The following is a 72,089-nucleotide window of genomic DNA, read 5'->3' on the forward strand; positions in this document are numbered from 1 at the left end:
AACTCAATGAGTCATTTCCAAGATTTCTGTTTGATTCTTTTTCAGAATCAATTATCTCTATTGAAATGGTCTTTCACACTTTTACTTTCTTTCTTAGTTTTATGTCTTCTTTCAGATTATTGAATATTTGAACTACAAACTTTTGTAATTCTTTATCTGACATTTCCTCCACATTGTGTCAGCAATGAAATCAGTTGTTGAAGTGTTGTGAACAGTTTGGGGTGGTTTATAACCTTGCTTTCTCATATTTTCTTTATGTCCACTGATTTGTTGAAATTATTATTTCTTCTACTTTTATACAAGGCACTATTTAGTGAACTTCTTTTTCCTAAGTGCCCAAACTCAGTGAATATTCAAGTCTTGATATTCCCACTGTGTATCCTCTGGTATGCCCAGTATCAGCACTACTTTGAAAGAAGGAACTAGACCCTATTAACTGCAATCACTTCAGAGCAGACACATACAAATAAACCTTGGTGGTGGGAGGGAAACATTGAAAATGTTCTCCACAGTTCTTCCAATCCAAGTATAAAATTGTAGTATCATTCTTGAATAGTTTATAAAATTGCTTGTAGAATATGTAGTGAAATCACTATTACATTATATAGGGATTTAAAATGACAGAAGAGAAAAAATGAACAAAGAAAGAAAAGAAAAGACAAAGAATGACAAATTAAGATAAAGAGAAAAAGAAAGTGGAGGGGAAAAGCAAACCCGAGAAGATCAAGTATAAATCTGCACAAGGAAAGCAAAGAAAGAATGATTTCAGTTAATACGTAAACACTAGAATAAATAAACTCAATTGGTTTGAGGGTTATAACATTGAAAATAACAAAATATCTATGTATTCAATACAAAAATAATATCCATAAGATCAGAATTGACATTAGAGCTGTTTATAATATCCCACATTGAGTTATGGAGATTTCTTATTCAGTCTTCTTGATTTGAACTTTTTCAGGATTTGGGATGTTGAAGATGCCTAGTAGTCCTCAACTTCACCTCTAGGTATTCCTGAATGTTGAAGTACTGATGATACCACTTCACCTCTGATACAATTCTAGGAGGCTCCTGCCAATCTTTGGTGTGTTCATGTACCTACTATTTTTCAGGAGACCATCATTAGTTGTCTGTGATTTGCCAAGAAGGTTACTCCCTTTCAAGAGGTACAGTCCTGTGTGGCCTCCTGAAGAAAAGTTCTGTATATCCAGCTCTGTCAAATCCAATTTAGTCTCTACTGTGTATATCTTGGAGTGTGCAGGTCTGGTTGATGTGACACTGGGTGGCCTCAGTGGGTGGTGGTGGTGGGGAAGGACTACTGCCTGCTCAGGAGTACACAGATTGTAGGTCAGTAGGTTGTATCTGGGCACAGTGGGTGATGGTGTTTGGGGGATTCTCCTTTGTAAGACCCTTTGTGGGATGCACTGCCATTGTGTAGGTGCTGAGGTTCTCTGCTGATTGCTTGGGTTTACCCTCAGAAAATATCTTCTGTGAGTCTATGTATCTGAATGAGAATTGAGTTAAATGGCAACTCTGGAACTCACAGGGGTTAACTCTTCTAGAGGTGCTGGGGTACCAGAGCTCCTTATCGGTTACTATGGTTTACTCTCTATCCAGGGTTGGTTTCTCAGCTAAAAAACCCATTTCTGTATGCCTGGAGGGTGCTTCATATGTTGACTCTTCCTGTTGGGTTTGAGGGTGCAGGGCACAAGGTTTATGTCTGTCACTGCCTCCTGTGCAATGCTAAGTACTCACTTCTTTCCTCAGAGGTATCATTATGGTGATACAGAGCTTGGTGGCTGGCTGCAACTATGTGGTCTGTGAATGCAGGCTTTCTGAGGGCAGTCTGTGGTACAGAAGCCTCCGCCATGGCTGACACAGATCACCTGGATGCCATCCCTATAACTACAGAAGGGTGTCATTTGTTCCACCTTCATCCACACTTCTGTGGACGGCAATTGTGATTTGCTGAGTTCCCGATTCCCTCACTATCCTCCACTGGAACTTCTTTGTAACAGTAGTAAGTGTATGGTGCCTGTCTGGCAACTTTCAGTCCTGTGAGAGTAGACTTTCTGTGTATGGTCTGTGGCACAGATGCCTCCAACCTGGCTGCAGTAGATCACCCACTGGAGTTTACCTATCACCATGATAGGGATAGGGTATTTTGTCTTTGCCTGAGTTTCTTTGCCTGAGTTTGCAGAGTCTGTGGCGAGTGCTAGGTTGAGGGTAAGAGTAAATTGCTCTTGGATAAGCTCCATTCCTCTCCCCTTGTCCATGGTGAGGGAAAGGGGATTTTGTTAAGCTTCAGCTAGCATTGATCTCTCTACAAGTTCCTTCTAGATGGATTACTGAGATAAGCCATTTCAGAAGTATTCCCTATGGTTTAATTTGTTACTATTTATAAGTGGTTTTAAAAAAACTGTATCAATTTAATTTCTTTTGTGTGACTAGCTAGTTGTGGATGCCACAAAATAATTGCCTGTCTGTTGTGTCCCATACAGAGGATGAACAGTTAACTGAACACAGGCTGTGAACTGGCTTGAGAAAATAAAAGTCAAAAGAAAAATTAAGAAGTGAAGACAAAGGACAAGAAAATGGAGCAGCAGCAGGATCCAGTGGGTGATCCAAGCTTTGATGGAGACTGGATCTAACAAAGAATAAAAACCCACAGGTGTTTATTATATAGGTATGAACATCAAAGGGTTTCGGTGTGAAAAACTTTTGAGGTAAACAGGATGAAGTTGAGAAAAGCAATTTGGTGGGGGCTTAGCAGCATATGCCTATCTCTTCTCCCTCCAGGCAGCTGGGATTTGAAATCAAGGCTTTTGAGCTAGTGAATTCCATGACAAGAAGGAATCCTCCCTATCAACAGATTGCAATAGGTGTTCCCCTAGTACTCTCACACTGCAGGGTTCCCAGAGGAAGCATCTCACTGTCCATGATTTACATAGTTCAAAGCAATATTTCATGTACTGCTCACAACAGTTGCCCTACCTGGCACAGATTTCAGTCCACACTTAGGGCTAATCTGTGTGATCTTCTTCATTGTCTTTGCTGCTCCTGTCCTCTTTGAACTTGATCTGATTTTCTTTCAAACTCCTGTTAAGGAAGTAGGCTTACGGACTTTTTTTCCTCTCCCTCTTTTTTGCTTTGTTACCGCTTTCCACTGACTCTCCCCTGGTTAGGGTTTGGGAGTCAACAAATTCTGTCCTTATTTTCTGCTCTGTTAACCAAATTCCAAGTCCCTCCAAGTATCGAGCTGTCCAATACTGAGTTTCAGTGTGTTTACACTCTCATCCACCTCTCTGGTCAGCTTCCGTTCACTTCTGGCTGTTGGGGAAGCCAGAGTCGCAACCTAGGTCAATTCTACCTTCTTCTTGAGTTCTTTATTTTATTTTGAGACAGGTTCTCACTAAATTGCTGAGGCTGACCCCTCACACTTGCAGACCTGAGTAGACCTCAAGAGTAGCTGGGATTTAGGAATGAGCCACGGCACCCAGCTTAATGACTGAATCCTAACAAAGATGATGGGAGCCAGAGACAGAGGAATGGCATTCAAAATGCTTGGGGAAAAGTTTCAACCAAGAATTCTATATCCATCAATGTTGTCATTCTAAATGGCAAGTGAAGTAAACATGTCCCTAGGTAAGAGAAAAGCAAAAGAATTTGTAATCAGCAAATCTACTGTATAAGAAACACTAAAGAATAACTTCAAGTTAAAAGAAAATAACAGAGAACGAGCAGAATCAATAGAAGGAGATGGAGAACTGTGGAAATGATAAATGTGTGTAAAGAGAAAAGCATTTTAGATGATGTAATCATTTCATATTAATTTCATTTAAAACATAATTAGAACATTCTGTACATGAGTGTTTATAGCATATAGATGAAACATGAAATAAAGTACAAAGGAAGGGAAAAGAAATGGGGTTCACAGGAGCAGTAACTGTATTTTATTAAAATCAAGCCTGTGTTAGTTCAAAATTGAATGTTTTAAGACATGCAGGTATATTTTTATATTTGAAATAACCACAATAAAATAATTTCAAAGCGGATCAAAAGTTAAAAAGTCTACAGAGATAATGTACTAAAAATGCTGAGATAAGACCAAATGAAAAAGATAGATAAGAAAAATGAAGAACCCTAAACTCCCAAAAGGAAAAAAAAAAGTAATTTCCTATAAGGTTAGATAGAAAACAAAGAATAAAAAGCAAGCATAAATCCAAACATTAATTGGGATATACATGCATAAAATGTAGAATTTTTCAGGTTACATCAAACAAGGAAGACTCAACACTCCAAGAGGCGATGAGACAACTTCAGATTAGAAGACACAAAAATATTTAACATATGAAAATTTTAAAAATGCTTTGTAAATAACAAATAAAATAGACTTTAAGGCAAGAAACATTGCTAGAGCATTTCATAATGATAACAAGTAAATTTATCAATAATATACAACAAACAATATATATGCACTCACACAGGTATCACAAAATACACAAATCAAAACTAATGGAATTTGGAAGAAAAAGACAACCTCAATAATTTTAAGTAGAAAAATCAATACTTCTTTATTAGTAAAACTGATTGGAAAAAAATACAAAGAATAAATGATCACAGAAGCTTGAAAAATAAGTAACAACAGATTTAACTTTTATATATCACTCACCCATATCATAATACACACTTTTCAAGCATACATACACTAGATATTTCATTTGCCAAGTTATATTCTCAGAACATTTAAATAGATTGAAATAAAAATGAGCAAAACTGTTATCAAATCATAGAATTGACATAAAATCAACACAAAAAGAAATGCAAAAGATTCCCAAATATTTGAATATTAAATAACACTTCTAAATAATCCAGAAATCAAAGATTATTACACAAAAAATGAAATGAATTGAATGAAAATGAAAAAAATTCAAAATGTGGACAATAAAGCTAAAGCTTTAAGCAATACTTAGAAGGAATTATAGATTAAATCTATATCAGAAAAAAAGAAAAATTTAAATCAATACTGTTTTAATTTTACCAAACTAGAAAAAATAAGAGCAAACCAAGTTCAAATTAAATAGAAAAGTAATAATAAGCAGAATTTTAAAACAATGACCCGAAACAATGAAAAACCCTAATGAAACAAAAAAAAAGGACTATTTGAAAAATAAAGAAAATGGGCAATATTTAGCTAGCTTTACTAAGAAAAAAATGAAGAATGGAAGCAAAAATATTTCCCAAAATCAGAAAAATAGGTGATCAACACTATAGACTGAAGAAAGGAAATTATAATTGAATATTAAGAAGTATTAAAATGATTTCTTCTTTAAAGGTTTTGTAGAACTTGGCTGAGAATCCATCTGGTCCTGAACTTTTCTTTGTTGGTAGGCTTTTGATGACTTCTTCTATTTTATTACTTGAAATTGATCTATTTAAATTGTGTATGTCCTCCTGATTCAATTTGTGTGAATCATATGTCTCTAGAAACCTGTTGATGTCTTTGAGATTTTCTATTTTGTTGGAGTAAAGATTTTCAAAATAGCTTCTAATTATGTTTTGTATTTCAATCGTGTCTGTCATGATATTTAAAAACATATCAATGTTTTAGGCAATTGAAATGAAATCTTCAAATTCCTACAAATATACGAATTATGAAAACTGAGCAGTAAGAAATATATACCTGAATAACAAACCTATATCAAATAAATATACTAAGTATTTTCAGAAATTCTCTACAAAGAAAAGCCCAAATCCTGATGCCTTCTGACTATATCCTTTTCAACAATTAAAGAAAAATAACAATTCTAATTATATAATTTTATAATACTGAAAAGAAAAATATGCCCCAATCACTTAAACAGCCAGTATTACCCACACAAGAAAACTAGACAAAAAATATCACAAAGACAGAAATATAAAGAATTCTATAATATGACCAAATGGAGTTTATTTTAGGATCACATAACATTGTTATAATATCAGAAAGACAACTAATGTGTACCATATTTTTTAAATAATGGAAGGAAATTATATATTTATAAAAAATTAAAAATGCTGAAGTTGTGGCTCAGTGGTTAAGCACCCCTGGGTTCAATCCCTGGTACCAAAAAAAAAATTATTATGTCAATTAAAAATTCAAACATTATACAAAATTTAACTCATAGTGGATCTTAAATTTGAATGTAAAATATGAAAATATTGATCTTCTAGAAGAAAAATAGATGAATATCTACCTTGAAGAGTTTTTGGACATTATACCTAAAACAAAAAATGTCAAAGAAAATGTCAATTGATTAAACTCATCCACAGTTAAAATATATGCAGGACCAACCCACCTCCCAAAAAATTAGTGTAAATTAAAGAAATAAAAAGTCACAAACTGACAGAAAATACTTGTGAATCATATAATCAACAGAGGAATTTTTGATTGTATGAAGAAATCTGTAAACTTAATAGTAAGAAATACAAAAATTCAATAAGAAAATGGACAAAAACACTTTAACGTTTTGCTAAAAGAGATAGCAAACAAACACATGAAAATATCAACATTATTAGGTACTAGAGAAATGCAAATTAAAATCTGAATGAGATGCTACTGCATTTATGTTATAATCTCTAATAACAATTCTTCCAAAGAACTGACGAGGATCTGAAGCAACTGAACTCATACACTGCCGATGGGAATGAAAATTTTAACAGCCACTCTGGAAAACCATCTGGTTGTTTCCTATCAAGTCAAAAACACACTTACTACATAACCCAACAACCCACCCTTGTGGGTATTTACCCAGAGCAGAGGTTGGCAAACTTCTTCAGTAAAGTGCCAGATCACAAATATGTTCAGTTTTATAAGCCAAATATCATCTTTCACATATCCTTTTTTATTTTATTTTTAACCATTTAAAATGGTTTAAAAAAACCATTTCACACTCAAGTGAACATGTGTTTGCATGTTTGTGTTTGTGTTAATGTGGGTAAATATCTAGAAATGGAATTGGTATATCAAATGGTTAATGCATGTTGAATTAAGAAAAAGTCAGATTGATTCTAAATAGTCATTTTGTTTGATATCCCCAACACTAAATAATGTACTTAATTTATGAGGGTACATGTTTCTCCTAGGCCTCTTCAGCACTTGGTCATTTTTTTGATTACAGATTTTCTAGTCAGTGTGTATTTTACAGAAATAGAGATCAGCTTGAGGGTTTTATGAAAACAGACTCTGGGGAGATTTGTCCCATAGATCATAGTTTCCAACTAGAACCTATAGAAATAAAAATTTACATTTACATAAAAATATGTATGCAAATACAAATACCAGTTTTATTTGTAATAGCCTAAAACTAAAGCCAATTCAGATGCTCAATAATGTGTTAAAGGATTAAAAAAAACTGTAATGTATTCACATTATAGATTCAGCAATAAAAACATATATAGAATTAATGAAATGCACAACCTGGTTGGAACAAAGGAGCATTAAGTTGAGTGAAAAAGGTCAATTTATACAAGTTATGGATGATTCCATGAATATGACATTCATGAAATGGCAAAATTACTAATGTATTTGGGTTGTGTGGAGATATAAGCAGCAGTATGATGCAGTTTGTTTGTTTGTTTGTTTGAGGTAATGGAGTAATTCGTATTCTGGTTTTGGTGATTCTTACATGAATATCCACTCATAATAAAATTTCATACAATGATATTCCCAAGAAAAGCATGCATATGAACTTAGTGAGACCCAAAATAAGATCTATAGGTTACAGTATTTCACCAATGTGAATTTCTTGACTTGATAATCAGTGTGTGGTTATGTATGTGTTATATTTGACAACGATAAGGGTCATTTCCAGTGCCATACTATTTTTGCAATTTCCATCTGATCATAAAATTATTTTAAAATGAAACACATTTAAAGTAAAGAATAATGAGATTCTGTCATTCACTCACTTGAATATATCTAATTAAGAAAGAATTTCTATTTATTGGAAGGGATTAGAAGAAACTAGAACCCTCAGAAAGTACATATATCACTGATAAAAAGTGTAAAATGGGACAATTACTTTGGAATAAATCAAGTATTTTCTTAAATAAACATACATTTACCATGTGACCTAACATCCCCTTCTAGATATTTATCCTCCCCCCAAAATGAAAACATATGTTCACAAAAAGAATATGCATAAAATACTCACATATATATAGAAGCCAAATATAAGACAGAAAGTAGTAGAGCTATGACCTGGTTTGAATTTGGATTGTCCCTCGAAAGTTCATGTTAAAAGCTTTGTCCCCAGTAAATCAGTGTTCAGAGGTGGGACCTTTGGGAAGTGTTTGGAACATGGGGGCTCTGACCTCATCAGTAAATTACTCCATTGAGAGATTCAAAATGTGAATGATCTTTTGGGAGGTGGTAGAATGTATAGGAGGTGGGACCTAGTAGAAAGAGCTGGTCTTTGGGGGCAAGCCCTTGGTGATATTATCCTGTTCCCTACCCTCCTCTTCTTTTCATTCTCTTTGCCTCTCCTCCACCCCTCTGCTTTCTGGTTGCCGTGAGTTGAACAGCTTTCCTCTACCATGCTCTTCCACTATGAAGTTCTGCTTCACTCAGACCCAAAGTAAAGGACTGAGCTCACTGACCTTGGATAAAACCATGAGCCAAAATGTATCTTTCCTGCTCTAAGCTGTTTTTCTTGGATATTTATCACAGCAATATAAAGCTCACTAACAGAGGTTGGTTATAAATACACAAAAGCCCAGGTTTCCAAGGAGTACCCATTGTATTCCTTTTATTCAGCTTCTTATCTTTGTCTTATTGGCAATCTCTATTTCTGCATTTGTCAGGATCCTTGGCTAGAAGTGATAGAAATCCAACTTCAATTAAATTAGAACCCAAATAACAAAAACAAATATATTTTAAGAGTTAAGCAGGTTCTTGATATTTACCTCTCTGGCATTAATTACTCAGAAATTTTTTTTTTTCAGCAACCTCAAGTAAATTCAATTGAAACATGGTGCAAAATGTAGAATCCTTAGTGTTTTTATCCTCATGTCACAAATAAGAAAACTAATGCTAGAGATGAACTTTAAATAGTTTGTCAAAACTACTTGCTGCATTTCCAAGGCCACCCAGGTAGAAATCATGGCCAGGATAAGCTCTAAGATATGCCCAGTTCCAACAACTGTGCTCTTCTCACCAGAACCAGGCAAATCCTAGAAGTACCCAACTACATTTTCCTTCCTATTTGTGTAGATCTGACCTATCTATGGTATACTAGACATAAAAAAATAAATTTAAACATCAACATTGTTCATGATTTTTGCTGCCTTTTTGGATATTACATATCTACCTTTAGAACCAGAGACAGTCAAAGAGCATTTCTACTGACTGGGAGTCAATGTAAATCATGACGGAATGAAATGTCAGAATTTAAATTTACAAAAAAAAAGTGGTCTAATTTGCAGTTTCTTCAACTAAGATATTATGATGCATCAGTACACACATAATTGGTTTGACATTGAATTTCATAACACAAAGCATCTGGGCTCACTCCCATGGTGACCAATGAGAGCAATTTCCAAAGCTGGGACAAATTATCCTCTCTAAGAACAACAACAGCTGTCTCCGTGATCTATAAATGTGTCTTCCCCTTTAGCCTGGGAGAATATTCATGTCTCAGAAAAGTAGAGACAAGGACATTGTGGGAGTATGGCCCTAGTGGAAAACCAACTGTTCTCCATTTATCTTTTTGGTGGCCAATGAGCCTTTTTTTTTTTTTTTTAACCATACAGCTGTTCCTTCCCATCCTCCTGATTAGACACACCTGCGTGCTGTACACATGCCTGATCATTTGATACATTCATCAGTATGTGAAAAGTTCCCTATTCACATCATTTTTCTGTAACCTCAAGAGCAAATCATTCTCAGACATTATTTGAAACAAAAAAAAATTGATAACTGAATTGAGATCAAGAAGAAAAATCCCTAGAACAGGACCTCCTACTGATTCAGTATGTAACTCAATACTTGGCTTAATTTTTTTTTAAATTAATCTTAAAATGAGAGGGTTATCCAAATGATCTTACTAGTCTATATTCTAATTTCGTTTTTTGTTCCTCTTAATTTTATAATGACAAGGCGCAACTGTAATAAGATGTTGTTACTAGAAAGTGCATTTTATTTAAGAAAAAAATATAAAAGTAAACTTTCCATTTAAATATCTCTAAAATATGACTCTGATTCATGTTTCTCAAGAAAAATTCAGAACATTTCTTAAAATCACCTGTGAAAGCTGTACCAATATGTTCCACAACCCCAGAAATATTCCATAACAAATTTCCTCAAAATATTGAAATTTTTTTTCATACCATTTATGTAATCATACATTTACATAGGGTAATGATGTTTGATTCATTGTGTTATTTTTTCCTTCCCCCCACCCCTCACACCCCTCTTTTCCCTCTATACAGTCCCTCCCTCCTCCATTCTTGCCCCCCTCCCATCCCCCATTATGTGTCATCATCCGCTTATCAGCGAGATCATTCATCGTTTGGTTTTTTGAGATTGGTTTATCTCACTTAGCCTGATATTCTCCAATTTCATCCACTTGCCTGCAAATGCCATAATTTTATTATTCTTTATAGCCGAGTAATACTCCATTGTATATATATACCAAGTTTCTTTATCCATTCATCAATTGACGGATATCTAGGTTGGTTCCACAATCTGGCTATTGTGAATTGAGCAGCTATGAACATTGATGTGGCTGTATCTCTGTAGTATGCTGATTTTAAGTCCTTTGGGTATAGGCCGAAGAGTGGGATAACTGGGTCCAATGGTGGGTCCATTCCAAGTTTTCTAAGAAATTTCCACACTGCTTTCCAGAGTGGCTGCACTAATTTGCAAACCCACCAGCAATGTATGACTGTACCTTTTTCCCCACACCCTCTCCAACACCTGCTGTTGCTTGTATTCTTGATAATTGCCATTCTAATTGGGGTGAGATGGAATCTTAGTGTAGTTTTGATTTGCATTTCTCTTATTGCTAAAGATGTTGAACATTTTTCTATATGTTTGTTGATTGCTTGCAGATCTTCTGTGAAGTGTCTGTTCATATCCTTAGCCCATTTGATGATTGGGTTATTTGTATTCTTGGTGTAGAGTTTTTTGAGTTCTTTTATATTCTGGAAATAAATGCTCTATCTGAGGTATGAGTGGCAAAGATATTCTCCCACTCTGTAGGCTCTCTCTTTGCATTGCTGATAGTTTCCTTTACTGAGAGAAAGCTTTTTAGTTTGAATCTATCCCAATTGTTGATTCTTGCTTTTATTTCTTGTGCTATGGGAGTCCTGTTAAGGAAGTCTGATCCTAAGCCAACATGTTGAAGATTTGGACCTACTTTTTCTTCTAAATTTCCTTCTAAATTTCTTCTAAATTTTTAAGCCATTGCACTTTCCACATATTTTTGTTAAATTTAATAAAGCACTTAATATTAATTAACCCACTGTTACTTTTTCAGCATTAAGATGGTTATTTTGATGGAATCACTTTGTACCCTCTTCCTGAACTTACCTGTGAAAAATTGAATTTCTGATTACAACACTTAAAACTCTGCTTTTTGCCCACAAACCCCTCAATAACTGTAGTCACATAAAATGGATAAACATGAAATTATTCATCTAATCAGTGATTTAATCCCTTGATATGGATTAACTGGGTGGTAACTAGGCCAGTAGGGTATGACAGAGGAGGAGGTCATTGTGGGCTTGCCTTTGGGGCATGTATTTTGTCTGCAGCATCATGTCCTGAGATGCTTTTCTCTGCCAAACCTCCCACCATGGTGTTCTGCCTCACCTTGAACCAGAAGGAATGCAGCCCGACCGTGTATAGACAGACCTCTGAACCATGAGCACCAAATAACCTTTTTCTCCTTAAAATTGTTCTAGTCAAGTCTTTAGATCACAGTGATGAAAAGCTGATTAAAACAATTGTTTTTTAATATCCAGCATTAAGTTTCCAGATTTCAATTTGAGGATATTACATCGTGTACAACCATAGAAATGAAATGATGTACCCCATTGTGTACAATGAATCAAATGCAGCCTGTAAAAAATTTTTAAATAAATGAATAATTAAATTGAAAAAAAAGAAATATTTAAAAATACAGAAACCTACCTATTTCTAGTCATACCACTGTAATTAGAGAAAGTTTTCGTATTTATAAAATGTTTTTGCATATGCCAGTAATTTTTTCAATTTTATAGCTAAGTAATGTTCGATGTGTGGGTATAATACACTTAGTGTATCCATTCACCATTTGATGGACACCTGGACTGTTTTTCAATTTGAGAATATTACTAAATAAAGTTGCCATGAACAATTGAACATTAGTCTTTGTATTTAATTTTTGTTGTTGTTGTTGCATCTTCACCAGACTTGTATAAGATCTAGTGCTTTACATTCTTGCTAAAGTTAGCTGTCATCAGTCTTCTTCATTGTAGTTATTCCAGTGGTATTAAACGATCACACTGTGGAAATGAAAAAAAACTGTGTGTCTATAAATTGATGAATGAATAAAGCAAATGCAGTACATATAGGCAATGAAATCCTGTTATTTGCAACAACATGAATGGAACTGGAGATCATGGTGTAAGTGAAATAAACCAGACACATAAAGACAAGTTCTATGTGATCTCACCCATGTGGAATCTAAGAAAGGTGATTGCATAGGAGACTAGAAAGGTGATCACCAGAGGCTGGGAAGTATAGTGGAAAGGGAAGGATGGAGAAAGGCTAATCAATGAGTACTATTACAGTTACAAACTATTACAATTGTTTTTGGCATGCAATTGCAAAATAGAGTGAACATACATAAATAATAATGTACTACACATTTTGAATATTTTCACCATAAAGGAAAGATAAATGTTTGCAGAATGAGATTTTTATAACATGATATAAATGTTATACAATGTATACTTATATCAAAACATAACATGAACCCTTTAAATATGTACAGTTTTATGTATTAGTTAATTTAAATGAAAAAGGGAGAAAAAATAAAACCTAATTACATCAGGAAAATCAAGTGAAACATTTTTTTGTCTAGCATACACTAAGTATGCTCCCATTCCTGGATTAGGAAGGAATCATCTTCACTGAAGCACATAATTACCCAATTTCGAACAGTGGAGAACAAAGGAAGTATTTGAAAATAACTGTTTTTTTTTTTTTTTCTTCCCTGCCTGAGGAAAATAACTGTTAAGGTAGCAATCAAAGAAGTCTGCCATATCAGGTTTCTTCACATGTGTGACTCAATCTTGGTGATTCTGACATGAAAGAGCAATAAATCAGCTGCATGTATTAATCTTAGACTCTAAAATACCAATTATTTATTACTCCCAAGAAATTGGCCATTCATTTATAATCCTCTCATTGGCTTGTCTCAATTGTTTACCCAGGGCTGTGGATGTTCCTATTAATGAAAAACAAACAAAATGCTACCAGATTTTGCTTTTGTGGCATAAAGACTTCATTGTCTAAGTCCACTTAAACCCAGTTAATGACTCCCATAAGCCTCAAAATTGTATTATTGGCTGAAATGTGTCTCTCTCAAATTCATATTTTAAATGCCTAACCCTCAATGCCTGAGAATATTACTGGAGATAAGACTTTTAAGGAAGTAATAAGGAATAATAGGTTCATATTAGTGGTCCCTAATCCAATATGTCTGCTGTCTTTAAAATAGAGAAAGAGAACATAGACATATGCATGCATAGGGGGAAAAAACACATGTGGAGGGCCTGGGTTGTAGCTGAGTGGTACCATGCTCACTTAGCACGTGCAAGGCACTGGGTTCCATCCTCAGCACCACATAAAAATAAAAACATAAAGGTATTGTGTACACCTACAACTAAAAATATATATTAAAAAAAAAAACTTGTGTGGACACAGTAAGAACACAACTGGTCTTCTGCCATTCAGGGAGAGACGCCACATTGATCTTGGAGGTCCACCCTGCAGCACTGTGAGAAAATAAATTTCTGTGATTATGACACACGATTAAAACATTGTGTGGTGTGATTTCCTTTCTTGATTAATATTGAACAGCTTTAAACATGCTTATTTGCCCTTCCTATATCTTCTCTGATAAAATAATTACTTATAGCCATTAAAATTCTGTCGTATTATCATTTTTCCAAGTATTTGAGAACAGAATTCTGTAAAAGTGGTATTATTGGATGGAGGCATGTGACCTTCACTGGCAGGTGTTGCCAAATTGTTTTTCTTCACTTCTTTTAATAACTTAGATACATATTGACATCTGTCTTAACTTTTCATCACTTTTGCTCTATCCATTATTATTTTTATCTCTCCCTCCCTCATATATTTTCTGAACTATTTGATATAAGTTATATTCATCATGTTGGCTAAAACTATAAAAACTAATTCTTAGATTTCCTGTGATGTAGTCTACCACTACAGCTCAGTTATCAACACCACTAAATATAACATTGTTATATACTTTAATCTGCAATCCATATTAAATTTTCAATTGTCTCATAACATCATTTATAACAGTTTTCTTTAGTACATAATCCTGACTAGAATTAGCATTAATTAGAGATGTGCTGTACTCAGGGTATCAAATCTGAAGGCACATGATGTCCCTTATCCATTCAGTTGTGATATCAATTCTCATTACTTGGTGAAGCTGTCATCTAATTCCTCTACCATATTATATTTGTCTTTAAATTAATAACAGTCTGAGGGAAGATGTATTAAGACAATGCAAATGCTTTTCCTCTCCTCAAGATTGCTCCTACATTTGCCAGCAGGCACTTTGCATTTCAAATATGAAGCCTCCAGTATTTTAACACATATATTGTATTGCTCTCTTATGATAAATAGGATACAAAAAATCCTATTTTTTAAAATGTACTTTTACTCATTATGGTACTTAATTATTTTGGTCCAAAAATTGATGAGACTTGGTCATTAGTGGCCATCAGAGGTAGCTTCTATATGTCTTGGATTCATTCTCTTTTTTTTTTAACTTTTCATTTAAATTTACAATTCATAATTGCATATTTTTAAGGGGTACAAAGTGAATGCAATGATTTGTAAATACAATGTAAACAATGAAGTAAATCTGGTTAACACAATTGTCACCTCAATAAACATTTTTGTGATAAGAACATTTTACATTTACTCTTTTAGCAAATTTAGAAATGTTAGAATCTTAGAAATGCACATTACTAGTTATATTACCACATGTGCAATGGGTCTCAAAGTGTCATATTCCTCCCATCTGAGTTTTTGTGTCCTTTAACCATGTCACAAAAGAGCAATAAATCAGCTGCATATGTCAATCTTAGACTTTAACCATGACCTCCTACTCCCCTCTACCTCCAAGTCTCTGTAACCACTATTCCACTCTCTGCTTCTGAGTTCAATTGTTTTAGATTCTACATGTAAATGAGAATGTGCACTATCATTTTCTGTGCCTAGTTTACTTTAGCATAATGTTCTCAAATTTCATCCATGTTGTCACAAATGGCAGAATTTTCTCTTTTTTTTAAGTCCGAACAGGATTCTACAGTTTATTTTATTTCTTTATCCATTCTGCTGGTGTACACTTAGGTCCATTCCACAACTTAACTTTGTGAACAGCACTGCAATGAACAGGGGAATGAAGATTTGTCTGAGATATTGATTTCTACCCTTTTGGATAAATACACAGAAGTGGGATCACTGGATCATAGGCAATTCTACTGTTAACTTTTTAGGAACCAACAGCTCATACACAGTTTCCCACAATGACTTCACTAAATTACATTGCCACCTACACTGGTGTCCTCACCCACACTTCTTATCTTTTGTCTTTTCCCTAATAACCATTCTGAGAGGTGTGAGTTGATATTTCATTGTGGTTTTAAATTGTATTTGATTAATCATTGGAGACATTGAGCATTTCTTCATATAATTGTTGGTCATTTTACGTCTTCTTTTGAGAACTGCCTATTCAGTTGTCTCGCCCTTTTTTTCATTTTTATTGGTGCATTATCATTGTAATTATCGTGGAATTTGTTGTTACATTTTTGTACATGTACACAAGGTAACGATATAATTTGACCAATATCACTATCCAGTATTTTCCCCCTTCCTTCCTGACTCCCAGCCCTTGGTCCCTTTTCTTTACTGATCTCCCTCTGATTTTTACAAGATCCACACCCACCTTTCTTTTCTTTTTTCCTTTCTAGTTTCCACATATGAAAGAAAACATACTATCCTGGATCATGAGTTTGACTTATTTTGCTTAACATTATGGTCTTTAGTTCCATCCATTTTCCTCAAATGCTATAACTTCATTTTTATTTATGGCCAAATAAAATTCCATTGTGTATACATACCACATTTTCTTTATCAATTTGTTTGTTGATGGACACCCAGGTTAGTTTTGTCTCACCCATTTTTAAATGTTTTGTTATTGTTTTCTTGCTATTGAGTATTTTGAGTTCCTTATATATTTTGGATATTAACTCCTGGTCAAATATATGATTGTAAATATTTTTCCTCAGTTCATAGTTCATTTCTTTGTTGTGTGAAATCTTTGTTTTTACGCATTTCTTTCTTTCAGGAAGAACCCACAAGTTCCAGGTTGCATCTTGTATCTTTTCCTGCTTCAGCCATAGAATCAGGTCATTTATCCAAGAAGATTGAATACATTTTAGTGGAAATGATTTCAGCATCAGGTGCTCATTGCTATTTATGTCCCTGTATTCATGAGTCTTTCACGGAAAATGATAGAAAACCTGAACATGTGTATCTAAGTAAAGATAATTTAACTGTATATTTATCTATATGTGCTTATTTCTACGTACGTAAACACATATATACCTAGATACACATACACACACACATATATACTTTCCTACTTACAGATATATACAAACAAATATATGTATACATAAATACACTATTTTAGAAAACAAGACTTCACATCTTTTTCTTCAATTCAAGTCTATTCTCCAAAGATTCTTTTTCCTTTTTCCTATACCATATTTTTATCTCATTTTCTAAATGAAACTTCAGCCTAAAAAATATCAACACTTTTACTCATGAGTTTAATTTTAACCCTTTTACTTATTTATCAACAGTTTCTATTTGGATTTTTTTTTCACAGCACTGCAGAATAGAAATTTATCTCCTGAAATAAGCAGGAGCAATTTAAGGTTCACTTCTTTGTCTATTCCTTCTCATCAAGATTACAGTTTTAGGATAAGTTTTCTTTTTAATATTTACTTTTTGCTAATCTTTGTAGTTATATTGTAATTATAAGTATACATGATAGTGGGATTCATTATGCTATATTTTTATGTGCATATAACATAAATTGATCAATCTCATTCCCCTATAACTTCCCTTTCCCTTCACTTCTTCTTTCCTGGACCCGCTAGCTCTACTCCACTGATTTCCCTTCTATTATTATGATGATGATCTTAATTAGTACATTATCATTATAAGTTTATATATGTTACATAAGTTCATATATGTGTGTATCTATCATTATATATATATATACAGATAAATAATGGGATGGAACTCATTGCAATAAAGTCATACATGGACATTTAGGCTGACTTTTCTATTGGTTCACATATTTAAAGTGAGAGAATGGAGCTAGCCTCTGTTACTACAAAATGAAAGGAATGAATGGATGCAGTAGATTTTTTTAATTAAATATTTATGGAATATGCAGTTCCCTGACTTTATTAGTAAAATCACTATAAATCAATGTCCCTAGTTGGAACTGGATCAGCATACTCCTTCATGATTAAGGTTTATTTTACCTTGGCTGTATCTTCTAAATCTAACCTCTGTACCCCATTTCTTATTGCTATACTTCCATTTATCACCTCAAAACTCCTCCCTTGTGATGTAAAATAACCTGTTAACCATTTCCTCAGCTTCTACTTCATTTTGTTCTGTATCCACTGACAATTCTGTGCCTAAATTTCAGTTTTGATCACACTACTTTTACTAAGTGATAAACCTGCAAATACAATGAATCTGAATTTTTTTAATCCATATATACATGAAGAAAACAATTTAGTCCTTAATTTTCCATTTTAATCCATTCATTCAAAACTTAAGTAATATGAGATTAGGAATGTTTATTGACATCTAAATATTTCATGTATATCTATAAATGTTCACATGAAATTCATATAAAATAGGCCTTACTAAGTGTTTGAACCTATGTACTTTCCAGCATCTTTGATAGTTATTTCCCTTTTTACAGTATAAATATATATATACATATATAAAATATTTACCTAGTAGTTTTTGTAATAAAAAGATAAAACTATAAATACTTAATAGAAACCATGGGAGTAAACCTTGTGACCTTGGGAAACTATAAGTCTAACATACATAATCTCAATACATATTAAGCTTAGATTAGTGTATAATTTTTGTTATTAAATTATAGAGCCCTAGACAATTTATTTGACTTATTTTATTGCTTAAAAAAGTGACAAAATCTTGAAGACATAATACTAATATACATGAATGCTGTATTTAATGAAAATAACCTACTGTATCCATTCATTTCCTATTATTATGTAATAACAGAGGCCAGCTATACTGTCTCACTTTAAATGAATATGGGAAGCAATAGAAAAGCCATCCTAAATGTCCATGTATCTCAATAAATCCCACCCAATTATTTATTTGTATACATATATAATGATAGATACAGCTTGCCTATAAATAAAAGCTAACTTTTCAAAATCATTTCTTATAAAGTAAGATAATTTCAGCATTCAATGTGTATAACCATTGTGTGCTTTTATTTTTATAAATCAAATAAACTATATGCAGTAGATGTTATTTTCTCATTTTAAGAAGATATAACTGAACTTCAAAGAGAATAGATGCTTTGTAAGTTTCCTAATGTCAATACAAATCTAGTTCATCCAACTGTCAAGATTCAAAAATAGGTCTGTTTGATGTCAACCTTGCTGTTTTGCTTTGTAGTACTATTAATAAAAAGAACAAGCATTTATATCTTCACATTCTGATATTTAACTCTGAAGAAAATTTTACTAAGGAAAATATTACCTCACTTATTAGGTTTCATTATTTCATTAAGTAATCTATCAGGATATATAGAGTCCTTAATTCATGTCATCTACTGTGGTGTCTTCCCTCTCCGCCATTTCCTTTAAAGAGGCTGAAAGAGAACCAGAACCCAGTATAATGCAGTGCTACTGAAGCCAAGAGAAAAGTAAAAAAGTGTAAAATTGTGCTGCATTTGGTCTGAAAGCCAGTAGATTTGATAATGTGGTCACTATCCTCACAGAGATAAATCAATGAAAGGGGAATAATAAGAATAATCTAGTGAAAGGTATGATTTGCAGATAATCACTGTAGACTTTACTTGACAATAGCAACAAAAAAGAACCAAAGAGGCAACTCATTCATTCATTCCTAAACATTTTTTTTAATTAAAATTCTATATAGAAACCTTTCAAAACACTGGTTTGAGATCCAATTTTAAAAATCAGTTATAATTCCTTTTCTCCAGAAGCTTTTCTTTCTTGGATGGAAGAGTGATATACCTTAGCCTGTAATTTGGTTCTGTAACAAAAGTTGGTCTGTAATATGGAAAACAAAGTGGGAACGGTGTTGGTGAAGAGTAGGGAGTCAGAAACTGTTAGCAAAGGGGTTTCATGGAAGAGATGAGGCTCTAGATGAGTTTCAGATGATGAGTAAGATATTATATGTAGATAGGGAAGAGAAGGAATTGCTTTCGAGAGTTACTGAGAAAAGGCATTAGCCATAAAGAAGAACAATATTATGGCATTTGCAGATAAATGGATGGAAATGGAGAATATCATGCTAAATGAAATAAGCCAAAAACTAAAGGCCGAATGTTTTCCCTGATTAGTGGATGGTGATATATAATGGGTGTGGGGGTTGGGAGGTGAGAGAAGAATGGAGGAACTTTAGTTACATAGAGGGAATGAAAGGGAGAGGAGGTATGAAAACTGGTGGGCTGAGACAGACATCATTACCCTATGTACATGTATGATAACATGAATGGTATGAATCTACATCGTGCACAATCACAGAAACAAAAAGTTATACCCCATTTGTGTATGATGAATCAAAATGCAGTCTGTAAAAAATATTTTTTTTTTAAAAAAAAAAGGCAGGTGTGCAAGTTGTGAACCACAGATGTGTAAATGACCCACACCACAGGGATCTGGGGCAAGATAAATGATAGGCTTTTTTTTATTTTACTCTTTAATTTTTATTCTTTGTTTTCTTTTGTTTATAATTTCACATTCTATTTGAAGTTATTTCTTAGTTACTGTCACAAACTTACAAGTTGCTCATAATCAGGAACTGCAACTTATGTATTTATAACTTTAAAACCAAGTGTGAGCCTTGGCATATTCTGAGAACATAGAAAATACTTATTGAATTCTTTGTTGAGTTTACTAGTAACTAGTTAAGAATAAACTTTGGGCCTGAAAAGAAAATATTTTGGGGAAATCTGAAGCTTATCTGGCTCATGTTCTTTGAAAGCCTCTAGTACATGTTCAAAAGTGGCAAATTTTCCAAAATTAATAGTGCAATTTGACTATATCATAATCAATTATTGAAATTTTATATTCTTACCCTCACAGAATCTTTTCTGGAGAAGCATTTCTACTGTACTTAGATCTATTTTAGACTGTCCTGCAAGATTCCTAATTTAAGTAATGGAAATCTACTTCCAGATCATTTTACAGACATGCTCATCCTTCCTTGACTCAAGGAAAATTACATTGTGTCCTCACTTCTTAGACAGTCTCAAAAATACTGCTGTTCTCGACTTTGTATTAATGAATATTTGGAGATCTTTATAAGAGGAAACGTGGAGAATACAACTCCTTGAATACTGGCAATACATGCTGTCTCTCAGAATGTTGACATTTTATTTGCAATGTTATATAGGAAGAAAAACACAGGCTTTACATGAGATCCTACCCCATCTTTACAAACTTGGGTGTGAGCAAACTGAGTTCCTATTTCCTCATATGTTTCTCTGTTTAAGACTTTGTGCCTCTGAAAACAGGAGCAGAGAGGTGGATTCAATGCTAAGCATAATATCTGGATTATAGTCGTCAGTTACATTTTTTCTACCCTTCCTAATCTCATTTTGCAATTGAAAATACTCAGGTAGGAACATTATTTACTTTATTATATCGCCATTGAGTAACTGGGAGATCCAGGATGAGAGCTTGAATTGCCACAGCTAAGTCTACACTCTGGTCTTTCTGAGGTTATTTTACTTCTACCAACACTCACTGGCCAGGAGGGGGAGTGTCAACTTAGAAACTGCTTACATCTCAAGTCCTGCCTTTCCTTTCACAACCAACATCTACAAGTTGTGTTATAAGTATTTGTGGGTAAAGATCTTTTATATGTAACTTCAGATACAGAATTAAATCTCAGACATTTTCATAAATGAGTCACTACATCTCTCATGCACTCATGTCCCTTTAAAAAACCACTTCTGAAAAGTTGTACCAAATCTGTGGAAAATAGTACTATGTATTATGGCTAGGACTTGCCACTGAAAATAAAGTCTCTGATTGCCTTTGCATAAACAGTGATAGTTTTGCTTTAACAGATTTCCAATACCTAAGGCCCCAATAAATCCAGAGAATGACTAATGAGCTTAGTTCCAATTTCATATCTCTATTCATTTTTCACTAACTTCCTCTGGCGTTATCTTTCTGCTTGGACAATGGTGATAGTATCTGCATTTACACATTGTTAAGTGGTTGTGTCTTCAAGGAGAACTTGTATTGGACAGTGCAAGGTGGCGGTGCTCTGCAGAGACAGATGGACAGCAGAAATATTTAATGTCCTCTTTTCTACTTGGGTTTGCCTTGTCTCCAAATTAAGTAACTCTATCAGGTATTTAGGTTGATAAGGTCCATGTTTTAGGATTACACAGTCAAAAAGTAATGAGAGTTAAGGTAGGTTCAAAAGTAGTTAAAACATTGAAAAAATAGTACTGGCAGGAACTGATGAGTATTTGATCAAAAGCAATACAGGAAAAAAATGGAAAAGTTATGATATATTTAGAAGATAGGATGTGGACACGAAATAAATTCAAATTCTTTGTGCAGAAAATATCTTATTTTATAGATGAGAAAACTAAGGGTCAGTCAAATACTTTTATCCATTATCATACAGTTTGCTTGTATAAAGGGGTTGGATCTTTGTCCCCCACATCTCTTGCATTTTTTACTTATAGGCTCACAGGGATCCTGAGACCATGCCACCCACCCCACACCTGATCACAAAAACACATATACTTATTCTAGTGATCCTTAGGAGCTTTATTGTTTTGAGTTTAAACATTTAACCCTCAAAAACAGGAATGAGGTGTTGGGAAGAACATAAATGAACTTCAAATAGACTTGTATTTTTATCGTTATCTTCCAGTAATAGCAATTCAAAAAAATCTCAAAAATCTCAATTTAATCTACTAAAAATGATAAAGTTTTCACAATCTTAGAGGCTTGTTTCAGAGGCTAAGTAAGGCTACAAACACATCTAAATCATTCGATCCTATATCTCACATAAAGTTATGATCTGTTGTGTCATATTGCAATGCTTTATCTGTACACTGTGAAGCAGTGCCCTTACTGAAAAATTACTTAGTTATTGGTAAATGTGAGCTCTCGTGGACTCTGTGCTTCTGGTCAACAAGGCAAACAATGCACTGTTTCCTTGATAGAGGAGTTCATTACATTTTTGAGAAGAAGCTAGCAACTGAATGAGTCTTCTTGTGGGGCTCTTCTTTGGAGAGCAGGTCTGCCTCTCTAGACTTATTGATTCACAGTACTTCCCAGGAAGTATGGATGCATGAAAGACATAAGTGCATTATCTAGAAAGGCAAAAATGGTTATAAATTTGGGAAGGACTGAAACTGTAACAAAAGATGCTTGGAACAGGTGTAAAGTTGCAGTGAGAAAACAAATACCTTCTTCTATTATTGGAGTGACTTTTTCCAGAACAGGGAGAAGAGGAAAAAAAAAATTTTGAGATCATATATTTATGTGCCCAGGGCAAGATTTTTTTTTTTTTTTTTTGATACAGGATTGAACTCAGGGGGCACTCAACCACTGAGTCACATCCCCAGCCCTATTTTGTATTTTATTTAGAGACAGGGTCTCATTGAGTTGCTTAGTACCTAACTTTGGCTGGCTTTGAACTCGAGATCCTCCTGCCTGAGCCCCCTGAGACACTAGGATTACAGGCATGCACCACAGTACCCAGCCAGTGCTAGATTCTTCACACATTTTCTTACTTAACCATAGCAACACTCCACATATGAGAAACTATAAACCTCGTTTTTTGAGTGAAAAATTGAGACTCAAGACAATTTGCTGTGTTACTTAGCAAGAAAATGGCAAAATACATGTTTGAACCAGCATGTTTCACTCTAAAGTCCATGTTCTTTATACTCCATGATAAGGCATGGGGAGATTTTACCTCTTGTTTTCTGTGAGTAGAAAATATGTATCCATAGACACATAATTGAAAATAAAAAGGAGGTATACCAGCAAAGTTCCCAGCAGTAAAAGATGGCCTACTAAAATGGTATTATTTTCAGGAGAGTCTAATAAACAGATTATGTATGAAAATATGTATAAGATTAACATAATCTCACTCCCTTACCATTTTCTACATTAGTCAAACTATCTGGGAGCAGAAATCAAGGGAGCCCTAGGAGGTAATCCAAAATTATCTACCTTTTGGAATACAGTCAATGATGGAAAAAGAAAATACAAGAACTTTTGTCTTCTAAGCATGGGGAACTGAATCACTTTTGCATACCAAACCCAATCTGAACCCCAGTCAGGAGGAAATTCTAATCTCCAGAAGTAGCTAAATCAAGTGTGTTCTGAGCAGTCATCAGTCTCTCTAGGGTCTGCTTTAAAAGAATACAGAAACTGCTGGGTAGATAGCTCAGTCGGTAGAGTGCTTGCCTTGCAAGCGACAAGGCCCTGGGTTCGATCCCCAGCACCCAAAAAAAAAAAAAAAAAAGAGAGTGCAGAAACATTTCAAGAAGATGTTAACTCCAGGTGTCAGGTGCAGGATAAATTTGGTATCAGGGAGTGGACGTTCTGCAGAGTCATTGTAAGTAACACTAAAACAAGCACACACTGGTCACTAACATTAACCCCTCCACCCCAGATCTCATTAAAATTAATATCTTCTTTTCTTGTGTACCCATTGTGATTTGTTTGTTTACAATTAAATTGCTTGGCATTTTTATTTTCCATGTTGAAGTAATAGATAACCACAAAGAAATTTTGGAAAATAAAGTTGAAAGAAAAAAGTTGTAAATAATGATTCTCATCTCCCAAATACACTGCTAACACTGTATTCTCAATGAGTATAATTTTATTTGCCCTATACTTTTTCCATATGTAGTTTTGCTTGTTTAACATACTCACAATCATCCTTTAAATGACTAATTCTCAAAATGTGGTCCTAAGATCAGCAGCATGAATGTCACTTGGAAACCTGCTAGAAATGCAAATTATGGAGTTCAGTGGCAGACTTACTGAAACAGAAACTGACACTGAGACTCAGCAATTATGTTTTAACATGCCCTCTAGGTAATATGATGTATACTGAGTCTAAGAACCATTACTGCAGCCACTATCTTATATTCTGATTTTTTCACTCAATCTCATCATACTTGTATCTTAATACCATGATTAGCACAATCATTTCAATAACTGCTTAAGATTCCTAGACTAGATGATGGACTTAAACATTCAATTGCTCATTCATTCATTTTATAATACCCTGTGAACCTTCTTTACAATAGACATTGTTTTAGATACCATGGATATAGTATCTAAATGGAGAATTTTCTACTAAATCATTACACAATTTGGTTCTTTCCAGTTTTTACTATTGTAATTAATGTTGAATCAAAACATCTTTTTAATGTAAAGGCTTCCCCTCATATATTTTAGAAGGGAAGAAACAATGTCTATTTCAGTATGACTTTGAGCATCCCATAGGGCTATTAAAATATTATCTTTTTTCATAATTCCATTTACTGTACTAAAGTTAAATAAATCTGGTAACTCAGTTGATACAATTCTTCAATACTGGTTTTTCCCTGTTCCTCACAGAGAAGCTCCTGTTAATCCTAAGAAAGAATCTATTCTCCAATATTAGTTTTGAAATATATGGCCCCCATTGCTTAATGCAATTCTTGACACATTTAGTAATAGTTTTTCCATCATTGTTAGATTTCTATCATTTAAAAAGTAACATTTCCATCATTGCCGGTCAGCAATAATCTTTTATTTCTGGTTTTAAGGGTGAGAGATATGTGAGTTTTTCTCCAGTACTACACTATGGTCTGCTATGATTCTGTGTGTGCCTAGATTCCCCATGAGTTCATTAATGTCCAAATTCTCACACAAGCATCAACAATGAATAAGAGACATGATCTTCTAAGCCACAAGCCATGCTAGGAGATAATACTCTTCACAGATACTTTTGACATGTGTTTAAGCATATCTGATTCTCATCTCTCTTTCTGTGAAATTTACCCCTTGTTTTCCAGACAGTTGAACAATAGTACTAGCCCATTGGAGATAACCTAGTAGAGTTAAATTCCAAAAGGGAATGCATCAGATCCAATTTACTCTCTTCCCAAAAGATCTGCAGGACCATTTGTCATGGCACAGAGTAGGAACAGAATTTATTCAACAAAAATAAATACACATGTGTCTATTTCCACCAATACTGGAGGTCTTATTCAATCACAGCTACATAACTAAAAAGGAACACCAGAACAACAGCATAAGATCAAGATATGAGATGACTGCTCCCATAGACATAAAGAGACTGGAAACTTAAGTAGCACCTTAATTATACAATAATAGCAATTCCACTGGATGCCCATGTATTTTCTCCTTTAATAAAGAATTAATTTTTTCCAATTTTATTGATGTCAATTCAAATTTTGAGAATTTCTAAAAACTAAAGTCAAACTACTGGAACACAACAGATAGACTTGATTAAAAAGCTGAACTTCTATTCTTTTATATATTTTCATTTGGTTTCTTATTTTTATTCTCAATGCCCTTTTTAAAATTTGTACTAATTAATACCAACTTTTCACAGGGCTAAAATTTTCTTCTTTATTTCAATTTCTTCAATATTATATTTTGAAATCTTTTCAACTTTTTATCTTTCCATTTTGAATAATTAGACACTCACAGGCATTTACAAAAGTAGTACAAAGAGATCCTATCTATACTTCACCAATTTCCCCTCATGATTACAACTTACAAAACTACAATGTAATGTCAAAACCAGGAAATTGGCAGTCGTACTATGTGTGTGTATGTGTTGAATTCTGTACCATTTTATCTCATGTGCAGTTTCATGTAACCACCATAGTAATCAGAATGCAGGTGTAGTCTATAACCACAAATATCTTCCTTACACATCCCCTTTTCCCATGCCTAATCCCTGACAACTACTAATTTGTTTTTCCTCTCTATTATTGTGTTATTTTTGAGAATGTTATATAATGCTATAAATAGATACATGTGATCATTTCGATATAGTTACACTTCACTCAACAGAAACCCGTTTTTAAAAATTTTCTCTTTTAGTTTTATATATGTGTTTGAAATTATTTTGTTTGGTGGTATGATTTTTATTCAGTCACAACAGTATTTATGTTTTCCTTTCACAGTTATTCTACTACTTTAAGATTAGAAAGTCATTGTCCTTTCAAGGTTTTGGCAAATATTCCACTTTATTTGTCTTGCTTTCTGAAATATTGAAGATGGTCAGTAAAACCTTCCCATCACATAGGTTCAGTTTTCCAACAAAAGAAGTTGATCATGTGGAAGTAGAAATTGTGAACCATTAAAAGAAATTGAACAGATTTTCATTTATTTGTTCACCATTTACATTTCTTCTTTGAAAATTATCTAGCTATTTTGCCCGTTTATTAATTGGGTTGTTTGTTTTCTTGATGTTATTTTTTTTTAGTTCTTTACATAGTCTATGTAGTAATCCCCTGGCAGAGGAACATCTGGAAAAGATCTTCTCCCATTCAATAGGGTCTCTCTCTTCCTGCCCTTAATTATTTCTTAGCTGTGCAAAAGCTTTTTAATTTGATGTCTTATGAGTTTTAATTTGATGCCTTGAGCTTTAAGGGTCTTATTAAGGAATTTGGTGCCTGTGCTAATGTTAAGAGTGTTGACCCTGTTTTCTTCTAGCACGAGCAAATGTTCTGGTCCAATTCCTAGGTCCTTGATTCACTTTGAGTTGATGTTTGTGAAGCAACCAGGGAAATGCAAATCAAAACTACAAAGAGACTTCATCTCTCACTCAAGTAAGAATAGCAATCATCAAGAATAGAAGCAATAATGAATGCTGGCAAGGATATAAGGGAAAAGTTACAATTGTACATTTTTGGTGGGACTGAAAATTAGTACAACCACTCTAGAAAGCAGTATGAAGATACCTCATCATGCTAAGGGAAGTAAGCAAGGCTCAGAAAGTCAAGGGTAAAATGTTTTCTCCCATATGCAGAAGCTAGGTCATAGTAAGTGGGGAAAGGATAGGGAAAGGATCCTCAGAAAATAGAAGGGAGATCAGTGGAGTAAAGGAAGGGGATTGAAGAAGGAGAGGAGAGGCAGGAAAGGGAATGGTGGAATGAAATTGCCAAATAATCCTAGGTACAGATATGACTATACCACAGTGAATTTCACCTTTATGTGTATCCATAATGTACTCATTTAAAAAAAAAACTGTAAGTAAATAGAAATTGAGACCAGTAGAGAAGAAAAAGGAGAATAGGTGGAGGCAGGATGGAAAGGAAAGAATTACTGGGGACTGAAATGAAGCCAGTTATATTCTATGCTTATAAAATTATGTCAAAATGAACTTCAATATTATGTATAAATACTAATAAAAACATTCAAAAAAGGAGTTTAACTGTGTCTTTCATACCATATCAGTTTCACCACTCAATATAATTGTCTTTATAATCTGTCTAGTCAAATGTCTAAGGTACTGAAAAGAGGACTGAGCAAACTTAGGTTACAATCCAGGACAGTTAAGGAAACCAAAATTCGAAATACCTGAGGGATGAACCAGAGATAAGGTCAAATTATGCTGTATCTTCTTGCTGCCTACTGTTAGGCAAGATGGAGCAGTAACAGATGGTTTTGGAAGTATAAGCACTAGTGTGTTTCCGTTGTAACTAGATTTTCCTTTGATCAGAGCATTTCAGATTTTAATTGATGAAATAAATGTTTACTTGAAAATTAATAAGTGAACAATTTATCTTATAAGACCCAGTTCAAACATAATTCCCTCTGGAAATTTACAGATAAATTTTTCTAACATCTTAACCCTTGGTGTGGGTTGCTAGGCCAGCAGATAAGGGAGGTTATCACTTACTAATCAGGGAAATTCATGATGACAAAGGGACAGATGCAGATGACAACAGGATCTAGGATATTTGAGGAAACAGCTCTCAGCATTCCTTGTGGATTATGCAGAATCTCCTCTGACCCAGCAACTGTAGAACTGTCTTAAGTGAGAAAAATGGGAAGGCCATGTGCCGGGGTCCAGCCCTAGCAGGAGTCCATGGGTTCCACACCGGTAAACGGGGCGCGGGGAGACAGCATCGGCGATGGATGGAGAATGAAAGACACAGACTCTAGTTCTGGTGCAATCAATCCCACTTTATTCTGGGGAAGGCTGGGTTTATATACATTTTTCTTCAGGCTATAATGGCAGTCTTGTGGTTAATATTAAAGAAGTTTTCAAAGCATAGGCAGAAATTGTTTTTAACAAGGAACAGAAAATTATTAGAAAACAGTAACCTTACAGATTATCCTTACCTAATCACAATTGTTTTAAGAATATCTAACTACGTCGGTGAACTAATACAATATTTACTTCCTTAATATCTAAACTCTATGTGACCTAAGACTATTCTTATTATTCTCACGGTTAAAACAATAGACAAGTACTCTCATGTGACCATCTCTACTAGGTCCATCTGGTTAATATCTAAATTGCTGAGTTTAGGGGTACAGTAGGGCAGCGGTCCCAATTGTAATTGTGTACCAACGTTTATTATAGGGGTGACATATTCTTTGTAGGAAGGAAGGAATGTTATGAAACCTTATTCTCTTACCTCACCACCACACATGAACAAAACCATTGTTAAAATTTAACCAGCCTGTTGGAGACAAAGGCAGATCTACAACTATTTTCTCCAGAGGCTTTCAGGGACTCATTGTATGGTTGCAGAATTATTTTTGATTTTGTTAGTGGTAAAGACCCATTGTTTTTCAGATTGTAGGTAATATTTTCTAGAATTTTTGTTGTATTCCCTTCATCCCCTTAAGCAATCCGTTCAGACTGAAATGAGTAATATATTATCAGAGAAAACACCATGCTTCGGAGCAAAACATCCAGCAATTCCTTTTAGGATGAGCCTTTGCAATCATCCTCCAGAGGATCTTTGTCAAGCACTGGATGGAATTCCGGACGCCCCTGCAGTCATGTGAATGTGAGCAAAGATGAACATAATTCTATAGACCTGTAAAGGACAGGGGCTTGCATGCTTACTGGATGATCACCAACTTCATTTTCAAAGTGCAATTTCGAAGATACCATTCATTTCTTCCTAGCAAATGACTTGGTCATGTGAAATTATATGCATTCTACATTTGGGTCTTTAGAATAACAATCAGTATAAATTCTACCCTGTAGACTTTCAATGGAATATTACTCAGCATTAAAGAAGAATGAAATTACAGCACTTGCAGGTAAATGGATGGAGCTAAATATCATGCTAAGCAAAATAAGCCAATCCCCAAATAAGAAAGGCCAAATATATTCTCTGATATGTGGATGCTAATTCACATTAAGGGGGGCAGCTAGGGAAGAACAGTGGTACTTTGAATTAGGCAGAGGGGAGTGAAGGGAGGAGAGGAGGTAGGGAGACAAGAAATATAGTAGATTGAGTTGGATGTTATTACCCCATGTGCATATGTGTTACACAACCAATGTAATTCCATATCACGTACAACCAGAAGAATGAGAAGTTATACCCCATTTATGAATGCTGTATCAAACTGCATTCTACTGTCATGTATAACTAATTAAAACAAGTTTTTTTTTTTTTTTAAAGTGGGGGGCTGGGGCTGTAACTCAGTTGTAGAGCGCTTGCTTAACATGTGGGAGGCCTTGGGTTCGATCCTCAGCACCATGTAAAAAATAAAGATATTGTGTCCATCTACAACTAAAAAAAATATTTTAAAAAGAATAACAATCAGTAAATTGTTCTACTGGTGGGATAAAGAGATGAAAGTTTCTCAGAGTACTTCCCTTGCCTGCCTGGTTGAGCAGTTATGAGACATACTCCTCAGTGGTAAAATTGTCCCATTACTAACAACCACAATTACTGCCTCATCTAATAAGATGCCAAGAGTAGTCCTATTCAGAGTCCTTAGAATTTATTTCTTTAACCCCCATATCTCAAGGCGACTTGTTGACATTTTTATAGTAACATCGATCACACTATTTTCCCTATAATTTTTGCTTCTCTATCCCTCCCTCCCTTCTACAACTAGACCATAAACCACATTCCTAAGGGTAGCAGAAAAAATTCAGTATCTTTGTATCTTCAATGTCTATCCTAGTACCATGCATCAAAAAATGTTTATTGAATGTTAAATTGTATTAAATAAATTATAATTCTTATAAATTTGTCAGTGAAGATGCATATGATTACCTAATACTATCAGTGCTATGATCAAACACAAGGGTTTGGAATGTCAAAGACCTGGGACTTGAGTCCTCAATTAGCTACTATTTATCTGTGTAGATCTGAAAATTTGTCTTAACCTTGTTAATTCCCTCATCTGCAAAAAGAAAAATAATAATAGGATTTATACCACTTGGATGATGAACACAGTTAGCAAGATAATTCATTAAGTATGTTTAAGCAGCATATTGCACATAATATTCAATCAATATTAGTAAATATCTAGTTAGTAAAAGGAAAATGTGATGGAAACCCCTGTTAGAAATTCTAGTCTAATTCTTAAGTTTTCTTCTATTTAATTACAGGAAATAGACAATTATTACTATAACCTTAATCAAACTCAGGAAGCAACTGAGCAGTTATTCACTAGAAGAAGGGAGTACCGTTTTTAAGTGAAATCTAAAGTTGACCTCTAGAGAATTGATTGTGAACTTCACTCTTGACATGATGGCTAAATAAACAATTACTTATTAACTGCTGCCTGGAGGTTTGCTTTTTAATCTCCTGAACTAGCGATAAAGTGAAGATTTGATTTGGAGATTTAAAATCAGGCTATAGACAATTTGCTGCTAAGGTGAGAAAGTGATGGGAAGCAGGGAGGTTTGGGTCAAAAGGCAGAAACACAATTTAGTTGTTGACCAAGAAGATGAGCTGAGGAGACATTTTTGAGGTTAAATATACTTGGAAGAATTTACCCTCCATGGTGGATAACTGAGACACTCCTCAATATCACTTAATGGCTTTCCCCTGAAGGGCACCCGGGCACTGTGTACTCTGGTCTGTTTTGGTTTTTGTTTTTTTTTTTCTCTCTGTTGTGAGATCAGCAGCTGAGTGCCTGAGTATTTCATGTTGACAGCATGCCACTTAAGTGATGGATTCATTGCTGAGGGTGTGGAGAAGGGAGATGTTTTCACAACTACAATCACTAGACACTTCAATGAAGGGAAAGTTCTAAGAGTCAAAACACTCTCAGTAGCAGGACAGAGAAAGATGTCTGTCATGCTGTAAAGCCAGAGAGCCATATGTCATATGTCTGTATTCTGGACCTTCAGCAACTAACTTGGACAAGTACCTTCATGACTGTGACTCCTTACTTCTTTATTTGCAAATGGAAACAAAAGCATCAATCTCACCAGAGTATAAATATATAAGGCAGGGCCATGGGATAATGGGTTTCCTTCATCTGCATTTACTTCATAATTAGAAACCATGCATTCCTAATCTCAAAGAACTAATACAATCAACACTTAATAAGAAGCAGGTTTGACATGGACCCTCAGGGTGGGCCAGTGCCTTGTAGAAATACTTTCTCACAAAGTCTTCTCTGTAATACCTCTCCATGCTCAGTTCTGTGACTACTCTCGAAGGAGTTCATATCCCACTTGTCTTTCCTCTGAAGAGTGGGTAGACATCTGGAGAATCACTGAAGTATGCTCCTTGCCTTCCTTATTTATGAATTTCTGGTAATTTCCTTTCATTAAATCTAAATGTGACAATGTCATTGATTTTGTACATTCTAGTGATTCTAGCGGGTCAATGGGAACTCTTCAATAACTATTTCCTGTATTTAAAACAACACAGAACAAAAAAGTTTTAGAACCAATGACCGAAAATCAGTGTCTTTGGGTCAAGTAGTCTAGATTTCAAATTGTCTCCCATTTGGTCAGCGTGTGATAGCTCCATGCTTCCTACATCACTTACATCCTGTTACCAGTCATGCTTGAGGAATATGGGATCAAAATATTGTACAATGACATTCGTTAAGATTTCTGCAATATCCCTCAATGTCTCTATTTCTGACAAAGTGATCCTCCCAGGAAGCTCATAAAAAGTGAGTGTGGGTTGGCAGGAGCAGTTGCCTCATTTTGGTTTCGGTGCTGCTTCACTTTTACATAGCCAAAGCCACTGTCATGGAAGAACAAGGACTGCCTACATGTGATACTGAATAAATCAGTTTTCCTTTCAAGTGGTACTGCCCTTATCTGGTGCTAAGATGTCACCGAGGTAAACACGAATGTTTAAGGTCAACTCCACACTCATCGGCATGTATGAGGCAGCATAGGGTGTACAGCAGCAGAAGCCATCCTCTCTTGGATGCATTAGTGTGCACAGTCCACACTGGAGGAATATTTAAAGGCTCTTCCCCAATTTTTTTGGATCCAGAATTTAGATAGCTTATAAGAAAAAAAAAAAAAAAACTGCATTTAATCCAAATAAAGCCTCACTTTTAGCCTAGTGAGTTCTGCATCTCATGGGATTGACTCCAGAACCAGGACATACCTTTCCACTCTGACCTTAACTCCAACATTAACACTCCCCTGTTGTGTTAGTTTATGGAGCCTAAGTTCTAGAGGACTGAAGCACCTCATGGCACCATTACACGATGACATTAATTCAGGTTTATGATAAAATGATTCTAATGTCATCAAGTTAGAATTGCTTCTTTCCTCTCTGACAAACAATAGAAAGCTTGGCATATTGTGAAAAAGAGAAAGTTCAGACGTCCACTTTCAGAGTATAGTATTTAGCCCTAATTGGGGGGTAAGATCCAATTATGGCCATGTTAATGATAACCCTTCCCTTTGTCCACCCAGTTTTAAAATTAGCTAATCATGTAGATTGTAAGCTTGAGCTCTTCGGGGCAAAGGGAAGCCCTGCATTCGGGATAAAAGCAGGCAGACTGCCTGCCCAGGTGTACTTGCCAGCCAGGTTCGTAGCACACCCTACTGACAAAAGTCTGCCTTGCCCACCCAGTCCAGAGCATATGCTTGATTTCTTGTAGGCACCTCTGTATTTCCAACATTACCAACACTGAAATTTCAGTATTTGCATTTCAGTATTTGGGAACTTCCCATCATTTATGTTAAAACCAACCACTAGCAAAATACCAGGATTGATTCTTTTCCTCCAATGTAAGCTTCTAAAAACCCGACGTACACTTCAGTCTCTCAAAGGTTATGTTTCTTTCACTACCTTTTCCCTTTGTGTTCCACTCATGACCCAAGAGCTCTTATCGCTCAGGTGTTGAACTGAAGCACTGTGCCAATGGGCCGAATTTGAGTAGCCCTAAAGGTCATGGTCCCTTGAGCACTCCTATTAGCATAACCATATTGCTATGAACATATCTTCCATCTTCAGAAGTAATCCACCCTTATTTTAAATTTTCTGTGTCTACCAGCAGGGAAGCTGTACACCAAAGGTGAAACCAAGACACCTGGTCTCCTTCAGATATTCCCACCCAAAGGCTGCTTATGTTTTTAAATTCACATCTCCTTCTTCCACCTTCAAAGCCAGAAGCACAGCATCTTCAAATCTTTCTTTTTGCCCCACTGCTTCCATTTAGGCCACCACATCTTCTTCTGTCTGGCTTTTACTACGCCTGCATCCCTCTTACAAAAATCCTTAAGATTTTATCAAGCCTACCAGCACAATCCAGGATAATCTCCCTTATTTCAATATTCTTAACTTGAGCACATCTGAAAAGTATCTTTTAACATAAAAGTCATGTGAACACTGACAGTGTGGGGGATTAAGGGTGAACATCTCTAGGCAGTCACCATTCAGCCTTCCACAAACCCCTAAACCTTTCCCATGATTACTTCTTCCAGTCATAAGCATGTAATTAGGAGATATATTCATACCAACTTTTGTTTCAAAACACTGATTCCCCCATACCTTCTACTAAAGTGAAAAAAAAAAAAAAAAACACCAGGAGTAAAAGGTGCATTACATAAAGTTAGTACCATTAAAAAATAATAAAACAACAAAACAAAACACAATACCTAAGAAGTACAGGGAATTATTGATTCCCATCATTAGCTAATGTGACCTTCCAATTAGTCCAAAGCAGAGAAAAAATATTTCTGGAGCAATGATAATAAATATGTATGTGTCTAAAGAGAGAAAAAAAACAATTTCTGCAACAATTTGGATGTGATCTCAATGAAGCAAATATCTAATAGCTGGCATACAACATTAAATCAGGGGAAAATATATTTTCTTGTTTCCTTTGTCTTTAATTTGTTTCTTCTAATTAACAGAGAAAACAAGAGATATTTTTCCTGAGTATAGCTATGATAACAGATTCCCTCATGCTCTGGCCTGAGAGCTGTTTCCACTGCAGGATTGCGCTGCAGTTCGGGTCACAGGGATCTCTCTTGATGCAACATCAAAAAAAAAAAAATCATCATACTCCTCTATTACCTTGACATCATCACACTGATAAGATATGAAAAGCAATAAGGTACCTATGAACTTCCCAAAATCAAAAAATATGCCATCTTGGTTAAATTTTGTTGTATGTTCAGTAAACTGGATGAAGATATGTTGAGACATCACCTCAGCAGTTAAAAGCTAAGAAAGTGGAACTATACTTGGAGAATTCCTAGAGTTCAGAGAGCACGTGCACTACACAGATAGCAGCATTTCACCTGCCTAGTGTCTTAATGAGAGTTCCAGTGAGATCCAGAACAAGAGAAGAACTTCACCTTGTTCAAACTGCAATTACAACAGCTCGACTGTTTGCCCCTTGTGATGCAGGGTGTCCTATAGTATTACAAATACCTCTGGAAATTTAAAATCATCTGTGAAATCTGCATCATATGTCCTTAGGAGAATTCCCTAAGAGGCCTCTGAGATTTTATAGTAAAGTTATCTTCAGAACGTATTCTGCTCTAGAGAAAAATATCTTAGATTAAACTTGGTCCTAGAGACTAAGGTCCTGAAGACAACATACCAAAGGGCTCACTGAGCTGGCTATAGTAGATGAACTGATGCTCTGTCCACGTAGCCACAAATACAGGGATGCCCACACATACTTTATCACTAAGTGACATTAGGTAGTATGTCAGGACTGTGCTATTCCTGAGATCATGTCCGAGTTTAAGAACAAATGTGCACATTTCAATCATGCTTTCTACTACTCTTCTGCTACCACTTCCTCAGTATCCACCTATGTGTTATAGATCATTCCTATTACCACTTATCTGAGGATAAAAAAGAATCAGATGCACAGATGACTCTTCCTGATGACCTAACATAAATCAAATGTAGATTTTTGTATTATAGGACTACACTGTCCCATCTAGAGTTCCCTGAAGAAGCATGGATTAGGAAAATCATTCCAACATGCAAAACTTTAAGTAATAATTCTCTCTATCAACTAATCCTGAAACAAAACACAAACAGTCTGTAAAAATAAAAAAAAATACCCCCCAAAATATTATAGTTTACCAATGGAGGCTAACATCACACATCAATTTTGTTGTGTGATATTTACTATGGAATTAGAGATAGAACTATTTGGCAAATTTTCATATATTCTTATTTTTGAGTTTAGTGAATGGAAACTCATTCTTTATGGATGACAGTAGCTTTGCTTCTATCCAGTAAGAGTTCTATTATTTAGCACCATAAGAACAGGAAAATTCTGAAGGACAGTCATTTTTCTATCTTCTTATAACTTGTCACTCAATCGTATTAATACTTTACATAATATATTAAAAACTCAAGTCGCAAAAAAAAAGATATATAGAATTAGGGCACAATAGCTAATGATTGCTTAAATGAGAGAATCTTCTAAGACTGATGACAAAAAATGTTTTAAAATTAGTTATAGTGGAGGACCTCTCACAACAGACCCAAATATGATAATGTTTTATTTCCATATGAATGGTCCTCACAGAGTGAACATTTTGATGGTTTGGGGGTTTCTTTAGTAATAAGATAGACAAGATGATCCATTTTGGTAGATTTCAGTCATTCTTTTTCCCTAATACCTCAATGATTGAACAAAGGAGTCTTGAGAAAAGTTCTTTGGTTGACTGGGGTATATTCTTTATCAGTGGAATGTGTCACACATCACAAGTCTAACCTGTTATCTTCACTGATGAAGGTTCAGTTTTCTAGAAACAAGGAATCCCCATGCCCGCAGTCAGCATTTGCTATGCAACAATTAACCACAAATCTCAATGGCACACAACCACAGCGTTTGTTTTTATTAACTCATTTGCATGCAGGCTGACTGAATTTTAGTTATTTTGACTGACTTGACTTTGGTCTTGTCTCAAAGCTCCAATTTGAGTCTATGAGTGTTCTAGGTCTTGCATCCTTTTTGTACTAGTGAAAGCAGGGTATATTCTTCTCCTTCTAAAGATAAGAGCATAAGAAGGTCAATCTTTGCAGTTACTTTATCACATGTTCACATAGTGACTGACAACCTATGATCACCAAAGAAAATAGCATGGTCAAAATCAAAATAAAGAGGTAAAGAAAGCCATATCAAGAGTGTGGATGCATGACATTATTGAAGTGGAATGAAGAATTAGAATTAACAAGTACTTCCTTCATAGGTATCAGATCTTAGTACAGAAGCCATCCACATATGGTTGGATTGGATATAACTGCTTTCCTCATAGAAGGAAGTGATTTGGTGTAGCTGGACTGTCACTCATTTTGGACTTGTATTTAGTACTCTGTCACTGAAGCTTTTATAGACACAATTTGTAGACATGCTAAATTTCTTATAAATGTCTTGCTTTTTATATAGCTAGAAGTACAGTTGACTAAATAGCAGCAACAACAAAGTCAACAAGATTTATAGAAAGAAGTGTTATTTATTTGGGTTATTTGGTTTTTTTGGTGTTCAATTTTTTTAGTGCTTTGTATATCCTGGAGAATAATGTTCTACTTGAGGTGGTAAAGATGAGGTGCTGGTGGTAAAGATTTTCTCTGATTCTTTAGGCTGTCTGTTCACATTCTTGATTGTTTCTTTTGCTGTGAAGAAGCTTTTTAGTTTGATACCATCCCGTTTATTGATTTTTTATTTTACTTCTTGCACTTTAGGAGTCTTATTGAGGAAGTTGGCTGCTGAGCCAACATGGTAGACAGTTGAGCCCATGTTTTCTTAGTCACAGGTCTCTGGTCTAATGCCTGGGTCCTTTGTCCACTTTGAGTTGAGTTTTGTGCAGGGTAAAAGTTAGGGGTTTAATTTCATTTTGCTACATATGGATTTCCAGTTTCCCCAGCACCATTTGTTGAAGAGGCTATCTCTTCCCAATGTTTGTTTATGGTACCGTTGTATAGTATGAGACAACTGTATTTATGTGGGTAAGTCTTTGTGTCTAAGGAACTGAACAGGCACTTCACAGAAAAAGAAATATTAATGGTCAACAAATATATGAAAAAATGTTCAACATCTCTACCAATTAGAGAAATGCAAATCAAAACTACACTGAGATTTTATCTCATTCCACACAGAATGGCAATTATCAAGAATACAAGTAACAATAAATGTTGGCAAGGATGTGGGGGAAAATGTATACTCATACATTGCTGGCGGGACTGCAAATTGGTGCAACTACTCTGAAAAGCAGTATGGAGAATCCTCGGACAACTTGGAAAGGGCCCACCATTTGACCCAGTTATCCCACTTCTTGGTTTATATCCAAAGGACTTAAAAGTACCATACTACAGTGAGGCAGCCACATCAGTGTTTATATAGCAACTCAATTCACAATAGCTAAATAGTGGAACCAACTTAGATGCCCTTCAATAGATGAATGGCTAAAGAAAATGTGGTCTATACACACAATGGAATATTACTCAACCATAAAGAAGAATGAAATTCTGGTATTTGCTTGTAAATGGATGGAGTTAGAGAGTATCATGAAATAGGATAATCCAAAAAAACCAAATGCAGAATATTCTCTCTGATATGTGGAGGCTAGCCAACCACAAGAGAGAGGATGATTAGAAGTTCATTGGATTAAAAAAACAAAAAGAAGTTCATTGGATTAGACAAAGGGGAACAAAAGGAAGGGAGAGGAGATGGGAATTGGAAAGACAGAATGAATCAGACAGAACTTTCCTAGATGTGGGTATGAGTACTCAACCAGTGTATCTCCACATCATGTACTACCACAATAATGGGATCCTAACTGGAACATGTTATAGTTATTCCATAAATGTATAATATGTCAAAATACACTCTACTGTTATGTATATCTAGCAAGAACAAATTTAAAAATGCAAAAAAAGAATAAACCACTAATCATAGTAAAAGAAAAAAAAAAAAAAAACAAAGAAGCGTTACTTGTTATCACATAATGAGAAATTAAATGAATGCCCTAGTGCTATTACAGTCACTCCACAATTCCAATGGAAGCCAAATACCATTAGCATTTCAACACCATCACCTTACCACAATATCTTACATTCTCATACTTGTTGTGCCTAAGCAAAATGGTTGGCATATAGAGTTGGGGAGAGGAGGAGGAAAATAGTTTTTCTTAGCAGTAGTTTATTTTTGCAGCCGGGGTGTGGTTTCCTCAGGGACCTCTGCCTAAATCTCATTGGTTAGAAATATTCCATAGGCTCATATTCAGACTCAAGTTATCTAGAGAGAAGAAAGAAGAGGAGTACTCTACTAGACCCACCCTGCTTTGGTTTACCAGACCTGATTGTGTGTATCCCTTCCTGCTACAGTCTGAATGTTTGTCCTCTCCCAAATTCATGTGAAAATTTAATTGCCACTGGGCCTGCCACCACATATCTGTTATCCCAGCTACTTGAGAGGCTGAGGCAGGAGGATCGCATGTTTAAGGCCAACCTGTGCAATTTAGCAAGACCATGTCTCAAGCTAAAAAGTAAAAAAAATAGCTGGAGATGTAGCTCAGTGGTAGAACACTCCTGTGTTCAATCCCCCATAGAGGGCTGGAGGCGTACTGGAGTGGGAGAGTAATTGCCCCTCATGCCCAAGGCTCTGAGTTCAACCCTCAGCAAGGCAAAAAAAAAAAAAAAAAAAAAAAAAAAAAATCCCTGCCCTCATGAATGCACTAATGCCTTTATCTCAGGACTGAGTTCTCCCATCCTCTTTCTCCTTCTTCCCTTTGTTTTATTCTTCTACAGTGCAATGTCCCCTGCTACGGGATGTCGCCACAAGATGTCCTCGTCAAATACCAGTACTGATTGATACTGGAGTTCCCAACCTCCATAACTGTGAGGTGGTACATTTCTTATCATTCTAAAATAGCCAGTCTCTGGTATTCTATTACTGCAGCACAGAAAGGAACTGGTAAATCTCTTCCCAACTCTTTATTTAGTGACATTACATCTAAATTGAAAATCAGTCACAGTAGTAATATTTACACCATGGAATTCAGCAAATATACTGGCCAGAGTTTCTCTCTCTCTCTCTCTCTCTCTCTCTCTCTCTCTCTCTCTCTCTGTCTGTGTGTGTGTGTGTGTGTGTGTGTGTGTGTTTGTGTGTGTGTGTGTGTGTTTATGTGTGTCTCCCCTCTCATTAATGTTTGCCTGCATACCAATGACAAGGTACTTAGGGTTGCTTAGTGTTCGTTATGCTTAGGGGACAGCACATAGAAAACACTTCATGGAATCTCACACAGAATTTCTCCTTCCAATTAACTTATTTTATCACAGAGAAGTGAAGCATTAATCCTCATAAAATTCACTAATCCTAATTCTATCAACTTCATAACACCAAGGAACCATTGGATTAATAAAATTGTTGAAACTTTTTTTTAGAGGTTTGTCGTGGAATTCACCCCATGGTTGTGGTTTTTATTACTAGATATCAGAGTGTGTGTGTGTATATATATATATCTGCTAGAAGTAGAGGAGGTTCTTTACAAACTGTTTCTAATGGCCCACTTTTTCTCCAAACTACTTTTTAAACTCTCTTAGGTTAGATAATTTTAGATGAAGAGAGGGGAATTTCCAGGAAGAAGACTTAAAAATGATTCTTTTGAACTGGAAGCTGAAATTGCTACAGTTATTTCAGTCTCCTCATTCCCTTAGACTAAAATACAAACATGTTAAAGATGAGTGGTCCTGACCACCAGAAAGAAAATGAATCACTTCATAAAATATAGAGGAAGGAAAGTGAGATCTAAGTGATTTCTTGGGGTTTTCCTAGGTACTGTTAGTAGAATAAACCACTCTAATACATGGCAAGAATGCTTCAAGGACAAAAATGTATAGAATTGAATTACTTCAACAGAGGAGTGGGTTGATAATTAGAAACTGCAACCACCCAGACGCAACTGTAGCAGGCACATTACACTCACATCAGACTTGTAGGAGGTGGTTTCCTCCAAGATGTCATCATGGAAGGAACAGCTGGCGAGAACATCTTTCATGGCTACCCTAGTTACTCCACAGGACACATACCAAGTAGGGTGTCTGCCCAAGGTGAGGATTCTACTAAGTTCAAGAGTGACAAATGGGCTTTCTTTATCTGTTTTCATCATTTTTTTTTTATTTAGAGTCAAATAACTCATATAATCAAATAATTAGCTTATGAGTTGAAAAGAAAGGAAGGAAGGAAGGAAGGAAGGAAGGAAGGAAGAAAGGAAGGAGCTGCTTTTGGTAAGAAGAGGGAACATCTGATTCCAGCATCTGAATTCTGGGTACAATTTCTTGCCAAAATACCAATGCCATATTTTAGCACAATCTGTATGTAGTTCCATAGCAATGACTAGACATACACAAATGCAGTCACACTGAAACAAAATGCACTATTTTGTGGACATGGGAAATCACTTATCTACCATGTCACAGGATATAGCTGTGACCAAGCCTAAAAAGCCTGCCTGTGATGACTCAATAAAAACCTAGTAGAGGCAAAAGAATGTGGAGTAGGAGATGGAGGAAAATGATAAAAATGTTAGCTGTGGCCTTGTAGTCACCCAGACATCCAAACACCCACATGTCCTTGCTTCCAAACAGTGAGTTTCCATTTCTTTATTCACAAGATCCCCCACTATTTAAACAAGGTGTATGGAAACCTAATCTATTGATTATAGGATCAGTATATACTAAAAGTAAAATAGACATTATCCAAAACCCCTGAGGAAGCACCAGCTGACTGAACACTGTCTTCCTTTGAGAAAGAAAAGAGTTTGTGTTGGTTTATAGAAGAAATAATTATGTAGTATCTGGTGAGAGCAAGTTTTTTTGTGCACGGGTTGTAACTTTTTGTATATTGGGTTTTTATTGTGGTATATTCTCTTTCTTCTTTCACTTTCTCCTTCTTCCTTTATTCCCCATTCTCCCTTTCATAAACGTTAGAAAAAATACATATTTCAGACGAAGCAACCAGAGTGATAGATGGGTGGGCTTTTGCCAACTTTTGACCATTCTGCCTCCAGATGTAGTCTTGGAGGGACATCCTGTTGTGCATCCTGTCAGACAGGCATGGTGTCCTACCTCCCCACTTACAATGACGACTTAAAATTCAGAAACAAGTACTCAACAAGATCCTTTCCCCCAAGATCTCAAATATGGAAGCACTGATTTATTTATTCACCACCCAAAACTAGGGTCAGATTGAAAGACAATGATAGCACAAGGCAGATAGAAAAATGAGAACAGGTATGAAAATAATTATTATTGAAAAATCCTCAAAAATGTAACAACGTGCCCAAGTTTAACAGGGAGACAAGAAACTTGAACTTGTAGTTGGAAGCTTGAGCATGTACCTATTTCCAGTGTATATTTTTGCATACTTAAAGCTCTCCCCCACCCATTTTCCCATACCCATCATCTCTGTTAGGCAAGCCCTTTCCAACAACATGACACAGTACTCATTTCAGTCATTTTAATTGAAAAGACCTTTTAAAGTTTAACAGCTTTGCAGAGAATGGACGTTTTTACAATCTGCATATTTTGTGGCATTTGATTTAATTTACAGCTCAATGAACTTGTCTCTGACTGTCTAAAACTGACACTTTATATTTACTTCTTTCTCCCCTCTGTTTCCCGTTAATGATCTTGAACACTAATAAAGTTTTACAAGAGTTGTGGCTTCCTGACCAAGCATAATGCCGTTCACCAGTGTTAAGGCAGAAGGGCAAAGTGCTCTGTCACAAGACCACATTGAATTCTGCAGAAGCACGTATTTTAGTTCCAATTTCTTTACATTATTCTAAATCAATTATTAACAGAAACTACTGATAAATAACTTCAACTATTCATAACAATGTAATCCTTACATTCAAGTTACAAAATCAGGTTATCACCCTTAAATGAACCTGATTGTATAATCCACTGTGAATCACATAGCAAGGAAAAACAGATATAGAGTTGAAGTATTTCCAGGATCTAATGTATGTTAGATTTAATGGAAAGAGAGAAAGAGAGAGAGAGAGAAAAATAAGAAATAAGAAATACTAATATCTTATCAATATCTTGCTGGAGTTATGACTTCAAATACCAATATAATTTCTGTGTAAGTTAGATTAAGCCATTGATTACCTACAAAAATTCATTATATACCCCCCTAAGGGCAATATTAAAATCAGGCACAGTCATTGTCTCCTTTCCTATAAACCATCACATTTTTTTCCCCAGGAGCATCTTATCACACACTGCTTAGGTTATGGACAAGAAGGTCAATTCTAAGACAAAAGCCACTTTTTATCTTCAAAATCCTTTCATTCTTTACCCCATTAACCAGGGTTTCAGGATTCAGTTCTAGCACCAGGTGCCATATCAAATTTTTTCTTTGAATCTGAACCATATTTCAGGAAAGGTAGGTGGGTGCTTATGTGTATTTAGTCTTAAGCTTTCCATCATTATACTATTGTTGTTATTATACTCCTAACATTATATGGAATTAAACAATGTTCTATCAATTAACAAGTCATTGAGCTCCATGTCTTCCCTTCTATACTTTGATAATAATTGTAAGTGTAATACCTAATACCTGCATTGACATTTACAAAACTAGCTATGACCTGATTAATATATGCTCTATCATCATGGAATAATAAACCTCTTATTTCAGTAGTTCTGACTATTTTCAATCCCTCATCTGGGTTAACCTTTGCAGCCCTCTTGAATTCCTGGTGCCTAGGCTCAGCCATTTCAGCATCTTTCTTTTTCTCTGTAGTCACAGGAAGTAAAAGACTAACACATTTCTTCTCTGAGAATAAGATGGCATTGAGGAAGCGAAGTGTTCAACTATAAAAGGAATATTGACAATTTCCATAAGTTAAATTAGAATAATCTGTGCTCTGTTAACTAGTCAACTGAGAAAAGAAACAGGAGATCTTCTGTAAGTGAGGATTGAGGAGTCCAGGAATGTCTAAGATCCTAAGACAAGGTGACCTGGGTTCAATCAAATAAAAACTGTCCAGGAAGAATATTGTCAATTTTTATGCAAAGTGGTTATCAAATGTATGATGTCTAGAAAGAGAATGAAAGAGAAGAGATTGGCAGTCAGAGAAGGGAAAGTAGAAGAGCTTGAAGCTAGTTCTGTGTCTCCCAGTTTGTGGGTGACACAGTCACAGGACAAAGTCATGAGGGTTTTATCTCTATTGTTGTACTGTGAGGGAAGGAGTTGCATTTCCCCACAAAAATAATTTAAGATGGATCATTAATACAAACACAAAAGCTAGAAATATCAAACTTACAGAGGAAAGTTTTGAGTTTTAGGGCAGGATTAAATTTCTTAGAAAACAAAAGCAATCTTTATAACCAATATGGATAATTTAGGCTTCTTTAATTTTATTTCTATCAAAATACACCATGAAGATAATGGAAAGATACTACCAGTTTCGAACAAAACCTTGTAAACCATATATATGACAAAGAACTTTTGTCTAGATTTTTAATGAAGAACATTTATACCTCAATTTTATAACAGATGAAAATAAGCAAAATAATGCCCTGGACACCACACCCCCCCCACACACACACATATCATAGAAGTGGTAATTTGGAATACTGTTTATAGTTTCTTATGAAGGTGAACAAAATCTTGCAATTGCACACCTACATATTTACTCATGGTAAATGAAAACATATATCCACACAAAGACTTGAAAACAAATATTCACAGAAGGTTTACATGTTTTAGGAAACATATGGAAGCAGCCCAGTGTTTGTGAACAGGAAATAATATGGAAAGGAAGGAAGGGAGGAAGGGAGGGAGGAAAGAGGGAAAGAAGGAAAATATTATGAGCATTCATCAAATATTTATTCATGATGTATTAATGCTAGTCTTTGTATTTATGTTGGAAATAAAATAGTGAACAAAATAAAATTTATTCTCATTATTTAAGAGTTCCTATTGTCATATGGGAAAAGTGAATTCCAGACAGGAAAAATAACTTGCCCATAACAAAAATATTAATGATTTGTGGTATACAGGGATTTCAATCTTTATCTGTTTGACTCTAAACCTTGTTCTTACCATTATTACATTAAACAATTCTCTTCTGTTGATGGTGTCAGAGATTTGTTTGTGTATAGATAGGTGTTCATAATTCAGGAGATGATAATAATAATATTGCTATTATTTTATTAGTATCTAATAATTTCTAATATTTATATAGTACCAAGTATAAGGAGAGTATAAGCATTTTATGTACAATGATTAATTTAATCTTGACAATACTCCTATGAGAAAAAGAATGTCATTATTCTCTTTTTATAGAAGTAGTAACCGAGACATAGGAAGTTCAGTATCATGATAGTAAATGGAAGAACCCAGACTTGGCACATGAACATTCTATTATATTATGCAGATATCAGTGAAGGAACATAGATGGGCCAATTTATGGGCCCATATATTAGTAGCTTTATATTTTGTATATAGTTACCAGTTGTAAGTTGATTATATGTATGTTTCCAGTTTTCTCATTGTAACAACACCCACTGCCTTGAAAGTTTGTAAATCTCTACCAGTCTGACAATCTGTGTGACCTTTACTTTGGCCAATGACTTTTAGGCCTGCAAAATGCTTGTGTGATTTACCTAGGCTAGCTGATTGGAGAATATTATGGTTTACATATGAGGAGTCCCCACCGACCAAAAAAGCATATGTGTTAGACAATGCACCAAAGTTTAGAGTTCAAATGATTGGGCTAGGAGGGCCTTGACCTAATCAGTACAGTGATCTACTTGAATGGATTACTAGTTGGTCACCCTAGGCAGGTGGAGCATGACTGGAAGAAGTACACCATTGAGGGTGTGACTTTGGGGTTTACATTTTGTTCCTGTCCAATAGAGTGCCTTCGTTCTCTCTCTCTCTCTCTCTCTCTCTCTCTCTCTCTCTCTCTCTCTCTCTCTCTCTCTCTCTCTCTCTCTCTCTCTCTCCTGATTGTCATGTCCTAAGCTGTTTTCCTCCACCATGCACTTCCACCTTGATGGTCTGCCTCAGAGCCAAAGAGTAGGACATCTATAGACTGAGACGTCAGAAAATGTGAGTCCCAAATAAACTTTTCCTCCTCTAAATTATAATCATTGGCCACAGCAGTTAAAAAAAATATGACTAAAAGAAAGGAAGAGACACAAATGTGGTCAACTTCTCCTGCTGACCCAAGTTCATACTTGTCATTCACCACATATGTGAATGCACTAAGAAAATACTAGAAATTTTTCCCAAATTACACCAGTCATAATTGACTTACAGATTGGTGAATTATCGAAGAACAGTCATGGTTGTATGAAACTGAGTTTTGTGGTGTTTTTAGCATTATTGTAGCAGTAGATAACGGAAATACTGATCAATATGGCCTGATAGTGAAGGTAAATTATTTAGAGTCACTGAGTCTGTAGGATAATAAGAATCATTGTGCTAAGTCATTGTGCTATATTTGTACACTCTAAGGAAAATCTCTATCATTATGAGTAAAACAATAAAATGATTAGCTTTCTCCAATTCATTCCCCAAAACACAAAGTATACCTATTTTAAAGACAACTCGTCTTCTCATTAAGAATAACACAAGGGGCTGGGGAGATAGCTTAGCTGGTAGAGTGCTTGCCTCGCAAGCACAAGGCCCAGAGTTCGATCCCAGTACCAAAAAAAAAAAAAGAATAACACAATCTAATACCTAATGTATGTGTGTATGTGTAATATGTATATGTGTGTGTAATATATTTATATTTATTTATAAGTTGTGTTCCTTAACTTTAGTACTCTGAAGAGAAGCCTGAGGGGCCAATAGGACTATGAGAAGACAACATATTGAACACACATGTATTGAAATATTATACTGTGCGTAAGTACACACAATTGCTACATTTTAAATACAAAATTTAAAAACTGTTTAATTGCATATCTAGTTTTCATACTTTACCCTATAAATACATACAACTAAAATAATAATTTTAAAAAGAAGATAAGAGGTGGTGATTATAAACAGATAAACTGAGCAGATCTCCTTTCCCAAATTCAATCAGAGCAAACCCGTTTTATTTATTTTTCATGTTGCTCTTCCAGATTTAAGAAAAGAGGTTCCTGACAAATACGTCATTAGCAGATGGATATATGTAGTCTACTATTCTAGGTTAATTCTATCATTTCTCAGATGAAAAAAAAAGGTTCAGAGTTCAGGTAACAGGGAAAGAAAATGATATTTACTAAGCATTTATGTTATTTACTGATCATTTTTAATGTATTATTCCTTTTAACCTCACAGCCTTGGCAAGTACAAGCTATTCACTTACAGCTTTTACTCCAAGATATTAAATGATTTGTTCATGTTCACAGAGCTGGCAGGAGATAGAACAGAGCAGTTGACCTTTTTTTCTCTAATATCTCTTCTCCACCAATAGAAGTGATCTGCTTCAGCTACCGCAACAAGTTGAATATAAGAACCATATGTAAGGAATTGTGGTTTCATGGAGGTTTTTCTATTTATTGTAAGAAAATATCTAAAGTAATTTTGAAATAAATGCCCTGCCTGCAAAGACATCAAAACAGAAAACAGAAGCAACTGGAAACCAACTAACAGCATCAATTTCAAGACAGCCTTAATGAATAGGAAGACAAATGACATCATGAATACTAATGTATTGCCAGCCTTTCTCTGGTATCTAGCCATAACTATTAGTGAATTGTGCTCAATAAGATTTTGCAGTCATTATTCAACCCCTCATTTGCCCTTGATCACAAGGAACAGTGGTTCTACTATGCACTATGGACCAGACCCAGCTGGGTAAACATAGATACAGGAACACAATATGAATAATAGTTGCAAAAATATCTTAGATATGTAAAATATACTAAATCTGAGTTATTTTTTGCATAATTGAGTTTTATTACAACTCCTTAATGTAAGTTTATTAACTGTATTTTGTATATGTGAAGAAACTTGATGAAGGTACAAAACTATTCAATATAAATTAATAATTTGACTCTAGAACCTCTAGAACTTTCCTTTTACTAACTCTAAAACTGGCAAGATCAATTGATTTTTCTCAATCAAACTGCAGCTTTATAAAAGTGGCATATTACTTACCTCGAGTGGTTCTTTGGAGGACTAAATTGTATATGGCAAATGTATCATATAATGCCCAACAAACACAATAAACATAAAATAATAGCATTATTATTATTAATGATATTATCACTTTTCTTTTATGTGCTATTATTTTCTATATTTCTTCTATTATTTTCTATATGTGCTAGGAAAAGATCGGATCTTTTCCACAGAGACAAACTAAATCATCAATCTATATGATGAACAACTGAATGATTTTTGAATCCTTAAGTAATTTTTAGGATTCCTCTAAATTTGCTTCTTTTGAATTAATCTCACTCTTCCTGCTGTCCTTACTTCTGAGACCTTTAGATGAAGCACTGGTCCTGAACTCCAACCTGGACCCTGGTTTGGAACACTGTACTCACTCAGATCCTGCCTGCCCCATTTCCAGGGTCAGTATTTTCATTAACTCAGTGTTCGACACTGAGAGCGTCTTTCCACATTGCATTTGTCATTAGGGGTCAAGACCACAGGGAGAATGCTCTACACCCTAGATCAGGGTCCAGGGTGCTTTAGCATGAAAACTAGCAGAACTATTTTATTCAAAATGTTCTGGCAGAGATTCAAACTCAAAAAACAAGGTCCGGTTACTAGAGCTAATCGATAAACTAGATTAGCTCAGCTTCAGGTGAAGGAAAAGAAGTACCCTTGTTAAAATTAGTAGTTAAAATAAGTTGTTAAAATTAGTATAAAACCATAAAGGGATAGCCAAATAAAGGAGAAAACAAGTTATGTCAAAAAAACAAAAATGAGCCAATGACCTGGAACACGAATCATATCTCAATAATAACCCTGAAAGTTAATGGCCTGAACTCATCAATCAAAAGACATAGACTGGCAGATTGGATTAAAAAGAAATATCCAACAATATGCTGCATGCAAGAAACTCATCTCATAGAAAGAGATACCCACAGAATAAAGGTGAAAGGATGGGGGGAAAATATACCATACACATGGACTCAACAAAAAAGCTGGAGTATCCATCCTCATATCAGATAATGTGAACTTCAAGTCAAAGTTAGTAAGAAGAGATAAAGAAGGACATTTCACATGGCTGAAGGGAAGCATAAATCAGCAAGACATAACAATCATAAATATCTATGCCCCAAACAGTGGCCCATCCATGTACATCAAACAAATCCTTCTCAATTCCAGGAACCAAATAGACCACAACATGATAATACTAGGTGATTTTAACACACCTCTCTCACCACTGGACAGATCCTCCAAACAAAAATTCAATAAAGAAACCATAGATTTCAACAACACAATCAATAATTTAGACTTAACGGACATATATAGAATATACCATCCAACAAAGAATAAATACACTTTCTACTCCTCAGCACATGGATCCTTCTCTAAAATAGACCATATAGTGGGCCACAAAGCCACTGTTAGCAAATACAACAAGATAGAGATATTACATTGTATTCTATCAGATATAATGGATTGAAATTAGAAATAAATGACAAAATAAAAAACAGAAACTACTCCAACACCTGGAGATTAAATAATACGCTATTGAATAATGAATGGATAACAGAAGACATCAGGGGGGAAATAAAAAAATTCTTAGAGGTAAATGAGAACAAAGATACATTATATCAAAATCTCTGGGACACTATGAAAGCAGTACTTAGAGGAAAATTTATTTCATGGAATGCATTCAATAAAAGAAGAAAATATCAACAAATAACCTGACACTATAGCTCAAAGTCCTAGAAAAAGAACACAGTAACACCAAAAGTAGTAGAAGACAGGAAATAATGAAAATCAGAGCTGAAATCAACGAAATTGAAACAAAAGAAATAATCAAAAAAGTTGACAACATAATAGTTGGTTCTTTGAAAAAATAAACAAAATTGATAAACCCTTAGCCACACTAACAAAGAGAAGGAGAGAGAAAAATTACTAAAATTTAGAATGAACAAGAAAGTATCACAACAGACATGAGTGAAATAAAAAACATAATTAGAAGCTATTTTGAAAATCTATACTCCAACAAAATAGAAAATCTCAAAGACATCAACAGGTTTCTAGATACGTATGAATTACCTAAACTGAACCAGGAGGACATACACAATTTAAATAGATCAATTTCAAGTAATGAAATAAAGGAAGTCATCAAAAGCCTACCAACAAAGAAAAGTGTGGGACCAGATGGGTTCTCAGCCGAGTTCTACAAAACCTTTAAAGAAGAGCTCATTCCAATACTCCTCAAAGTATTCCATGAAATAGAAGAGGAGGGAACCCTTCCAAACTCATTCTATGAAGCCAATATCACCCTGATACCTAAACCAGACAGAGACACATTGAGGAAAGAAAATGTCAGAACAATATCCTTAATGAACATCGACGCAAAAATTCTCAACAAAATTTTAGCAAATCGCATACAATAACATATTAAAAAGATAGTACACCATGATCAAGTGGGTTTATCCCAGGGATGCAAGGTTGGTTCAACATCCAAAAATCAACAAATGTAATTCACCATATCAACAGAATCAAAGTCAAGAATCACATGATTATTTCAATAGATGCAGAAAAAGCATTTGATAAAATACAGCACCTCTTCATGCTCAAAACACTAGAAAAAATAGGGATAGTGGGAACATTTCTTAACATTGTAAAGGCCATCTATGCTAAGCCGATGGCCAATATCATTCTAAATGGTGAAAACTGAAAGCATTCCCCCTAAAAACTGGAACAAGGAAGGGATGCCCTCTTTCACCATTTCTATTCAACATTGTCCTTCAAACTCTAGCCAGGGCAATTAGACAGACCAAAAAAAATTAAAGGGATACGAATAGGAAAAGAAGAACTCAAAATATCCCTATTTGCTGATTGGCATTATTCTACATTTAGAGGAACCAGGAAATCCCACCAGAAAACTTTTAGAACTCATAAGTGAATTCAGTAAAGTACCAGGATATAAGATCAATGCTCATAAATCTAATGCATTTTTATTCATAAAAGATGAATCCTCAAAAAGAGAATTTAAGAAAACTACCCCATTCACAATAACCTCGAAAAAAATAAATATTTGGGAACCAATCTAACAAAAGAGGTGAAAGACCTCTACAATGAGAACTACAGAACACTAAAGAAAGAAATTAAAGAAAACCTAAGAAGATGGAAAGATCTCCCATATTCTTGGATAGGCACAATTAATATTTTCAAAATGGCCATATTACCAAAAGTGCTATACAGATTCAATGCAATTCCAATTAAAATTCCAATGATGTACCTTACAGAAATAGAGCAAGCAATCATGAAATTCATCTGGAAGAATAAGAAACCCAGAATAGCTAAAGCAATTCTTAGCAGGAAGAGTGAAGCAGGGGGTATCTCAATACCAGAACTTCAAATCTACTACAAAGCAATAGTAACAAAAACAGCATGTTATTGGTACCAAAATAGATAGGTAGATCAATGGTACAGAATAGAGGACATGGACACAAACCCAAATAAATACAGTTTTCTCCTACTAGACAAAAGTGCCAAAAACATGCAATGGAGAAAAGATAGCCTCTTCAACAAATGGTGCTGGGAAAACTGGAAATCCATATGCAGCAGAATGAAATTAACCCCTATCTCTCACCCTGCACAAAACTCAACTCAAAATGGATCAAGGACCTTGGATTCAGACCAGAGACCCTGCATCTTATAGAAGAAAAAGTAGGTCCAAATCTTCAACATGTTGGCTTAGGATCAGACTTCCTTAACAGGACTCCCATAGCACAAGAAATAAAAGCAAGAAGCAATAACTGGGATAGATTCAAACTAAAAAGTTTTCTCTCAGCAAAGGAAACTAACAGCAATGTGAAGAGGAAGCCTACAGAGTGGGAGAAAATCTTTGCCACTCATACTTCAGCACTAATTTCTAGAATTTATAAAGAACTCAAAAAACTTTACACCAAGAATACAAATAATCCCTATCGACAAATGGGCTAAGGAAATGAACAGACACTTCACAGAAGAAGATCTACAAGCAATCAACAGATATATGAAAAAAATATTTAACATCTCTAGTAATAAGAGAAATACAAATCAAAACCACCCTACGATTCCATCTTACCCCAATTAGAATGGTGATTATCAAGAATACAAGCAACAATAGGTGTTGGTGAGGATGTGGGGAAAAATGCACACTCATACATTGCTGCAAATTAGTGTGACCACTCTGGAAAGCAGCGTGGAGATTCCTTAGAAAACTTGGAATGGACCCACCATTTGACCCAGCTATCCCACTCCTTGGCCTATACCCAAAGGACTTAAAATCAGCATTCTACAGAGATGCAGCCACATCAATGTTCATAGCTGCTCAATTCACAATAGCCAGATTGTGGAACCAACCTAGATGCCCCTCTATTGATGAATGGATAAAGAAACAGTGGTATGTATATATATATATATAGTGGAATATTACTCAGCCATAAAGAATAATAAAATTATGGCATTTGCAGGCAAATGGATGAAATTGGAGAATATCATGCTAAGTGAGATAAGCCAATCTCAAAAAACCAAATGACAAATGATCTCGCTGATAAGTGGATGATTATATATAATGGAGGGTGGGAGGGAGGCAAAAATGGAGGAAGAATGGACTGTATAGAGGGAAAAGAGGGGTGGGGGAGGGAAGGAAAAAAATAACAGAATGAATCAAACACCATTACCCTATGTAAATGTATGATTACACAAATGGTAGGCCTCTACTTCATGTACAGAGAAACAAGTTGTACCCCATTTGTTTACAATTAAAAAATTAAAGAAAAAATCGTATACAAATTTTAGTCAGACTAAGATCAAAGTTATTTTGCACTCATTCCAGAAATGTTTTCTTAGAGCTATGTCTATTTCTAGAATTGACCATAGATTTTTAGTTCCTTTTAAGCCAATAATTGTTTTTAAATACTAATGCCACCTATAAAGAACTCAAGACCAGGCAAGGTTGAACACAAAATTGCCTTTTGCCTCTATTTGTTCATCTGTATTATAGGGAAAATATGTCCCTTCTTACCACAAGATGTGGGGAAGGGTCAATTAAGACTGTGTGTGAAGTACTATGTAAAACATAAGCATTTCTATCTTCACTGGCTTAATTTCTTCCTAACATTCATTGCCTTCCAAAAGTCTTTACATTCTGCTTATTTATTATGTTCATTCATTGATTTCTTTGTCTCCTTAGAAGATTCAGAAGTCCTAGAGAGAAAGAATCTACTTGTTTTGATCACTGATCATTCCTAAATGTTTATCAACAAACACATTTGGTGCATATTAGATAACCAAGAAATGTCTGTCAAATGAATAAGTATGAAGTCAATGTTTGTTATTATTTTAATTGTATTTGTTAAGGTACTGTCCATTTCAGTTGACAAGTTTGTCTTTCTAAAGAAACGTCATAGAACTATAACTCACTCAAGCACTGGTGAAAGTGCTGAGGATCTTCGGTCTGATCTCAGGCTTTAAAGGAACTTTTTCTGAACATTAAACTCAATATAATTCTTCAAATTAAACAAATTACACAACTTGTCCAACTAAGACCATGTCTAGACTCCTCTACAGAAAAGAGAGTTTCTAGAGGTCAAATAGCTTAATCTTCTTCCTAAATCCAGTGATTGTATATAACCATAATTTTGTTTAACAATAATCGGTTTTAAAAATAGTTGGATTTAGTCAAGCAAATCTCTAATTGGATCAACAAAATCAATTTCCTGAATATAGCCCTTTCCAACTAGTTACTCTGACTGTAGGTAATCACAGACATGAGACTCGGATGTGGAGTAGCATGTGATTGTTCTGATCTTCTTCTCTAGGATCGGTTTTTCAATTCTCTGCCTTCTTGGTTACAATTCACATTTAAACATAAACAAAGACATGTTTCTCTTTTTCTAAGAAGGTAATGAAACACTCCATTTTACTGTTTATTAAATTAGTAATAAACAGTAAAATGAGATCAGATGCATCTGCACTCCATTCATTCATCCATGAACACACACAGTACACAGAGACATGGCCATATGTAGATTGCAAGTAATCAAGAATGACTTCCAGGAGGAAATGACATCTGAAATGTCAGGGCATTCCGTTGATGAAGAGGAAGTGAGTGTGCCGGCAGATAGAACATCATGTGCCCTTGCCCAGATGTGTCAGCAGCATCACAAGCCTTCAGAAATACAGGTAGTCAGCATGGCTATGGTGGTCGAAGGCAAGCATGAACTGGAATAGCACATAAGCATCATTGAAGGGCATTGCAATGAAACCCTAGGCAGCCTCAGAATACCAAATTATTGACAAACCCCCAAAGTTTTGTCTGGAAATAAAAATAGAAGCCGTCTATTGAAGATGGACTCAGCACTAGACCCAGGCGAAGGAACTTGTTTCAAGGTCACATAACAGTGAAGCATCCGGGACAGGAACCCAGACAGTCTGGCTCCAAAGGCTGCATCCTCATCAAAAATATTCTAAACATACTGTTAAGGCCTCCATCCTGAAAGCTATGAAGGGTCACTGCCACAGTGGAAATGCCCCCTTTAAGTTCCTTTCAATGTGCCTCTATTGCATGGGTAGAAATGCAATGTGTTCTCCTACCCAAAGGCCAGAGTGCAATGTCTTCTCTGTGGGCATGTTGCTGCATCCAAAGCCCTCCCAGTGGCTGAGCAGATGCCCTGCCAGATGGTAGCCACTTGGACCTGGACTGTACTATGGAAGGCAGCCAGGACAATTGCCTTGTAACAGTTGTAAATGTCACCATCTCTCACAGACTGGACAGCTGGACAGAACGCCCAGAGCAAAGCAGGTGTTAACCATGCAACACATGGTTTTGCTGCCCAGAGGGGAAAAGAAGCACTGTTTCAGCCTACAGCTAGCACCAGACCTTTGGAGTAGTTCTCACTGCACCAAACATGTCCCATTACACCCAGAAAGAAGAAGTTTTCAAGGAAAATGCGATTATTTATTCAGCATTTCTACTTCATCGGTCCCTTGATGAAAGCTTTCCTGAGCTCACTTCTGCCTCACTGTTCATCTCCATTCTTCTTTGTCCGAGTTAAGTATGTCTTCCTCTATGAAGGCTTTCCCAATATTGCCCAAAGTTAACTAATAGTCAGTTCTGCCTTTTGGGCATTCAGACATACAAACAGGAACAAGACATGTGATAAGATAATATACAGGTTAATACATGCTGAGTATTATATGGCCAAAGGAGAGACAATGACAGCTTTCTTGAGAGATTCACAGAAAGCTTCACTGAAGAATCAATGTTTGATTTGAATCTCAAAATAAAAGTAAGAATTCACTACGTAGACAAGAATTTGCAGAAAATCAAAGTGACAAATCATAAATCTAAAGACTGAGAAATTTGTATTTATGGGTATCGCTTGGCAGGTAAGTAGGTTCTCAGTGAAGGAAGCTGTGTAGAAATATATTTGCTTGCTTTTACTATATAATAGACTACACCAAAACTCAAAGGTACACAAAAATAGACTGTGAGACTCTGGTTAGGCCATCTGGACTTGCTCACTCATTGTAGGGACTCTGCTCTAAGCAACATTTGGCTGGAGAGACTCATCTGGGGCAACTCTGCTCGACTTGATCATCCTACTCTTTCCAGAACCAGCAGGATAGTCTAGGCAAGCTTGCTCATGGTGGTGGTGCAAATGCCAATGAAATCAGGCTGCAATACAAGCAGTTTCAGGATACTGCTTGTGCCATATGCTTGTGCTAATATGTTGTTAACATGTAATAACGTATGTTACATATGTATGTTCTAACCATGTGCCATGTTCTGCATTTCACATGATTGGACATAAAGTCAAGGAATGAAGAAATGAACCCCACCATCAGTAAGAGGGCACTGTACCATATAGGTCAGAAAAAAAAAAAAAAAGACAGATAAAGCCCACTAAAATATTGGAGACACCACTAAACACAGAAAGTAACCAGGAGATGAGTTTGGGAAGCAGGTCTGAATCAGATCATGGGATGCAGTGTGGATCATTCTGATGAAATTTTCATTTTATCCCACCCTATAGGAAAGATGAGCAGTAAGTAATTTAAATAAATAAATGATGTGTGTGCTATGCATTTTAGAAATATCTCTCTGGCCCCTACATAGAAGACACTTCAGAAGATCTCAGAAATAGAGACAGGTGAGCAGCTAAGAAGCTTAGCATCTTCAAAGGATTTTAGGTATGGCTGTAGTAGTACCAGAGGATATAGAGGCAAGGAGATTATGAGTAGGTATAAAAATGGGCATAATATATGGTATTTAAAAACTGGTATAAGGCAATGATGAGAAAAAGAGGTAAGCTCAATTCTCTCTTTTATCCATCTTGGCTGAGGACAGCATTATCCAGAAAAATCACAGAAAACCAGAGATCAAAAACAGTAGTGGAAGAGGAAAAAAAGTGGTAGAAGGAGAACTTGGATATGAGTAGCCTGTGAGATTCCTGAGAGGAAGATGTCCTTGTAGGTCTGAAGTTGGGCAGGAGAGAGGCATAATCCCGAGGTGCAGTTTAAGAGTGATTTGTGTCGATATGGCTGTGAATATTGGGCTATGGTGACTGATTAAAGAAAGACAAAAGTGTTGTGTGAAAGTAGAAATTAAAATTGTAATTAGAGGATGTCTGGGAGTCACTTTGACAACATGAAGGAAGCCAAGAGCTCTCTCCAAAACAGAACCATATATCATTACAATTCCAGGGAGCCTGATGTCTATCCATAGACTCTTTAAGAGCTAGATTTTGAAATCCTGATATAAATGATAAGCAGAGAGAAAAATCACAGATGAAGACACCAAAAGGAGCAGATCATGGGAAAGAAACAGATCTGACCTCAAGCCATGAGCTGGAACTCAGAGTGCTAAGGTCCTGTCACAGTGGAAGGTTTAAACTTGCCCTTCAATAACAAACAGTTTGGAAGGCAAAGAACTAGAGAAAAAAGGAACAAGACAGCAAAGAACAATTAATATGATTCTTAATTAATATGATTCTTAACCAGCACCTGCTTCTCGGGGCCACCCCAGGCACCCAGGCTCACTTCCACCCACTGGCATAGGGGAAGTGGGGTGACTGCACCACTGAGCCCCGAGCATGGCTCAGGACCTGGCTGCAGAACAAGTCAGCAGAGTCACCTGTTAGCAACCACAAACCACCTTGAAGAACTGTAGACACTAAAAGCAGAGACTAAAAGCAGGAGTCTGTTTAAAATCCATCACATTTACCAGGGATTCCTGTGAGATGGAAGAAGTTGGATAGAAAAGTGGGCAAAAGAATCTTACCATAGTAGTACTCAAATAGCAAAGTGACCTCCTAATTTCTTAGAGAGCAAAAAATATTTCTTCATCACTAGTACTAGTACTCAGTACCTAGATCAGAATCTGGCCGACAATATAAATAAATATGTGTCACACGAACAAATGAAAGCAACTCTAGAACACCAAAGAAATCCCTCTTTTAAGGCTTATAAATGTCACCCTGCTCCTAAACATGCTCACTGCTCTAATAATTAGCCTATGCTCTTTCTAGGAAAGAACCAAGGCTGTTTTTCTAATTAATTTCTTTTATTGTTGTTAGTTCATCTGAGACATTTAGAAAGCTCAGATACAATTTAAAGTGTTTTATTATTATTTTTCAGTTTTTTCTGGCACCAAGCAAATTTGGCCATAAACATAAGCTAATAAACCCTGATTTAGAAGCCATAATGCCTCGAGTCTGTGCACTTGAACTACAACTGGATGATGCAATGCAAGGCCCTGTTTTAGTTAAAAGTCACGTTAATGATTTCATCCTTCATAGTTGCCCAAAGAACCCTGAGAAAGAAACCTTCAACTCTTACATCGTTTTCTGTCTTAAGGGTAATGAACCATATGTGTAGACAGCTGCACTGTCTGTAAACTACGGTCATTAATTAGACAGGAGACAGGATACTTCCAGGGAGAGGCGGGTGGAGAGAAAAGGGTGAGACTTTGAAAAGTCATGGTGATTATTAATAACAGAAAGGGCAGTGAAAAGGGTAAAATGTCTGTCCTCCATATTTCAAACATATTACATTGCCCATAGCAGTGAAGTGGTTGAAAAGTCCACATGGTGAATGTTTTGAGGCCAGACTTAAGCAAAATGGGGTACCACGGACAAGGCTACATGCAGATTCACACACAGATTCTAAGGACTGTGCCATCTTGGTGTACCTTTGCCCAAGGAAGATGTCAATTTAGTGTTAAGGAGATGCTGAATTATTGGGTAGAGTCAAACAAAGAAACAAAGGGGAGAGGATCGGGTTTGAGTTATAGCCGGAGCATCAGGTATGAATCTCTAACTTGTCAGGCACTTGGATGATTGAGACCAACTTATAAAGCCAAGTTTGGTTGGCAGCAGCAAGGATAAAGACTGTGACTAACAGGCCTTCCAGCATAGAGGGCCAGATCCAACTAGAGCAGTGAGAGCCGTAGCGTGCCCTTGGTACTCTTACTCACTTCATGGAACATATTAGACACCTGAAGAGGTAGATCTAGAAATAGAGGTAACCAGGAACATGTGTAAGCACTTCTGCTTCTCGAACCTTTTGCAATCTTCATCTGTTATTGACAGTACCCATTCCAGCAGAGGTGAGTGTCTGTGATCAGGAACTAGGACAAAAGTCACCATGAACTGGGACTGATCTGTCTACTCAACACTGTATTCCCTTTGCCTCACATAATGGCAGGAAAACACTCAATAGGGATTGATTCCTTAATCAATAAAAGCATGTCTTTATTGGAAAATGGGATAATCTAACCACAAAAGAATTCAGATATATATTGAAGACAGAACAATCAGCTAAAATGTCAGAGGTGTTAGAATAAGAGTGATAGAAGTTTGACCCCGGTTTCTGCTCAATGGAATGGCAAAAACACAATAAAGAAGGGTTCAAGCAAAGTAAAATCTGGATTACAAGAGCCAGACTCTGAAAAATGAATGGAAGGGGGAGGAGAGAAATCCACGTGGATTATAAGAATGTGTACATTTGGAAACTGCTCTATCTAAATTTTCCTGTCCAAATTTTTTCAGAAAAACATTGGGACTTGACAGACTCAGTCCTGGTTTGGGTCCATGAAATGCTGATCCTGTGATGGTGGCCAGCAGCTCTCAACTGTGTGATTGAATATGCCTGGGGAGGTACCTCTGCCAACAAATCTGGACCACTACCCCTTCCAAAGCACCAAGGACCCAGGTTGGCAGTGTGGATTACCAGCATTGGAAACTCTCCCCACAAACACATGGCACACTGCCCCTTAGACCTACCACCAAATCAAATTATATATGAAATCCCATAGTTTATTGCCTATTTCTCTTTTACCTTGCTTATTAATATCTATAACTTACTAAGTTTTAACATAGTATTTTCTGCTCAGGACTATGCCTTGAATTCACTACTAGATTGTAAACTCCCAAAGGACTTCAGTATCATCTCACTCACACCCCCTTTCCCCTTTCAGTGCATGAATTCTTTCTACCTCATTTCTAAATTTTTATCAAATTTCAGACATCCAAGATTGTTTTGTACTTATGAAAACAGATGAATCACCTTAGTATTAAAATTACTCAGATTCTTCAGCAATCTTGTTCTTCCATTGTATCATAACTAAGGAAAATGTGCATCAACAACCTTTCTTATCACTGATAGTCTCTAATCTTCAAAATATAGTTTACTTCAATAAGCTTTTATTGGGCATTTATACAGGAGCATTTGTGCTATTATGGTTATGGAAGTGATTATAGCATGAACTATTAAATTTTGTCTGAGAAAGCAGACATGTAGATAAACACTGTGTAAGTACTGAAAATGAAAAAAAAAAAATACGTGTAGTGTTTCCAGGTATGGTAGTACATGCCTCTAACTCCAGTGTATTGTTACTCAGGGTTCTCTAGAGGAACAGGAGGTATGGTTATTAAAAAGGGATTTATTAGATTGGCTTACATAACCAAAAGCAGAATAATCCACAATGGCCATCTGTAGGCTGAAGAGCAAGAAGGACCAGTAGCTGAGCAGTCCAAGATGCTGAAGCCTCAGAACAAAAGGGATCAACGATGATACCCCAGTTCAAGACTAAAGGCTTCTGGAAACTCCCTGGAGAATCACTGGCAGAGTCCACTTTTGAAGAGTGAAGGAGCAACAGTCTGATGTCCTCAGGCAATCCCAACAGCAATCAAGAATACTTTAAGAAGAATTCCAGCTTGCATCTGCAGTTGCTTCCTTATTCCTCCAACTTTTATTCCACCCAAGCTTCCAATCAATTGGATAGTGCTTCCATGCTTAGGGAGGGACCCACTTCAGTTTGCTGTCCCACATGCCAATCATTTCTAGACACACCCTCATGGACACACCCAGAAGCCTCTCAATCTTTAGCACTTCTTAATCCAATCAAGTTGACAATTCAAATTATACATTATACCCAGGTACTTGAGAGGCCAAGGCAGGAATATCACAATTCACAGCCTGGGCAATTCAGAAAACTCTGTCTCAGAATTAAAAAAAACAAAAACTACATTAATAGCCCTTTAAATTTCAAGTACTTGCCTGGATTGTGTGAGGACCTGGGTTAAACTCTGATAGAAAGAAAAAGAAAGAAAGAAAGAAAGAAAGAAAGAAAGAAGAAAGAAAGAAAGAAAGAAAGAAAGAAAGAAAGAAAGAAAGAAAGAAAGAAAGAAAGAAAGAAAGAAAGAAAGAAAGAAAGAAAGAAAGAAAGAAAGAAAGAAAGAAAGAAAGAAAAGAAAGAAAGAGAGAGAGAGAGAGAGAGAGAGAGAGAGAGAGAGAGAGAGGGAGGGAGGGAGGGGAGGGAGGGAGGGAGGGAGGGGAGGGAGGAAGGAAGGAAGGAAGAAGGAAGGAAGGAAGGAAGGAAGGAAGGAAGGAAGGAAGGAAGAGAAAAGAAAGAAGTTTGCCTATGATATATATGCAAAGCTCAAAAGTGAAGGAATGTTCAAGATAGAATAGAAAAAAATCCATTTGATTTTGATTTTAATAATGAAATATGAATCAGTGAAAGGACATTCCAGGAGGAAGAAGTCACTCATGTAAATAATTGGTGATAAACACAAAGTAGTATCAAAAACCAGAACTATGTATAGGAAAAATACGAACGAAACAATATTTAAGCATGCAGGAAGTCATTCATATTAATCAGGACAGAATTTAAAGTGTAAAATATTTTCTTGGCATGCTGATCTACAAAGACCTCACACTTCAATTTGCAGAGGGAGGATTAATCCTTATGTTCATATTCCCTGGTTGGAAACAATCAGCATCACAATGTGCTACTCAAATATTAAACAGGTACCTATCTGAGTTCTAAACCCAGATAAAATCAGTTAAAACTTGTGCCATAGAGAACAGGTTATATTTCAACAATAACAACAATATTAATACTAGATAAGATTTACTGAATGTATTTATTAAGGGATCAACATTGTCCCAAGCAATCTGTTGCATGAACAGATTCACAAAGCACAGAAACCACAGAAGATCCTGAAAGGCTTCTAATATTATTTCCATTTTATGGACATGGAAATGAAGGCACAGAGACATTAAGTAATTTGCCCAAGGTCAAAGAAGAGGTATTAAAGCAAAAATTTCACAATTATAATATAAGATCAGAGTGGTGTTGGTAATTTCAATGTCAATAATAAGATGGGAAATGTAGGAGATGATGAAAGATGGTCTTTGTAATGGATGTTTTATGAGGCAACCATAAGCCCATGTAGCAAGTTTTCTGAATGGCTATTGGAAATGGAACATTGGATGTCAAAGAAAGGGGAAGGTGCTGGGGCAATGGGAATGGGTATGATTGCCAGGCCACCTTTGGGGGAGTTGTTTCAGCACAAGAAGGAACACTCATCTGAAGTCCATATGTTGAACAATTAGTATGCATTAGGCTCATAGTTCAATTTGGAGAATAGGAGTGAATAACACAGAGACATAACAAACCATAGAAAGTCCATCTAAGACAGAAAGTGCTATAAAGAACAATGAGCAAAATTCTGAGAGTCAGATCATTGTGGCAAACACATGATTGGCATGACTAATATATAACCTGCACTGCATTGTCATTTAAGTATTAACTTAAACCTCATAATCCTAGGAAATAGGCACTATTATTATCATCCACATTTTGCAAATGAAACTAAGGATCAAAGAGTGAAGAAACTTGCCTATGGTCTTACAACTAGTGAGGGCACAAACCTGAGATTCAAAACCAGGCAGGTTGGCTCTTAAGCACGGCATTCCGTGAGGTGGAAGGGCAGGAAATGGCATGGAAATTTAAGTAGATATCATTCATCTATTTTATTCATTCATTCACCAAAATATTTGTTGAGCACTTGTTATGCGTCAGGCATTACTCTGGGCAGCAGGGGTAGACCAATGAACAAGGCCAACCAGAAGCTTCCTTGTACTCAAGGTTGCACATTGAAGAAGAATTGTCATGGCAAATTCAGGAAGAGTACACAGGTGTTACGGAGACTCTGCCTTGCCCTTTGTAGTCCGTATTGAGTTAAGGCTTACAGTCCTCTGACGCATGGACAGTCATCATTCTCATTTTACATAAGAGGAAACTAAGCCCCTGAGTCTCAAATAAATAAAGTCACAGAGATTGTAAGTACGGAAGTAGAGACCCAAACCAAGATCTGCTGGACTACCAAGCTCCTATTTAAACCAGTTTACTGTTGTGGTTAAAAAGAAGAAAAAGATCAAAGCATAGTGTTTTTATGATGTAGGATACCAGGATGATTTTTAGCCTCAAGAATGGGCAGGTGGCACAGGAGGAAACTGCAGCAATTGTTCATCCAATTGGAAAGATTGGAGAGTAAAAAATAGATTGATGATACAGATGACATTTTAACTGAAGGGCAGGAGAGTTATAAAAGAAGATTATCTGCATGTTTTTAGCTTGGCCCTCTCAAATGTTTGATCATGAAGGATTCTATAGAGCAAATGAAAGCCACAGTCATATGTATCTTTTCTTCAAACAAAAGTTTAAAAATACTTACATTGCCTCAGAATCCCCATAGCTCTGGAGGCACGGATACAAATTATATGAAATGGAATTTGCCCAATTAAACAATGGTAAACCTCTGATGATTTGATCCTATGGAAGATAAATATTTTTATTTTTGCTGAAAGAAGTGTAGGTAAGAATAGGCTCAACCGAGATATCTTTGATGGGATCTGCCTTTCTTCCCTTTCGGATTGCTCTCTATCTAGCCACCTCTCCCAGTAGGAAGGATGCTTTTGTATCCTCCATTATCAAAGAGGACCATGCTGTTCCAAAGGTATATGATGTGTCAGAAATACCTGCTGATGCTCAGACTCTGCTCTGAATTCCAGCCGCTGTGTAGCCTTTGTCTCAGGCGGAGGGAGTGCTCAGCACCCCAGTAATGTGATTGTTTAAAATATTATCCATCCCTGTGATCATGATTTTTAGGCTGTCACCATGTCAGTGATGGGTCATTTTGATGGCTTCCAAAAAAGGATTTAACTTGACATTTAAAAATAGGAGACAAGCTCTATGAGCCCAGAGTCTATGGCATTGTGTTCCTTTTTCTTTATGGAATGAATTAAACTCTTCCTCCTATCTCTTCAGATCCAGTAAAATTGTTTTAATAAGTGAGATCTTAACTCTTATACACAGTAAACAACCATGTACCCAAGGAATGTAGTTTCCTGACTAAATGAAGGAAAATAGTCTTGTGATTTTTTAAGCTAAACACTCAAATCTTGAAATTCATTTTATGGATGTCACATCTGATTATCAAAGTAATACTATATGAAAGGAAAAGATAATTTCCTTAACTACATATTTTTTAAAAAATTTTTGGTACCAGGGGTACTTAAACACGGAGCTACATGCCCAACTCTTTTTATTTTGAGAAAGGGTCTCCCTAAGTTGCCTATGGCCTCACTAGGCTGCTGAGGCCTGCTTTGAACTTGTGATCCTCCTGCCTCAGCCTCCTATGCCTCTGGGAGGATAGGCATGTGCCACCACACCCAGTTCTTTAACTACATTTTAATATAAGGAAGCTGAATCTTAAACTGAGAATGGAAATCAGCCTAATCACAAAAAATTTAAAAAGTGATAGAGCTGGGATTTAAATCTAATTCAAAGCTTTAAACTAATTTTCCTTTTTATTTAAAGCAAATTTTTATTCTCTTAACAGTATGGGAAAATTATAATAAAACATGAAATCTTAAGGAAGAAAGTGTAAGGAAATCTATCAACTTTTTCTCTCTCTCCACACACACACGTATGCACACATACATCTCACATAATATACGGTTACAGTTATATACTAGCCCATCCTCACACTCTTCAGTACATTTCACATCTGAGAGTTAAATCATAGATAATACATCTTCAGAGAAAAGAGGCAAGGACACTTGGATCAGTCTTCCTCTCCATGCTTAGGCATTCCAAAACATATCATTTCCTTGTCTTTTATAAAATCATTCTTACTGATATATGTCCCCCCTTTATTTCTAGAAAATTCTATGGTCCAGTGCACATGGATTTTGTTCACAATCTAAACCTGATGCCTATTTTCCTCTGATGGTTTTTCATGACCACTTGGCCTTGTTGAAGACAATTAAGCTTTCAGACAAAGTCAGTATCCCTTTCCATTTCCCTAGCCACCACACAGGCACTGAGGAACATAATGAAGGTCTTTTGTCAATTAAATCTTTATGAAAAGAAAATAGATTATATTTCATGATCCATTCACTCACAAGTGTTTCCTCATGAAACACAAAGTTACAAATTATTTTATCAGGCCAAACATGACAATATTTCACATGTAGTCAAAATGATGTACATCCGAGAGATCCAAGATGGCGGATTAGAGGGAGGCTGCGTTCCTTGTCACTCCATAACTCCGGTTTCAAGCAGAGGATATCTGTTTCTCGGTGAGGCAGTTTTTGCTGCTTATCCATCCCCTGCTGTTTACCCCATTTGTCTGCTGTGATGACCTACAGTCTGCCAGCATATCGACGCCTTTTTTGAGTGCAGATTGCTCACTGTCAGGCATCTATCATCCACAATTTGCCTGCCTCTCACCTCTCCATTGCCTGCCTTACACCTACCCATCACCCAATGCACAAGGTTCACCTCCCGAGCATCAGCAAACTGATCGCCGACCGCCAGTGGAGCACCGGCTACCTGCTGTCGCCTGGAAGTTCACTGTTACAGTACCTGCAGGTTTGATTACACCTGGCTGCCGCCATTTTGAGACAACAGCCAGGCCCTGTAGGACCCCTTGCCAGAGTACTGAGCCCCGTCTCCAGGATACCTCAGCCCAACTGATCACTCCCTGCCTCTAGGGCCCTCACATCGAATGACTGCTCCCTGCCGCCAGGACACCCAGACCAACTGACTGCATCCTATCACCGGGACCCCAGACCAATTGATTGCACCCAGCCTCCAGGATCCCACAAACACACCAAACACACCGGACCTCCAGGACCCCTGCCGGACCAACTGCATCCCGTCTCCAGGACCTCCAGCTGACCACGTCCACCCCTGAGCTGCAGCTTCCCATTTGGCAACACATTTTGAACACAGAGCGACCATCTTGGATAATCCTGGAAGCTGTAGCTCTGATCTTTGGGTGGGGCAAATCCCATCCTGCCACGCCTGCTGGAGGCTTGAAGCTCACTGTCAGGTACCTCTCATGCATCAGGCTACTGAACACTGGGAGGTTTCATTAGTATATGACTGTTATACAGTAGATTTTCTTTTTTCTCCTTTTTAAAAAATTTAAGTTTTTATTTCTTTACTTTTCTTGCTCTCTTTTCCTTTTGTTTACCTGTTCCCTCAGAGTCTCTTTCTCCCTTTTTCGCATGCTAACATCCAATTTCTTTTGATTACGATCTCACACTTTCTCTTTTCTAGAACTTCTGTATATTCTTTTCTTATCCCATTAACAGCCACATTCTACATCCCTCTGCATCCTCTTTGTCCTCCATTAGAAACTGCAGACCTTATTGCAAACCTGTTTGTTTTACCGAAGATAATATTTGAACTCATTCTGTTTACTATGACAATTTTGTTATTGTCCCCATAGGGGCTATTTGGTCTAGGATTGTATAGTGTCTGATTTTGGCACTGCTAATATTGATCTCCCCTTAAAGAAAGCATTTTGGAAACCTATAGGGCCACTATAAGCCTATTGGGGGAAATCTGCAATACTCCAGATCTACACTGCTTGAGGGGAAGATAAATGAACAACATGAAAAAACAAGGGAAGAAAATGATCCAAACAAATCTAGATTCTATATTAATAGAATCCAATGACAGTATGTTAGAAAGAAATGTCAGAAAAGGACTTCAGATTATACATGATTAAGATGATTCACGAAGCAAAGGAAGAGATAAGAGAGCAAATGCAGGCAATGAGTGATAATACCAATAAGCTGAAAGAGCACCTGCAGGAAGCAAAAGATCATTTCAATAAAGAGATAGAGATTCTCAAAAAAAAAAACAAACAGAAATCTTTGAAATGAAGGAGACAATAAACCAAATAAAAAACTCAATGGAAAGCATCACCAACCGACTAGACCACTTGGAAGACAGAACCTCAGACAATGAAGACAAAATATTTCATCTTGAAAATAAAGTTGCCCAAACAGAGAAGATGGTAAGAAATCATGAACAGAATCTACAAGAACTATGGGACATCATGAAAGGACCAAATTGAAGAATTATTTGGATTGAGGAAGGCCAGAGATACAAACCAAAGGAATGAACAACCTATTCAATGAAGTAATATCAGAAAATTTCCCAAACCTGAAGAATGAAATGGAAAATCAAATACAAGAGGCTTACAGAACACCAAATGCACAAAATCACAACAGATCCATACTAAGGCACATTATAATGAAAATGCCTAATTTTCAAAATAAAGATAGGATTTCGAAGGCCGCGAGAGAAAAGCATCAGATTACATATAGGGGGAGACCAATATGGATAGCAGCCGACTTCTCAACCCAGACTCTAAAAGCTAGAAGGGCCTGGACCAACATATTTCAAGCTCTGAAAGAACATGGTTGCCAACCAAGAATCCTATACCCAGCAAAACTAACCTTCAGATTTGAAGATGAAATAAAATTCTTCCATGATAAACAAAAGTTAAAAGAATTTACAAATAGAAAGCCTGCACTACAGAATGTTCTCAGCAAAATATTCCATGAGGAGGAAATGAAAAACAACAACGTAGGTCAGCAAAGGGAGGAACTACCTTAGAGAAAAACCACTCAAAGGAGAAACCAAGCCAACTTAAAAACCAAAAATAAGCCAAATGACTGGGAATACAAATTGTATCTCAATAATAACCCTGAACGTTAATGGCCTAAACTCATCAATCAAGAGACATAGACTGGCAGAATGGATTTAAAAGAAAGATCCAACAATATGCTGCCTGCAAGAGACTCATCTCATAGAAAAAGACATCCACAGACTAAAGGTGAAAGGATGGGAAAAAACTTACCACACACATGGACTCTGTAAAAAAGCAGGGGTTTCCATACTTATATCAGATAAAGTGGACTTTAAGCCAAAGTTAGTCAGAAGGGATAAAGAAGGATATTTCATACTGCTTAAGGGAACCATAAATCAGGAAGACACAATGATAGTAAATATTTATGCCCCAAACAATGGTGCATCCCTGTACATCAAACAAATCCTTCTCAATTTCAGGAATCACATAGACCACAAAACAATAATTCTGGGTGACTTTAACGCACCATTGTCACCACTAGATAGATCTTCCAATCAAAATCGAAACAAAGAAACCATAGAACTCAATAACACAATCAATAACCTAGACTTAATAGACATATATAGAATATTCCGTCCATCAATGAGCGGATTCACTTTCTTCTCAGCAGCGCATGGAAACTTCTCAAAAATAGACGATCTGTTATGCCACAACGCAGTCCTTTGGAAATGCAAAGAAATAGAGGTACTGCCTTGTGTTCTATCAGAACATAATGGACTGAGAGTAGAAATCAATGACAAAATAAAAAATGGAAATTACTCCAACACCTGGAGACTAAATAGTATGCTATTGAATGAAACATGGATAACAAAAAACATCAGGGAGCAGATTAAAAAATTCTTAGAGGTCAATGAGAATGACGATACAACTTTTCAAAATGTCTGGGACACTATGAAAGCAGTACTAAGAGAAAAATTCATTGTATGGAGTGCATTCCAGAAAAGATGAAAAGTCAACAACTAAATGACCTAACATTACAGCTCAAAGCCCTAGATAAAGAAGAACAGAATAACAGCAAAAGTAGTAGAAGACAGGAAATAATTAAAATCAGAGCTGAAATCAATGAAATTGAAACAAAAGAAACTATTCAAAAAATTGACAAAACAAAAAGTTGGTTCTTTGAGAAAGTAAACAAAATAGACAAACCCTTAGCCACACTAACAAAGAGAAGGAGAGAGAAACTCAAATTACTAAAATACGTGATGCAAAAGTAAATATCACAACAGACACCACTGAGATACATAACGTAATGAGAAGCTACTTTGAAAATCTGTATTCCAACAAAATAGAAACTACCAAAGACATTGACAAATTTCTAGAGACATATGCTCCTCCCAAACTGAACCAGGAGGACATACACAATTTAAACAGATCAATATCAAGCAATGAAATAGAAGAAGCCATTAAAAATCTACCATCCAAGAAAAGCCCAGGACCAGGCTGATTCTCAGCTGAGTTCTACAAGACCTTCAAAGAAGAACTCATTCCAATACTTCTCAAAGTATTCCAGGAAATAGAAAAGGAGGGTACCCTACCAAACTCATTCTATGAAGCTAACATCACCCTCATACCCAAACCAGGAAAAGACACATCAAGGAAAGAAAATTTTAGACCAAAATCCTTGATGAATATAGATGCAAAGATTCTTAACAAAATATTGGCAAACCGTATCCAAAAACATATTAAGAAAATTGTGCACCACGATCAAGTGGGGTTCATCCCTGGAATGCATGGATGGTTCAACATCCGTAAATCAATAAACGTAATCCATCATGTCAATAGACTTAAGGATAAGAATCATATGGTTATTTCAATTGACGCAGAAAAAGCGTTCGACAAAATACAACACCACTTCATGCTCAAAACACTAGAAAAAATAGGGATAGTAGGAACATACCTGAACATTGTAAAGGCTATTTATGCTAAGCCCATGGCCAACATCATTCTTAATGGAGAAAAACTGAAACCATTCCCTTTAAAAACGAAACAAGACAGGGATGTCCTCTTTCACCACTTCTATTCAACATTGTCCTCGAAACTCTAGCCAGAGCAATTAGGCAGACCAAAGAAATTAAAGGGATATGAATAGGAAAACAAAAACTTAAGCTGTCACTATTTGTTGATGACATGATTCTATATTTAGAGGATCCAACAACCTCCTCCAGAAAACTTCTAGACCTCATCAATGAATTCAGCAAAACAGCAGGCTATAAAATCAACTTGCATAAATCTAAAGCATTTTTATACGCAAACAACGAAACAGTTGAAAGGGAAATGAGGAAAACAACTCCGTTTGCAATAGCCTCAAAAAAAAATAAAATACTTGGGAATCAATCTAACCAAAGAGGTAAAAGATCTCTACAATGAAAACTACAAAATATTTGAGAAAGAAATTAAGGAAGACCTTAGAAGATGGAAAGATCACCCATGTTCTTGGATAGGCAGAAATAATATTGTCAAAATGGCCATACTAACAAAACTGCTATACAGATTCAGTGCAATTCCAATTAAAATCTCAATGACATACCTTACAGAAATAGAGCAAGCAGTCATGAAATTCATCTGGAAGAATAAGAAACCCAGAATAGCTAAAGCAATTCTTAGCAGGAAGAATGAAACAGGGGGTATCTCAATACCAGAACTTCAAATCTACTACAAAGCAATAGTAACAAAAACAACATGGTATTGGCACCAAAATAGACAGGTAGATCAATGGTACAGAATAGAGGACAAGAACACAAACCCAAATAAATACAATTTTCTAATACTAGACAAAGGTGCCAAAAATATGTAATGGAGAAAAGATAGCCTCTTCAACAAATGGTGCTGGGAAAACTGGAAATCCACATGCAACAGAATGAAACTAAACCCCTATCTCTCACCCTGCACAAAAATCAACTCACAATGGATCAAGGACCTTGAAATCAGACCAGAGGCCCTGCATCTTATAGAAGAAAAAGTAGGTCCAAATCTTCAACTTGTTGTCTTAGGATCAGACTTCCTTAACAGGACTCCCATAGCACAAGAAATAAAAGCAAGAATCAATAACTGATTCAAACTAAATAGTTTGAATAGATTCAAACTAAATAGTTTTCTCTCAGAAAAGGAAACTATCAGCAATGCAAAGAGAGAGCCCACAGAGTAGGCTTCAGATAGAGCACTAATTTCCAGAATTTATAAAAGAACTCAAAAAACTCTACACCAAGAATACAAATAACCCAATCAACAAATGGGCTAAGGATATGAACAGACACTTCACAGAAGAAGATCTACAAGCAATCAACAAACATGAAGAAATGTTCACCATCTTTAGTAATAAGAGAAATGCAAATCAATGCTACCCTAAGATTCCATCTCACCCCAATTAGAATGGCGATTATGAAGAATACAAGCAACAATAGGTGTTGGAGAGGATGTGGGGAAAAAGGTACAGTCATACATTGCTGGTGGGGCTGCAAATTAGTGCAGCCACTCTGGAAAGCAGTGTGGAGATTTCTTAGAAAACTTGGAATGGACCTACCATTTGACCCAGCTATCCCACTCCTCGGCCTATACCCAAAGGACTTAAAATCAGCATACTACAGTGATGCAGTCATATCAATGTTCATAGCTGCTCAATTCACAATAACCAGACTGTGGAACCAACCTAGATGCCTTTCATTTGATGAATGGATAAAGAAACTCTGGTATATAGTACAATTGAATATTACTCAGCTATAAAGAATGATAAAATTATGGCATTTGCAGGCAAATGGATGAAATTGGAGAATATCATGTTAAGTGAGAGAAGCCAATCTCAAAAATCCAAAAGATGAATGATCTCGCTGATAAGCGGATAATGACACATAATGGGGGGTGGGAGGGGGGCAAGAATGGAGGAAGGAGGGACTGTATAGAGGGAAAAGAGAGGTGGGAGGGGTGGGGGAGAAGGAAAAAAATAACACAATGAATCAAACATCATTACTCTCTGTAAATGCATGAATATGCAAATGGATGCTCTTACTCCATGTACAAAGAAAAACAACATGTATCCCATTTGTTTACAATAAAAATAAATTTAAAAAATGATGTACATTCAAACAATGATGTTTGGTTTAATCTACTCAATTAGCAACCTTTAAGAATTTTTTTCAAGTATAGCACGAAACTGCCATTTTCAAGTCCCTTTGGGAAAAGTATTTTGGAATATGCATTTAAATTTTTAATAAGCTTATATAATAATTAGCTTATAATTCTCCCACAGAAATAATTTCATACTAATAAAACCAATAAAATTGGACAAAGATTTATGTATCAGTATATTACTCCACAGTAATTTCAGAATAGAAAACAATTTACATTTTTCCAAATTAAAGAACAATTAAAGCAAAATAAGATACATCTCCACCAATGACTACAATGCATAGCTTTTATGTTTTAGATAGTGTTTCATTCATAATAAAACATCATAATATTCATAATAAAATATCAGGTGAAAAAACTGCAGGATACCAATTTTTGTGTGCAGTAGGATCTCTGTTACATTCAAACATACATGTACATGAGAGTGTAGGTTTGGATAAGGAAATGGTCTCAGTT

The sequence above is a fragment of the Sciurus carolinensis genome, chromosome 11, assembly GCF_902686445.1.
Source record: "Sciurus carolinensis chromosome 11, mSciCar1.2, whole genome shotgun sequence".
NCBI lineage: Eukaryota > Metazoa > Chordata > Mammalia > Rodentia > Sciuridae > Sciurus > Sciurus carolinensis.